The sequence below is a fragment of the Borostomias antarcticus genome (assembly GCF_949987555.1).
Source record: "Borostomias antarcticus genome assembly, chromosome: 6".
In the NCBI taxonomy this organism is placed as follows: Eukaryota; Metazoa; Chordata; class Actinopteri; order Stomiiformes; family Stomiidae; genus Borostomias; species Borostomias antarcticus.
The window spans coordinates 25,601,021-25,658,103 of NC_140239.1; the positions used below are offsets into that span (position 1 = coordinate 25,601,021).

At 44.0% G+C, this 57,083-nt stretch overlaps 3 protein-coding genes across 4 annotated transcripts in view; 1 reads left to right on the forward strand and 2 right to left on the reverse strand.

Annotated features, from left to right (window-relative positions):
• The window catches only part of rpf2 (ribosome production factor 2 homolog), a 4,209-nt gene extending 686 nt beyond the window's left edge, over positions 1–3,523 (reverse strand). Inside the window, exons 1-9 of the mRNA XM_084439419.1 lie at positions 3,442–3,523; positions 2,911–3,043; positions 2,783–2,820; positions 2,567–2,606; positions 2,362–2,443; positions 1,887–1,963; positions 1,668–1,767; positions 1,454–1,556; positions 1,216–1,360 (exon numbers count right to left, since the gene is read on the reverse strand). Coding sequence (XP_084295545.1) covers positions 1,216–1,360; positions 1,454–1,556; positions 1,668–1,767; positions 1,887–1,963; positions 2,362–2,443; positions 2,567–2,606; positions 2,783–2,820; positions 2,911–3,043; positions 3,442–3,464 — 741 coding nt within the window. The 5' untranslated portion in view covers positions 3,465–3,523. The remainder of the gene's footprint in view (positions 1–1,215; positions 1,361–1,453; positions 1,557–1,667; positions 1,768–1,886; positions 1,964–2,361; positions 2,444–2,566; positions 2,607–2,782; positions 2,821–2,910; positions 3,044–3,441) is intronic.
• Positions 3,524–5,349: 1,826 nt separating this feature from the next.
• Positions 5,350–16,482, reverse strand: amd1 (adenosylmethionine decarboxylase 1). The gene is made up of 9 exons (XM_084439335.1): positions 16,208–16,482; positions 12,697–12,783; positions 10,643–10,769; positions 10,427–10,529; positions 10,184–10,226; positions 9,891–10,035; positions 9,580–9,672; positions 9,326–9,481; positions 5,350–8,936 (listed from the first exon to the last, which is right to left on the reverse strand). The coding sequence occupies exons 1-9, from the start codon at positions 16,315–16,317 to the stop codon at positions 8,793–8,795; spliced, it is 1,008 nt and encodes a 335-aa protein (XP_084295461.1). The 5' UTR covers positions 16,318–16,482; the 3' UTR covers positions 5,350–8,792.
• Positions 16,483–17,352: 870 nt separating this feature from the next.
• cdk19 (cyclin dependent kinase 19) lies at positions 17,353–51,671 on the forward strand (the record flags this gene model as incomplete). Of its 2 annotated transcripts, XM_084440308.1 has the most annotated exons (13): positions 17,353–17,495; positions 20,239–20,314; positions 31,316–31,426; positions 31,568–31,708; positions 39,331–39,388; positions 40,240–40,371; positions 46,791–46,934; positions 47,330–47,399; positions 47,505–47,577; positions 47,751–47,848; positions 48,310–48,388; positions 49,416–49,655; positions 51,546–51,671. In XM_084440308.1, the coding sequence occupies 13 exons, from the start codon at positions 17,368–17,370 to the stop codon at positions 51,669–51,671; spliced, it is 1,476 nt and encodes a 491-aa protein (XP_084296434.1). The 2 variants fall into 2 exon arrangements, with proteins under 2 accessions (XP_084296434.1, XP_084296433.1); XM_084440307.1 differs by lacking the exon at positions 40,240–40,371 and having other exon boundaries at positions 17,368–17,495.
• Positions 51,672–57,083: the final 5,412 nt, after the last annotated feature.

Below are 57,083 nucleotides of genomic sequence, written 5' to 3' on the forward strand. Positions count from 1 at the left end.
TGTCCTTCCCCAATGGGCAGCCGGGAGCAGACGAGGACGCGTGCATGAGCCGTGCCTGGGGGCCAATCCGAGTGCTCCTGCCCGTCCTCGCCAGGGACGGACAGCATTAGCGACCTGTTATTCTGCATGTTTTTCATACTGGATTCCTTTGGGAGGAAACCCTTGCGAACACGGGGAGAACATGCAGAAAGGCCCGGAGACCTTCTTGCTGTGAGGCGACAGTACTAGGTACTATGCTACCGTGCTGCATGTGAGCGATTTTGGGGTTGTGTCTTGCTCACTTCAGCACAATGCCGGGAGCTGGGATCGAACCAGGAGGCTTGTTTATTCGCCACACGGCAAATACACACACGTGAGTGAGAAGCGACACAACACAAACATGCATTTGTGGTCGCCGGCGGAATTTATCCTCTGCATTTCTCTCATGCAAGCTGTCCTCCTCCAGGGGCAGCTAGGAGCAGTGGGCAGCCTCATCAGTGGCGCCCCAGGTCCAAGCGCTCTGTAGAACATCTGTTCTTATATTGGGGTTCTATGTGGAGGGAACCAGAGTGAGCATGGGGAGAACATAAAAACTCCACCCAGAAAGGCTCGGGAGATAGCCCATGCAGGAATCGAACCCAGGACCTTCTTGCTTCGAGGCAACAGTAACACACCGAGCCAGCAGAGAACAACGCCGAAGGCTTTTTTCTGCAGAAAATATGTTTTCGCTCTTCTCCCGACTGGCTTTGGCAAGAATTGAATTTACCCGTGATAGATGGTGAGAGATTGTTCATCCAATCACCTGCCAAGTAGTTTTGAAAGTGCCTGCTCTTTTCCAACAAAGATTTCCCAGATGGTTGTGAGACAAACCATCTGGCGCACATCAGGTTAGAGGTTCCGTGCATTGCGAACAATTTCCCCCACTGGTTCTAACTAACTACATGCTTCCTGATTGTAAACATCACTCCCATCTTGGTATTCTAACATCTCCCATGTATATGCCACAAAGTACAATTCCCAAGCGATGGCGTTTTGTACCACCAGTGTGCACAGGTGTTTTGCATACAGCTAATGTGATTGTTTTTTTTTGTGCTATTTCTACCGGCCTGTCCATTATTGTACTATGTATGGTCTGATGAAGGTCGAATAGACCGCAAGCTCAGCAATTAAAGGTGAAGCCCTGCACTGATCTGTGTGCGGAAATCCTTTTTCTACTATTTATAACTGACTATATACCTTCAGAGCCTTGGGCCGTCTGTGGGCGGTCTTGTACAGGTCATCTGATGCCAGGTGTGCTCTTCTCAGGACAAAGTCAAAGGATGGCCCGATCTCCTCAAGCTCGATCCTGGGGGTCCGGCACCCTGACTTCTTCAACAGAGATCTAGAGAAAACATTCAATTTGACATGAGATACAGACGTTACCTAATTGTCATTGTGCTGATGGTTTAGGATGATTGACGGGCAGAAGACACACCTGTAGCTGCGCATGTAGATCTTTCCCTCCAGGGCAGTGAAGTGCAGCACCAGCTCCAAGCCAGCCAGGCGTACTGAGGGCACAGCAGGACCTCTGAAGAAGTCTGTCAAATACATCGCAGAAAAGAGAAATGAATAGCATTAAACTACCAACCCACTGAGCATTATATGAGCACAAAGTCAGGTCAAACTGAATGTTTTTCACAGAATCATACCCGTTAGTAGACTCTTTAGGCGTTTGTGCTCATTGTCTATGTCAAATGCCTCCCCTGCAAACACCAGCATTGGTTTGGTTCCCTCAGGACATTTGCTGGTCTATAATTCATTGAAAACAAATAGAAAACGGATAACATGACACACTAGACTCGAATCAAAAAGTGAACCTGTGAACTTGCACACTAATATGGGGCTCCATAGTCTTGCTAGAAACTCACCTTGATTTCACTCAGGGAGGCATACTTCTCAATGCCGAGCTCAATCATATCAAGCACGTGGAAGTCAAACAGACGGCCTATGATTGATGACAAAAACAACAACAAATAGCTCACTTCCTGCTTAGCAAAACGGCTCATGCTAAATAAAGCCTTATTCACAACGCTGCCAGTTTTCAAGACACATTCAGAGGTGGTTTAGGTCCAATTCAAATCTGATCCTGGCCATGCGTCTAGAGTCTGAAAGGTCAAATCATATTTATGTACCCTGAAGCCAGTCTGAAGGGCTTTTCCTATTTTGTTACTATGACAACTAAAATAGCCAGTAAAGACTACAGTCTGAATTCAGAAATCCCATTTAGTCTCTCTTGCTTTTTGAACAGTCCATATTACAAACCAGATTTGAAAAACAGAGCCGATTTGACGAGTAAGGCCTGCAAAACAGATCTTAGATACATTTTTCTTTTGCAATACCTACCAAATATGAGATTGTTAGGACGCTTCTTGTTGTGTGAGCCAAACAGAAATAGTGAGCAATCGGTTTTCTTTGAGAAGAATTCCTAAAAAGAAAATATTATACAATGAGTCACAGAACAGCAGCACTTTATTTACTGTCCTCTTAATGACAAACCCTTCTGAATAAATTAACCGATGAAGATTAACTTCATGCTTCATCTACTGACCAATGATGTAGAGTCTTCGAATGGCCTGGTTATATTTTTCCTGGAAAAGAGAGCCAACCTTCAGCTTAGTAAAATGTTCCTGAACTACTATAGGCTATCATAAGCAGAAAAGACTGAAACATGCATCATCATCATCTCTCATTATACATGAACATTCATTACATTACATGTAGTGTTACAATTACATGCATTTGATTACTACCTCAATTCACTTACTTTTTGTACAACACAGCATTCGGTTTCTTCAGGGCATACTGTGGCAAAAGACAAAAGCATTAGCTAATCTTAACCCATGAACTTGACAGTCTTCAAGTGAGGAATAAAGAGGGAATACGAACACTTACAATATCCTTCAGTGCTTGTGCAACAGTCTGGTTAGCGTTCCCTCCTTTCATGATCATAGCACTTTTGACATTCTCGGTCAGCTTGGGTGCTCTATTTTCAAGGAAGCGTTTAGCTCGCTTGGTCTTAGGTTTTCTATACAGAAACAGTCACAAACAGCGGCGTTAGTCATTTATACAGAATTGTTATTAGAACTAGAAACAGATACGTGAGCTCACAGTTACACAAAACGGGTTGATTGACATTGGTAGGTCTTGTAATGTCTTAGTGCCATCAAGTGATTTGTGATAACGTTAACGTTAGCTAGCACCATGGTTAATACCCATGTCAACATGACTTGGCTATTTAAATAAAAGAACCGACTACCACGCGATCGTATTCCTTGCTCGATGGTCACTCCAAGTGCGCTAACGTTAGCCAAGTTAGCTAGCTTTAGCTGTCTAACGTTACACTCTGCAACTGGGCATGATAACGTAACAGTAAAGACGTAGGCTATATAGGCCGACAGCAGTACAAGAGTATTGAAAACTTACATTACTCCATGAATTTGTGTCATCTTGGGAAATGTTATTGTGTAATTGTCTACTAACTTGCTACGGACTCTCCACGTGAGAAGTGAATACCGGAAGAAATGTCGCTGTTATAAACACGTCACTTCCGACACAGTAGTCACAACCATGGTCGCAACGTTCTGGGAACATAAATATTTTTTGAATTAATGCAAACCATAACAGAACGTTATAAAAACACATACAATTATGTTATATTGAATGACTTTGGGGAACTAAGCCTCAAGGTTCTCCTAAGGTTCTCTATAGATTTTCTTTATTGGAACCTTCCCAGAACATCCTGGGAACATTACAAAAAACAAATCCAGCAAACAATTTGGTTCCCAAAATATTATTTTTTGGTTATGGATTAGAAAAACAAAAATGAAAAATGGACGTTTTGTTTGAGTTCTATGAACGTTTTGTGCAGGTTGTGTTTATGTTTGCAAAGAATCTAGGAATGTTCTCTAAAGGTTACAAAAAAATTGCAATGTTCCCTCAATATTCCATAAGTTCTCCTCAGGTTAAAATAGATCTTTTTATTCTAAGAACGTTATGGTGGTTGCATTTAGGTTGATTAACCCATGACAGATACAGAGCATTCATAACATTCAAATAACTTTCCGAGAACGTTCCAAGAACACTGCAAACATTCAAAGAATGTTCCTATGCCAGAACCTTCCTTGCAAACCTAAATCTAACCTCCAAATAACATTCATAGAACATCAAGAAAACTTTCCATTATAACCTGAAGAGAACTTTTGACCATTCAGAGAACACTGCAAATGTGTAACCTTTAGAGAACGTTCCTAGAATGTTCCTTGTGAACCTAAATGCAATGCTAGGTGGCGTATGTTGACCAGTAGGTGTCCCCAGTGTACCCTGTAAAGCATGATCAGAGATATGTAGGCTATGACATGGAAGTTAATTTTTGTGTTTGTGTTGGTCCTAATAGTAATATCTGGGCTCGTTCCAGTTTATGATACGACCACTGACCCAACATCGTTGTTTCAATGATTATTCATGTTCAAATGTGTAATCAAGTAGAATAATGACACAGGAAGATGAATGTGTCACAGTTTAATTACTGAAACTTACCAAAAATGTCCCAACATTTTCGATTAGCGCTTGTTTTAACTACTTCACCATCTGCCTTCAATGAAGGCATGCAATGCAGAATTCTTAGTATTAGTCCTAGCGAACATGTTTAACTTGAGCTCAATATAGACATGAAATAATGTGAACCCTATAATTTCCTCAAGTGCATTTCAATGATGAGATATCTACCTACCTCTTATGACCACCAATGGGTGTACTGGGTGTAAACCACCTATCATTTCTTTAATCAAACAAATTATCACCACACAATTTCATTTAGTTCTGAATATCAGAGAACTGACACTTTAGATTGAATTTTTAAAATTATTTGACATTTCAGATTTAAGTCATGTTATCTACCGCACTTTGATTTTGATAGTTGATTGTGCCTTTAAATGCCGTGTGATTTTCTTTTTATATCCCATGTGACATCTTTTTATTGTACTTTGTTTTTTTATGTTGTTCATGTGCTACAAGGGAATTTCCCCATTGGGGATTATTAAATTATTCTATCATAAAAGACAATTCCCTCATCCTTTATGGATTGTGTCATGTATTAATGTAAATCCGAGAAAATGCCTCACCAATGCCTTGAATGGTTTGATGGCATGGGTTATTACTCAACCCTCTTTAGGACATTTAAAAGGACACCTACTACAATTCTACCTAAAGACATCAGAATGTGTCCTTACAACAATAATTATGTCTAAGAATGATCACAAAATCACACAGAATCAATCTTTTTTTATTTAAGCATCAAGCTCATAGTACAGATATATTTAGCACATCTTGACCATCAAAAGAAGAAGAATAGCAAAAGAATTAAAACAGCAAAGTTTCCCTTCAGTACATCCTGATAAATCCTGCAATTTCATCCCCTCACATCACAGGAGGCTTTTGACTTCTCCATCCCAGAAATCCCTTCATGGGACTTGAGGGTAAGGCAAGCAAAAAACTACACGATCCAATTAGCTTTGAAAGGTCACCCTCAACTTCAGAAACAAAAATGTTTGGAACACTGGTTTTACAACACAAACCTTAGGACAAAGAACGAACAAAAAATATGATTGGTCCTCAGCAAAAATGCATTCCTTACAAAAATGTTGTAAAAATGTAATTACCATTAGAACTGCAAAAAATGCATTTGAGTTTATAATATATATATAAAAAAAATCAATGTTCCAAACCAACAGAACATCCCACTACCCAGATTATAAAGTCTAAATATGACTTAATCCAAAAAGAGTTAACTTATTTGTGAACAGTGCTGGTGCAAAATTCAAAAACCTTACAGCTTCTGTCACACTATGAAAACTGACCACATAAGGCATTTTAATTATTTCAGGTAAGGACACAAAGTTGGTCCTGGGGAAATAAATACAAAACCATTCCAAAAGCCACACAGACATATTGGAGGGAAGCATTTCCAATTGTCAACTTTGCCAAATGTCCTTACAAGTTACATGAACATCCAATGGTCCATTTGTAACAAGCATATTTTTTTCCCTTTTTTTTTTTTAAAGCCCAAATTTTCTAATAATTATTCTGCCATAATGTGATCAGCTCCAATGTTACAGGTGCCGTCTTAACCAGGCTGATGTTTCGCTCCTGGCTGATTAGAAATCCTTAGCAGTGCTAAAGGCAGAGCAGGACTGTCGCCTTTAACGCAGCAAAACATAAAACCCTGTTTCCCATCAACTCCAGCTCTGTCTGGCAAATTCAAATCAGTCTGCATTCTCTGGCAGGGGAAGCATCATGAACATCACTGAGCAACAGCCAATGGAGAAGACAATCCTCAAGATTCTACCAAAACCGCAATCAAAGAACCAACAGTAGGAACAGTAGATAAGGACCTGCCTTCAGCACTGCAAGGAGAAGTGTCATCCCACAGGAAATCCCATCCCACAGGAAAGAGTCCTCAAATGTTAAAGGTGATATAGGTAACATTTATATGTAGACGAATCATTTAAAACAAAAACAAAAAAAGAAAACATCGAGCTTTTAACCACCAGCTTTAAGAAAGCTGTAGATTCTAAGTATTAATTTCCCCTCTAAATAATTCGTGATTATGAATTTAACATTTTAAAAATGTTGACTGGTATGAAATTAATGTCTGAGGTTTGTTCCCAGCTCTAACAAGGCTCATTAGCCAATAGTATGACGGTGGTACCACTCAGTCCGTCGGGAGACATCAGAAGTCCTAATACTATTGGCTTACGAGCCTCAAGAGATTTAGAAAATATATCTTAATTTGTCCACATCAGAATGTTATCTATAGCAACTTTAAATGAAACATTATCAGGATGCCTCAATCCCATCTACATTCTAGCTGATATAACGAGGAAGGTGAAGCACATTGATCTTACACAGGAGGAACAGACTGCAGCACACGACACTGTCAAGCAATACAGCACTAGTAGTCACATGCAGCACAGCGTCACAGGATTTTTCCCTCACTGAACAAAGGGCATTGATGGTACTCCAAAAAACTGCAGTGGAGTCACATTTTGGACCAATTCACTGCAAAAACGTCTGCGCACAATAAAATTAATAAAATGGCAGTTTATGCAACAGTTACAGTATGTGTGGAATGATCCGGGATCACCCTGGCATGCTCAGATTGGTGGGCCTCTATTGTGTGCTTACCAATTTCTGTATAGGAGGGGAAAGAGAGAGAGAGAGGATGTATGTTGTTTAGAAAAAGAAAAATGCTTTGCTGGGCAACCGCTGCACTAAGCAAAAGTGTCCGATTCATTATTTCCCATTCAGAGCCACATGGTGCAGCCAGGAGAGACAACTCTGTCAAGCATGGTTCTGGGGCCAGCTGACGGTCTCACTTTGTGCGGGGAGACCTGCTGGGCCACGGGACAATGACTGACATGCAGGACGGTAGGGGGCTTTGTTCTGACCCAACCACAGTTACATGGGGACCGGGTCTCCTCCACTCTCATACATTCAGATAAAGCCCTGGACGGGCTGCTCTCTAGAGACCTCTACATTCAGTGTTGGGAGGGACAGGCCTTTTTAACATGGCTGCCCTACATTCAGTTTGGACTAAAGCTTTCATTTAGCCAGTTCACATGAATGTGTAAATTTAGAGTGCTAAAATGAATGGGAATTCCCAGGGGTTTCCTGTTAGTACAGTGTACTATTAAAAGGAGCCTGGGTAAAACACAGATACACATCCCATGGGATACAGTTGCAATCGTATGTCCTAAATTATTTACTGTTTATGAATGCTGTTGCCTGGGACTCAAACTTAAAAGGCCAGCTATTTTTGGACACATTCAAAGGCTAAATGATTGTCGAGGTGGAGAAGCATGGCTGAATGAGCAAGGCCATTCTGACCAAATTATATATAGTGCCGCTTCAGACTCAACAAAGCAGGAATTCCTTTGGCTCCAGTGCCATTTACAGCCATGAGCAACCAAGTCACATTGACCAATCAGCCTCAATCCTTTCATCTGGTAGTGCAACACTAAACATTTAAGTATGGCAAATAAAAATATTTTAACAAAGAATACATTAAATATGCTGTGACATTACACGACAAATAATGTTATGGCCAAAAGCTTATCTGCTTATAACATTAATTGAAGACCACATATTATTTAAGTACTCATACCTAGCTAGTATGCTTGGTTCTATTGAAAGCAATAATGGTTCTTAAAGTGCCCTCTACAATCAAAAATAGTGATGCGTACCTCTGACAGATCAAATTGAGCAGCAAATCGATAAAGGGGGCGGATTTGATCTGATTATTATTATAGCAGAGATGGGGGTGGAGGGGGGGGTGGGGGTGGTAAGCCCAGAGAAGAGGCGGACTGATCTGAGCATGTCAGGGCCCTGGCCTAGTGGGCTCTGAAACCCTGTCTGTGGGGAATGCGGGAGGAGACCTGCAGGAAAGGGCCGCAGCACTGGGCACACGGGCGACGGGTGGACAGCCTCAAACAGAGCGCGTTTAATTCCTCTACATGCACTTCAAGATCACAGCAAGAATGAGCTAGGATATCTAAACGGAGAAAAGAGCTTTCATGCAATAATTCTAATTCATAGGTACAACAATGCATACGTTTCAAACTAGAGGTTAAAGTAGGGCCAGAGGCCTCATCGGGGCCAGGACATCTTGAACAGAGGCAGCAGAGAGAGGGTCTCTCCGCTGGGGAGAGAGACCTGGCGAGGGGGGCGGGCCCCGCACCGCGGTCTTTCTTTTTACGTTTCTTTTTCATTCTCGACGCTCAACTCTGCTGGTTCTGCTGGCGGCTCTTGGCGTAACTGGTGAAGACAAAATTGTAATCGTTGAATTGGGCCAACTGGCGGTCAAGGCGTTTGTATCCCTCGAGTTTCTGGGCGGAAGAAAAGACGCTGCGACATTTGGAGCTCTGCCAGGAGAAAAAGGAAGAAAATGGGGGGGAAACAATTTTTTTGTGAGATCCCGTGTCAAGTTAAGGTATTCCGCCATGTTAATAAGTAAACTTTATTTATATAGCGCTCTTCACAGCACGGATGCACAGAGTGCTTTACAGTAATAAGTTAAAATCAAACATAATATGCAATCCAAAAACACATTAAAACGAGAAACAAAAACAAAATGAACATTGCAAGCAGCGAAAAAGTATCAATTATAAATGACCAAAGGCCCGTCTGAACAAGTGTCTTTTTAGTTGTTTTTTTGGAACATACGTTCAGAAGGAAGAACTCTCAGGTCCAGGTGAAGAACATTCCAGAGCAATGACACCCGCTAAAGGTGCTACTCCACCTCCACGCGTACCTGGTTCACGAAAAGCGTAGTCACAAATTTTCCTGGCTTGAAGACGTCCACAATTTTCCGGACCAAATCATCGTAGGACGTCTGGGAGAGGTTGGTTTCGAAGCTAACGTAGGAGAACTCTGGCTCTGGAGTGATGTGGATCGTCCAGTAAGTTCCCTGTGGGGGACGAAAACGGCAGAAGCTGGATTTAGAAGGCTCTTCAGGTAGACAGCTGGAGGCTCATGGAGGCACGACTAAAGGCAAATCCGACTCACGTCAGTCTTCATTCCATTCATTGAGTATCCACAAGGGTTGAACATTGTGGCATCAATCACAGAACCTGGTATCAGGTCACGAATTCCACTCATCTGCAGGGTGACAGAAAAACAAAACTCAAACATTTGTGTACTGAGAAATATGCTCTACATAACATTGCAGCCAATCATGGAACAAACTTTTAGCCATAACCTCATTTCGATCCAAGATGACCGCCTCTGAATCAATATCTCAGCTGAGACTGGCCATGTACATTTGAGCGTCTGCTTTCTCATCATGAATAAATGAATACCGAGTGGTGGGGACTTACACGAGTGACATCATTTGCAGAAACACCGTCTTTCATGTAGAACTGGTCCATAACCGCTGGATCAAGATCACTCATCAGAACTTCCAGCGTCTGATCCGCATGCTTGTTCTCCCAGAACTCTGGCAAATCCAGAGTAAACAGGTACCTGGAGGAACCGGGGACCAGAAAGGGGAACCGTGAGTACGTTCCAACGCTGGACCGGCAAGAAAAGCGCGCATGCGGTCCTCAACAGCAATGTCCTCTGCATACACAATACACCCGTCTCCAGCAAGTCTGGGAGTTGAGGAACTTACCAGCACTCTGAATTCAAACGTCCCATGCAGTAGGCTGCTCCATCTGGGGACAGAGGAAGAACACGTCATGTCAATTTCTCCATTCAGGCACCACGGTGTAACATGACACTTCGCTGCTGATGCTGCTGACTGCACAGGCTGCACTGACACGCCACCCCCGCCCCCTGCGAAGCACGCTCGCACGGCCGACCGCGTCTCAAGAGTCTGACTGCTGTTGTCGGGCACCGTGGCGTTAGTACTCACTTGGGAAAATCTGGTTGAGAAATTCCACTTCCTCCTGGAAGTTTCGATGAGGGAACTCCTGATGGAGGGGCTTCATGAAATTTTTGCGAGAATAGAAGAAATTCTGCAGGTAAAAGGAGGGTCGGGGTTAGATTAAACTCCCAAATAGCTTGAGAGAGAATGAGTGTGTGTGTGTGTGTATGTGTGTGTGGGCATGCACATCTCTGTAGTCCCTACCTCGATGGCGTCAAAGCCACAGTACTCCCTGGCAAGTTCCAGCAGAGGCACCAGTGCCTGCAGTAAGAGGGTGGTTCCACATGTCTTCAAAATGAAACGTCTCTTGGAGACAAACATGCTACTCTCACTGCAGGAGGAAGGACACAAAAAAGGGAGAATGGTCAGTTACATCTTCCTGAAAACATCAAACACGGGCAAAAACGCAAATCAATACTGGTCACTCGGGTCTTGGCTGGCTCTGTGGCCCTGTTTAGTAAACAAAATGCCAGTTTGCTTACGTCACCATGACATGGTAGACAATGACAAAAAGTCATGACCTGGATTCACCTGCCAGTGCCAACTGCTTACTACTGGCTCAATAAAAGGTTAGACCTAACCAGCAGACATTCTAAACAGCTTAGTCAAGTCCTCCTCGAGCTCAGTGACTCGCTAGTACACTTCCGAGAGAACGCCAAAGGCTCCGGGGCATTATTGGGGGTGTTGGTCTAGTGCTGTTGCTAGCAGCCATCTGTCTGTTGGCGAGCTTCCTCATGAGGAAGATCTGGACAATTATAGTCATCACATGCCCAGGCTGAACAGACACGCCTCTCCTCGCCTTGGTCTGACTGGTTGTAGGGAGGAGGAGGACCCACCTGTGTTGGATCAGGATGGCACAACAATCTGACAGTATCGAATGCCAGACCTGTGATTCATTGCTTGACGAAATATGCTTTCACTATGCATTCACCACCTGTCACAGGTGTCACTGCGTCGCTCGCTTCCTCGCTCACCTGCCTGTGCTGGGTTCGATCTCGGGTCCTCTGACTGGCTTATGTAACGCACATGACAATCATACATAAACACCGCTTTAGCCAGCTAGCTACGCCAACGAAAAGCTTGCGATTCGATAAGTCTTGTGATGTTCGAGATCTCTGCCTCCAAAAGTCTGGAGATATCTCCACTGAAAATCGCTGCTAGAACAGCGCTGAAAGCCGACATCTCCAATAGGGTGAAGGACCTGCCTTTTACGGCAATTATGTCCTCCAAACAAACTGCAGTGCAGAATCAAAACTAAACATTCAAACATTTAGGGAAGGACCGCCCTAAAGACGTTGGATTGGTTCTGCAGTGCAGTTTTTTCCCCCAATCTCTTCAATTGTTTCCGCCCACTTTAAGCGTCGAAACCTGGATGAATGTCTTTAGTCTCTAGTTGAGCGCAGCCTTTAGAGACTGACTTGTGAGTCTAGCAATTCGATGGTCGGGGAGGGGGAAGGGGGGGCGGTATTTACACTGACCAATTCAACTTGGTTACACATGCAACGTCTGTTTACGTTCCACAACGCTGCAGGCCAGAGTGCCCAGCCCTGCTCTGCTCCACAGCCAGCAGACAACCCAAGAGTTTAGGACTCCGACCTCCAGTCCCGACTTGTCTGGCTCGGTGCTCTGCCGTTACCATGCCGACAGCCCCATCAACAGACGATGCTGCGCCGTCGAGGCCAGCAGCACAGCAACTAGACACGCACCATGCTTACCCGACGCACCTACATTTAGTGTGAGAGAGTGTGTGCGCACAGGGCGTGGACACGAAGACAGTTTCCGCCCACGTTAGAACCCTCCCAGTCAGGTTGCTCCAGATTGGCTGCTGGTGACGTGAAAGTATATTGATTTCTCCTCTCGTGACAGGTGTCACGTAGGACAGGTGGTCCGATTCGTAGGATGCGTATCATGTGACGCTTGGGCGCTGGTTAGGAATCTTATTCAGCTGGCTAGGACCGCCAAGTGTGAGGCCGGACGAGGCCCAGGTCATCATGGCAGGTCTCTCCAGGGCTCAAGACTCTCCGCTCCAGCGGTCACCCTGTCCGGGGACCGAGAGGCTGGGGGAAGTTTGCATGCAGCATTAGCAGCACTGGCAACAAGAGGATTACAGCAGCGGAGTCGGCCCGTCTAATCCCCCTCCCCCGCTTTCTAATCTGACGAGAGAGAGGGGAAAGTGGGCAGCCAAGGTGACGGTTATGAACGAGAATGTGGCGGGAGCCAAGGTAGGTGACCGCTATGAACGAGGATGGAGCACTCACCTGAGTATATAAGCTTCCTGCTTGTCAGTTTTTGTCACACTAATGATCAAACAGTGCACATTCTCCAGAAGTTTGTCCCACTCAAACCTGAAAGACAAAAGAAAAAAAGAGGGAATTAGCCTGCAGCCCGTTTCCTTTCACCTGCCTCTTGATTCATTACCATGACAATGCAATCAATGCAATTTTCTCCGGGTGGTTCTTGTATTGACTAAATCATGGCCAACGCATTGCCTTTGTAGACTAGAATAAATTACATTTGCTCCCAATCCAATCAGTAGAAAATGGCCAACAAGTTAGTGATATATCAATCCCATATCATCATGCGTGACATTTAAGATCGTAAAGGATCTCCAATTCGTTACATTTTCTCAAACAAAGAACCATTTCTTTCAAGCGGGTGGCAGTAAAGTGCAACGGGCAGAAAAACTCCAGAATGCCCAAGGTTTTGGCCTGCCGTTCTCTCCCTGGCACAAAGTAGACAGCAGGCTGGCGCATGGGACTGGAGCTCTCTGCTCAACAACCCAGCAGACCCCCCCCTCCCCTCTCCTCCGCTCCCCTCTCCGCTCCCTCCCCCTCCCCTGCACTCAAGGACAGCTGCAGTGTGGAGCAGCGTCACGTCCCCACTACAGTCTTGGGAGAACGGCTCCGCTGGGAGCCCCCCCCCGTTATAGAGCTGCCCGCCCGGTAGAAGCTGAAGAGAGTCTGGCGCTCAAAGGGGAATGTGCTAGCGCCAGGGTTGCGCAATGGGGAGATATAGACAGGGCCACGCGAATCATCGGCCTCTTTGGCGGTCCGTACTTCAAAGAGCTATTCGGCCTTTGAAACGAGAACATTTATTCAGACCGGTAGAGAGACTGTTCGAACTCAGTCTCCAGCCGAGGAGTAATGATTGACAGTCCAGGTGTGTGCAGGCTGGTTACAAGCAACAGCAGGTGACACAACAATGTTATTGACGTCGTATACTCGGGTTGTATACTCGGGTTGTAGTTTCGACCAGCAGTTAACTGAACCCCAAATGCACATTTTTATACATGTCTGAGTTATATTCACATTTGCTTTGCTTTTTCCGGTCACATAAACAGCCTATAGCTGTCTTGGATCAGCCTGACAAAACTGACAGTAGGCTGAGCTACAGTAGCACAGGGTGCAGCACTTACATTTATGAATCACTAATTTACTCGGGTTTCTTGACATCACTCCTTTTACTAGAGCCCCTGTGAGATCCTTGTCCCATTCCAGAGGGACAGTCAAAAACAAGCACTCAAGTGTCAGCTCAAATATCGGTGTGAAACTGGAGAGGTCAACTGGAGCCCTTTATGGCGTCGTCTTTCTAAAGGCAGGGATGGGACTATGGTAAAACCAGGATCAATATCACCACAGAAACAAGGCAGACCAGAGAATTTGACGTCAATAGCAGTCTTGAATCAGGGAAATGTAAAGCCGTCTTGAGTCGACACTTGACAACTGCCTGGACTTAAACTGCTCCATCGCCCTGCAGAAGTTAGTGGCAGCGAGGCAGGAGTGTGGATGTGAGCTCCAGATCCAGATTTGTGAATCAGATGCCCTTGTGGACTTATTTGGACATTGGCAGTCATCCAGCACCCCTGATCCACTAACACTGTCTCTCTGAGCCGTTAATCTACCCAGGCTGTAAATTAATACCAGTCGTCATTCACTCCATTGGCCGGCGCGCACACACCGTTTCTAAAACAAGCTCTGCCGATCATGTTAACCACCAGAAAAGTCAGGCTTTCCCCTTGAGCTGGCAAGAGAATGGTGTGATGGTAACAATTTACAAGCCCCTTTGGCTCAGTCAATACCATCTACTGCAGTACATCCAAAGTCCCAAGCAGTCCCCTCCATCAATATGATTCAGTGAGGCAGAAAATTATGAAGTGGTGTTCTAATTTCTTGATCAGACTGCTAGAAAGACTGAAAACTACACTAGGAACCAGAGACATTATCTTGTCTATTACATGTTCCCAACTGTCTATTGTGGATAACTCATTGCTAGCTAGCTGTTATATCAACCCAATTAGCCTATATCTAGAGAGCATCATCCACGTAGTGACCATAGGCCATCCATCTTGCACTAGCATACCAACTGCAGCCGCATAAGCCATAAAACCGCCAGACCCCTATAGATGTTGCGAAACGAACTGTACTTTCAGCATGGCAACTACACAATCTCGGCCAATGAAATGCACTACACATGTGGGAGGGGAAGAGAGTTACGTATAGACCACGGATAAAGAAACGTGACTTTAACATTAAAGTTGACTGTGTGCTTGAAAATTATTTAAAACAATTAAATTCCGTGGTAAAGAACATAGATACCGTACAGAGGATTAATCTGTATCTTGCCATTTACCCCGGCTTAGAAGAGCTAACTAGTAGCTCTTACAGAACTATTTTTGGTTTATTATTCGTTCAATGACACCAGCTAATTATTCGAAATGGCCTCCAAAATATTCGCTTTATCGGTTTAATGGTAGCATGGTAACCAATTCTGCAGTTCAGTTATTGACTATGCATTGTGTCATTCTGTACTGCAGAGGCTGTAAATCTTTATTGTCCCATGATTGCCAATGCGGCATATTACAGAAAACACAGCCGATCTCAGGGCACGCGCTACCACCACATGCTAGATGGGGCCCTCGTGCGTGACGCAGACTCAGAAATCGCCTTCAGCTCATGTCTTGCTAGCTAGCTACATAGCAGCGATATGGTCAAACAACATACGTTGATGGTTTACGATACAATAACCCTACATTGCAATTATTTCGTTAGCTAAACATTACTGTAAAAGGAACACCGTGTTGAGACATCAGCAGCATGCGCAGAATGCCAAAACCCGCGCGCAACTTCACCGACCCCTCTGCTCAGGCCTGAGTTTTCTTATCTTAATTCTTAACACAAAAAAACATGAGGCTGGGCCTGGTCATTTTGGGTTTGACAGGCGAGAGTAGAATTAACTTCAATGTGAATGGGCTTCCTAGTAATTACCACTACCTAGTCATTGACAGTGTAAACAAGAAACATTTGACATAGCTAGCGGCTAAAGGAATGAATGAACGAATGAATGACTCAGCTTCCAAGCTAACAGCCAGCTACCATTAGCTAGCAAGTGGCAGGGGGGATGGTAGCTGGCCAATTCATTTCGAGTGACGACGTTAGCTCAACTAGCCTAACGTTAGCATAGGTGACGCTAGCAAGCTTGCGATGCCGCGTTCTCGTGGGGGGTCATCGACAAATTGCCATCTGCATGCGACGGCCCATCGCATACACCAGGGTAGGATGCTGATTGTCGAGGTCTGGAGGGCAATTCCCGTAGCTAGCGTTAATCAACCAGTGTGAACTCTATCTATAATACATTTTTACCCAGCAGGCTTCTTCATTTGACAGGCAAGTTAACGTTAGCTCGCTTGACCTAGCTAGCTGGTAGGCACCAAACTTAAAGTAGGCTACTGCTTAATGTTGCCGTGATTAGTTGAAATTTCCTCAAACAAACCTTGGGATGGTGCGGAGGTCCCCGGTTCCTTTGGTCTCATCTTGTCTGGAGAACCACACCTCCAACAGCTTCTCTGTTCCCTCGAAGAAGTGTGCACCGTTCTCTTCCATCGTGAGACAACAGACACCAACAACAGAAATTAAACGTTGGTAACGTTCTCAAATGATTTAGTCCGTGCTTGATTGGTATAATTTATAAGTACAGTCCTTTAGCAATCCAGGTGTTAATTCTTGGTTTTACCGTCTTCCCTTTTGCAGAGAATACCGTGAGCGAGTGCTAGCTAATATCGCCGGCCATACTGTGTAGAGCGCAGTCTGACGGGTGCGCGGTGGTTTTATAAAACCAGCCGATGTACGTCACTTTCAAGTTGGACCAATTGCACAGGCGAGTTCTTGCTTATGAAACGGCGGTTGGCTCGTTCAGCTATCTGTATCCCGAAGTTGACAAACTCAGATGATGATACTGGTCTGCAACAAAAACATTTATGACTCGTTTAAAATCACCACAAATATTTATCTTCAGGTTAAGAATACGTTTTTATTTTATTTTACTGGCTTCCTATTTGTATTATGGTATGAACATTGCATATTCACCAGATCACAATATTGTGTATGTTTTATCCCCTATGTTTTTGTTATCTACATATCCCTCTTTCACAAGCAGACAATTGCAAGGGGGATCCAAATGAAAACAGTAGTGGACGGCATGCGAGTGAATGCCATTAATAGCCAATGTATTTATAATTGAAGTGGCTATTTGAATTATATTTATATTACACACTATATGCACGTTGTATCAGACTCCAACCAGCAGTAAGTTTTATGTATTACATGAAATCAAAACCATTGGTCTCCGCATATTTTGAGAGCGTTCTTGAGTACGCAAGTACAGTAACTGCAGTGCGAAATGCGGGTTGTAGTTTGATAGACTTTTGTCTTATATACTCATGTATCCAGCTGCTGCATTTAGAAAACCACATTGCCCAGAAAGCCTTGCGTGCCAATTAGAAACGTCAACGAGCCACTGAACATTAAGCGGAGCAGACCAAAATCCTAAACAAGGAAATGGTGGGGGAATAAAACGACCAAGATTATTTAATTAATGCATGTAATAATTAATATTTTATTTTATTGTAAATTAAGACATATTTATGGGTTAGAATGGATTACGACTTCAAAACAAAGCTCGCGGCCGAAAGAGAGAGAGTAGAAGATCTGTTCGAATATGAAGGTTGCAAAGTGGGTCGAGGCACCTACGGGCACGTTTATAAAGCTAAGCGCAAAGACGGGTAAGATTTTGAAACGTTATTGTTTACACAATAAACTGATTATATATTGCCTTTCACAGACACTCTGCTTTTGTACGTTGAACAGAGAATGGATATGAACCACCTCGAGGGCTGCCCGTGTCTGTGTTTTTGTTTTCATGTACGCACTCACTCACTCACAACGATCCTCCCCCAAAACAACACCGTGTCCGTGATGATGTTTATTTTTTTGACAGACTGTTCATAGGAATTGATGTAACTTGCAACATAAGTTATAAGCTTAATCTTTAGGGAAAACTTGATTTCGCAATCCTCCGATTTCCCCCAAACAACTAAAAAAATTGCTGTTTGAAATTGTCAAATTATACCAACACCCTTACGAAGCTATAATCCATTGAAAAGAAGAAGCTAAACCCAGCAGGTTTGCCAACTGCAATAGCCTAACAGAGGATGAGAGAATGTATGGTCTATTATTCCACATTATTGTAGAGTGGTTTCTTTGTTGTTTATGTCCTCAAACTTAAGAGGAAATCCAGTTGGTAGGCTAGGCTTGCTCATTCACTTGTTATTGAATAGACTATGTTTAATGTATTGTGGAACAACATTGCGAAACGTTGGGCAATGGGAATTTAATGTTTTGTAATAGAACCTCAATTAAATTATGTTTTATTAAATTCTGTCTTTGTGGCTACCTACTAAGGATTTGTAAATAGTGTTACATGCATAGTGCACACGATACGAATGAATGAATGTGTGAAGGAAGTTTCTTATTTACCTTTCTTTTACCACTAGATTCACTAGCCTCATGTCTATCAAACAAAGAGTAGTTTTTGTGTGCAATGCATCACACTTTCAAATGGACACTAAACCTAAATCAACATATTCTAGATTGTACTCCTCCAAAGATCTAAGATAGATAGATAGATAGGTAATTTATTGATCCCAGAAGGAAATTGTATTGTCATTATGATTCCAAATGCCACAGCATTTGTGTTTACTTTGCACCAAAGTAACAGTGTTCGTTTTTTCCCAGTCATTTGGTTATCAGATATGGTAAACAGAAGTGAATTGTTGCTTTGAGATGATTTTTGGCAAAACAATTTATTGCACGTTAATAGGATGAATCATTTTCAATGTTTAAGCAATTTATCTTCACTGTTGGCTATAAGCAGACAAAGTAGCATTTCAACAAAGTGTGAGGACGTGCTCTAGTGTGTATGAACTGAAAAGGAAGTGTCTCCACATGCATGTGAACCAGGATTGTGGCCAGATGAGAATGTAGGGGCCAGGCCTGTTTGGGAGGCACAAAAGCAGCCTGTGGGTTGTGTGAAGGCCCTGCCTGCTCTGGATCCCAGCCAGCACCTCCAGGAGCCTCTGGACACTAATCAGATGTGAATGCCCAGAACAGCTGTAATTCACCATTCACAATATGTGGAGCTTAACTGAAAAAGCTGTTTAGTGTTTGAAATAATGGTTAATAGCAAGAAAGAAGAAATTAAACAAAAATATATAATATAATAATATACAGATAATAAATAGTCCTCGGAAGATGAACGTTAATGTAAATAGGTCTGGTTTCCCGTATTGGAATATTGCTTGTCTCAGATAACCAATAGTTTAATTCTCCATCACCTTTTTTAATCATACTGTGCACTTCTCAAGGTTTCATATTTCTGTTTTGGCTGGCACATCTTGCCATGCCTTTGTCCTGAGGCAGGATTTTACAAGGACATGAGGATATATTCAACTTTTTAAATATATATAGGCTATATATATTTTCCACCTGCAGTATTTGAAAAGTCTATAGCCTGGTAGAGGCTGTACAGCAGTTGAAGCCAGAGCTTGTGTTTTGTCGTGGAAAAATAGTTCACAAGCCAAACAACCAAGTTGTCAAAACGGGGAAGAGTTTCCCAGAAAAGTAGTGTTCACACAGTCCAACATATTTTATACTATAAATGGGATACACCCCTTAATGATCAGTTTGTCAATGCAACCATAATATGTATATTTCATCACTGTGGCTCAGGAGGTAGAGCGGGTCTTCCGATGATCATAGGGTCGGTGGTTCGAATCCCAACTCCTCCTGTCCACATGTTGAAGTGTCCTTGGGCAAGACCCCAAATTGCTCCCAATAAGCAGGCTAGCACCTTGCATGGCAGCAGCAGCCACTATTGGTGCGTGAATGGGTGTGTGAATGAGAGGCCATTCATTGTAAAGCACTTTAGATAAAAGCGCTATATAAGTGCAGTCCTTTTACCATTTACTATGAACAATTTGAAGAGTCGTGGTTAACCCGAATTCACCCATAATTTGCTCGTATCCATCACAGGATGATGTGAACACTTAATCAGCCTTCAAACACAAATACCTTTTGTTACAATTCTACCACAGTTTGCATGGAGGGCCAAAACACAGGATGGCTAATGATCCTGACTCTGGGGAGAAGTTTCGCTCAACAACAACAGAGTACTCCCGTGGCGGGCGAATAGCTCTGCTCAGCCAGAGGATATTGGCAGGGATTCCACTGTTCCATGGGCAAAATACTGGAAGTTTATCATCTCAATCTTGGTTCATATCCTCTCTCCCTCTCGTTCTCTCCCTTACAGTTACAAACATACAGACTTCATTCCCTAACAGGAAATGTTGAACATCTATGTTTAATTGAATCTGTCTCATCAATATGAATGAATGGAGTGTGACATTGCCAGAGAATTATTACATCTGTTTCGTGACATTATCTATTTTCTTATTTATCTCTCTGCAGGAAAGATGAGAAGGAGTATGCACTGAAACAAATTGAAGGCACTGGAATATCGATGTCTGCCTGCAGAGAAATTGCTGTGAGTTCCAATATTATTTAAGGGCCTTGAATGTTTATCTTAGTTAAGGGCACTGTGAATGCTGGCTGTATCTGAGATGTAATTAAGTAACCAAACTAACAAAACACTACTATATATACGTTTTTTTGATTGTGAACATTATTGGTTAAAATGGTGTCTTTATTGAAAAAAATACAGATCTTAACTGTAATCAGTTCTTGCAGATAGATAGATAGATAGATAGATAGATAGATAGATAGATAGATAGATAGATAGATAGATAGATAGATAGATAGATAGATAGAAGACGTAAACGTTGAGCTCAACTAGAGACTGAAGACATTTGTCCAAATTTCTTTGCTGAAAGTGGGTGGAAACAATTGAGATTGAAAAAATCCTGCATTGCAGAACCAATCCAACATCTTTAGAGCAGTCCTTCCTAATGGGACCGTTGCTGTGTTGTTTTGTCTTGATTCTCCACTCCAGTTTGTTTGGAGGACATCATTTCCGGTAAGGCGGGTCTTCCACCCTATTGGAGATGTAGGGAGTTGTTTCTGATTGGTAGTGAGTGTCAGTTTTTGGCGATGTTCTAGCGAGGATTTTTGGAGGCGGAGATCTCGAAAGTCTGGCATCGCAAGACTAGTGCTCGTGTGAACCTCTGATGAACATTAGGCAATTCCTGTTTATGTTTGTTAGTTGCTATGAATAGGCATAAACACACACGCACACAAACATCTTCACTTGGCCACACTGTTCCTCTTTGCTCACACAGAGCTGTCACCTTGCATTGCTCAGTTCTACAATTCATTCCCAACTCACTGCTAAACAGAAACAGCACAAGAAGTTGCCTACCCTCAGTACTAGTGCGTCTTATCTGAAACCACTAAGGTGCCCATGTGTTCACAAGGTCCCCACTGCTATCTCCTCCATAAAGCTAGGTAAACGATGACTATATGTACAGCACTGTATGTGCTGCATTTTGCTGTAATTTATGGTTGTCTGTATAATTGTGAACAGTATGCTGTTTTGTGTTTTCTTTTATTCTACCTGGTGTTGAGACCAACAACAAGTTTCCAAACTGGATTGGACACTAAAGTTGTATAGTAACTTATACACAACACTCATTCCCCCAGCTAAGAATGTGGCCCTTGTGGCAGACTGGAGTTTGGTTTCTATACCGGCTACATACCATAGATGTTATACTATACTGTCTGATCCCCGCAGTGCCAGTTGTATGAGCACTGGTCATTTGTAATTAGTTATGTTTGCCAACCATTTCTCTAAACAAACATTTAGGTAGGGGGGGGGGGGTTTAAGGTTTTGGTTTGACTAACTTATTTCCTGAAACAAATATACTTGAGAATAAGCATTGTGCTAGCACTCTACCTTAAGTGAGCATGTATTACTATGTAACTACATAGCAATACATGTAGTAAGAATGTAGTACTGCAATTGCATATGTAACTACATGATATTACAGTTTTGCGGTAAATTATTCATTATTACACATTGATTAAGGTAGGGAGTGCTCTCCAGGGGTTAGGGATGAGGCCTGATGGACACTTCAGGGTTAGGGGTTGCCCACATTGTTAATTGTCAATCGAGTGTCAGCAGACTGGTGAATTTCAAAGCTATCTCCAGCTTCATAGGATCTTGAGGAATGATGAAGGAAGTCTTACGGTGCTGAGTGTTCTTGTAACAAGCTCCTGCTGGATGTCTCGGCTCTGCAGTGCTGCAGAGAAGAACTGGACCGAGTCCATCTGGCTGGGTCTAGTCCAGCTCAGCCAAGTCCCCTGCCTCCACTCCTCACACTGCCCACTCACATCCTGGAAGATTAGACATCTTCCCTAGGTGATCCTGAACACCTCAACCCCACTTAACGCTCACAGATACACTTTTAGTGTTAAGTTATTCTGTATGAAATGAAAGACGACATTACCTTCAATTTCTTTTTTTAACACTGGAGTCTGATCCAAGCTTGATATGATCAGGTTTTTTTCAAAGCATCCGTAAACTGTGGAATGTTATGGCAAACTTTTGATCAGATTGTTCATGACTACAGGGCAAGAAGGGGGGTGTGTGTGCACGTGTTTTAAGATCTGTCTCTTTCTTGTGGTATGTTGTGTTTAAATGCAGTGCATTCATACCTCTGTGGTTTCTTCACTGTTGAGGATTCTTGCCTGTGATAGTCCATAGCCACACCCTGATAGGTGTCAGGCTATCTCCCTCTCTCTCTCTCTCTCTCTCTCTCTCCCTCTCTCTCTCTCTCTCTCTCTCTCTCTCTCTCTCGCTCCACCCTCACAGCTGTTGTTGCACCATGTGATCTCAGATGCTTATTCATTTCCACTGATGAATCTCGTTGTCTTTTATTATTGTCCTTGATTAGCTCTGCGTTGTGTTTTGATTTCAATAAAAGACGGCCCCCCATCTCACACAGTACCACACAGTCCAGTGTCTCCTTTTCAGGTGTATTCCAAATGAATCTCTCCAACACGGGATTTGAGCCTCAGCAAAAGCGGTTTATTCCAGAAGGTTTTATATACAAAAGACGATGGCATGGCCTAATGTACAGTTGACCTCTCTGTATGCTGTCTGGACCCAAATCAAAGCATTGGTCTCGTTGCAACGTTCTTATGTGGTTTGAGTGTCCCCCCCCCCTCGTCTCTTCTCCGATAATATTGTCTCTGGTCTCTTCTGTGGCCTTGTTTTGTCCCATTAACCTACGCCGCCTCGGCGCCCAGGCCTTTATCTCTAACCACAACAATGGTGTTTGGCACAGAGTGTACCAGCCATGGACTGTCTTTATCTCATAAGTCTATGGAAGAGGGACACCGTTGCTTACCGAAAACTCAACGTGACGTGACGTTTTGACTCTTTGCTTAGTGCAGCTGTATCTTTGATTTCACTCACTCTGTGAATTACAGTGTTTTTGTATTTTCTTCAGAGCTGTGACAAATAAATGAATACTTGTTGGATACGCTCATATCAAGTTGTTCTTTTGCCCAGCGGCGCTGATTCAGATTCATGTATCTTGTTAAATTCAGCAATTGCTTTGTGATGACCAGTCCTATTTTACCCGTAGTAACAACTCTCAGGGCGATGTACAGTATAGGAAGGTGTACAGTACACTCTAGGTTTCAGAGCAAACACACAATGCTTCCCATGTGGTTCTGCTTCCCAGGTCCCTTGCAGGAGGCGGGCCTCTCATCGGGGCAGGGGGTCGTGAGGTAGTGCTTAAGGGGGGGGTGGGTACAGCACAGCAGGGCCTGGGGGGAGGGTAGGTAGGAGGTGATCAGTACAGGAGGACCCTCCCCTCCCATCCCCTCCCCAGAGAACGGCATGCAGAGCAGCGCCCGCCTGCTGAATCTGAGAATCTTAGAGCCACCAGAAATTGGTTTCACTGAAAGTCTCCCAGACCGGCTCCGCTTTAACAGAACAATGGGCTCTTTGTGTCCCCCCCCCCCCCCCCCTTATTCAGTTGAGCGAACTGTGCAGCAGAGTTTAGCGTTTGGCATACCACATTCACAACTGGGGGGTGGGAGCTGGGGTAGGAGGGGGCAGCGGGGGTGGATGGTTTTCTCCCATGTGTTATTGGTTTTGTGACTTCAAATGGCTTGAAGATCTTTTTAGTTTTTCCCATGTTGGTGTGTCCCTTCCGAAGTGCACAGTTTCATAACTACTAGAAGTACTAATGTACTTTTTTGATTCAAGGCAACTACTGAGATTATTTTAATCAGGCTTTTGTATCATTGTAGATCATCATGTTAAGTATGTCTGTCCCGTACTTGCTTTGAAAATGAGGACACCTGTAGCTCACTTGTCCCAGACGAGAACCACATGGGACGGCAGGCTGGCCAGTGGGTACAGCATCTGACCAGTGACTGCAAGGTCGCTGGTTCGAGACCGGACCACACCCACACTATTGTAAGTCGCTTTGGATAAATGCGTGTGTTAAATGCATGTAAATGTCTCTGAGCTTGCTGTTTAAACCGGACTTGCATTGAACTTCATCAACTGGACTTCATCAGCCAGATGTGTAATGTAGCCCAGTGAAGCTTCATGTTGAACGTTGCCCTTTAAGCCCCTTGACACAGCATACTATGCTTGGATAATACGGTATAATAATATAATATTAAGATCATTAATAATGATCTTAATAATTAATAATATAATATTAAGATAATTCTCTGGCTGTGATTGTTGATTGTGTACGCTTCTCCAACAAAGACTTGACAAAATGAATGAAGCCCTGTTAAAGAATACTGTACACCTTCTTATTGCTCATTAACCAACAAAGTTTTGAAATGAGTAACAAAATTTTCCTAAGCAAGTAACATTTTACCACAGTATTTCTCCCAGGCCTAGTCTGTGTCTCATCAAATCAAATCAAAGCTTTATTTGTATAGCGCATTTCATACCCAGAGGCAACACAATGCGCTTTACAGAGAACAAGGGAGGTGGGTATACGACCCACCCCTACATATTCCAGAGGGAAGCAAAAAAACAGTAATCACCCGGGGGCCAGATAAGTGAGCTTCCCTGACCCCTCTCAACAAGGCGATTGAGCAAGCTCCTGGAGTATGTTTGTCTACCAGATTAGAACATTTATAAAGCAATACATTACATTAAATTAAATTTTCTGAGTAAGGGAAGCTAAAAAACAACATAGGAGGGACATGGCAAATACTGGTGTGTGTTTGCTATGGCCCAGGCCTAAAGCCAGAAGTGGGCTGGTGTATGTGTGTGTGTGTTAACTAAATGCTACGACATCCACAGCAGACACAGGGGTATCTATCAGACTCAGGGAGGTCTGCTGGTGACAGTGGGGCATCCACTGGACCTGGTTAGAAGCTAGGAGGGAGAGAGAGAGGCACTAGGGAGAGGGAAGGCAGAACAGGGTTAGTAGCACACAGAGCCATAAAAGCAACACGGATATTAAAACAGGCAACCTGGAGCAAGCTCCTGGAATATATTTGTCTAACGGCTAAGAACATTTATAGAGCAATAAATTATATTAAATTACATTTTCAGGGCAAGAAAGGCTAAGAGCATCAGGTCCAGGCCTAAGCCGGATGTGGACTGATGTGTGTCTGTGTGTAGGTGTGTGTGTTAACTAAATACTACAACATCCACAGCTGACACAGGGGTATCAATCGAACTCAGGGTGGTTTGCGGGCAACAGTGAGGCACCACTGGACCTGGTTAGAAGATAGGAGGGAGAGAGAGAGAGGCACTAGGGGAGGCAGAAAACGGTTAGTAGCACGCTGAGCCATTGAAGCAACACAGATGTCAGAACAGAACAAGCCCGTTTCAGGGTAACCTCATCCGAGAATCCAAATAGCACAATACAATGTGACTCCAAGCAGGCCTGTTAGTGTATTGTGCAAGTCTTTTCACCCAGTCTGTTTGGAGGATCTATACCCAACGTGCTGGCCGAGATCTACTGAGTTTTGCTTGACCTACGCTACATGGATTGAAACATTGTTTATGAATTCAGGTAGACCCCCTGAAACAAGTATTATTATGACAAACAATGGCTTTTGTCTAGGTGAAAGACGAGGGTGTTGACCTTATCATAAACCACCATTACTTAATATTATTCTTCTTTGATGAGTAAGTGCTGCACTGCACATTTCCTGTGTTAACTTGTTATTCTGGTTGTGGTTGTCAGAGATGTAGACTGTACAGATCACTGATACTAAGAGACACAACGAAAGGAATGTTATGCTGCCGCATAGTTTCCATGTTGACTGACGACATGTTTTAAATCGTTGCATTGATGAGAAGCTAAAGAAAGATACTGTAAACATACTCCTCCATAAGTTGTGGAGATGTTTTTGAAAGGTTATTTTTAACTGCCCAGTGGGGGACAGTTTGGAAACCTTGCTAGGTGCAAAAGGCTAGTCGCAGTAGTACAGTAAGGCATCTGGTACTGATAGCTCTATGGATCCTGTGAAATGTGGCCAACCAAATAATCCGCAGAGTTCTCAGCATCAGCCTTTAAGTGGTTGCGAGGTTGTGTTTGTCAGCTATTCTAGCTTGTGTCAGCTCTTCTCCCCCTGTATCCTGATAACTGTGCAAACAGACCATATCCTGGTTATGTTTGTTGAGGGAGTTGGTTGACAAGTTCTTCCCCTGTTGCTATGGACAAAATGATAGAATGACTGGGTGTCCATACAGGGGAAAAGCTTTATTAGTTAGTCATGTTGGAGGGTCTGAATTGTGGTTGAATTTGATAAGGCAGATAGTGATTGTGAATTCCTGGGAGAAGCTAGTGATGTTAAGGTTTATAGTGCAAATTCAGATACAATCGTGTTCTATTTCTTTAAGAATATTTTTGATTCGGTGCGTTCCTAGTCTGGTGCATTCTGTCCTGCCCAGGACCTGCGTCAGGTCGTCCATTTTGATGAAGACTACGCTACACTAATCCTCCGGGGAGCCGCAGGCCAGGGTTTCTTAACATTACAGCTTTTAGCATTGTCAGCAGGATCGGTGTGACACTGAATAACACAGCAAATGGCTGCTACAGAGCAGAATGCTTGCCTTGCCAATTGCCAGCAGCTCGCCGTTCAGTCTCAGGGAAAAGCTTGGCATGCATCTCTCTTTCTCTCTCTCTCTCACTCTCTCTCTCTCTGTCTCTCTCTACAGACAAACAGAGGCTTGTTGTTTCTCTGTGTCCAGTAGTGTCTCAATTCAAAACACGGCAGCTGGCTGTAGATTTATCGACCCAGCGCTCTGGAGCCACCTCAGAGATTCCATGTCATTAATCAGAGCTCTGCAACACAACGTAGGGCGACGCCATTTCTCCTCTGCTTCCTCTCACTCTCTTATCCCTGCCGCTTGGACAAAGATGCATTGTGGGACTTGCATGCATTGTGTTTAACATACTATAGGCTGTCCCATGACAATACCATTACATATTTTATACATATGGCTATTTGATGATTTCTGGAAAACCAGCCCGTCGTTTGCAATTTAATTTACACATTTGCTGACATACAACAGGTACACTGTCATATGCATGAAATATTTTAATTGATTTGTCTGTCATGGTCCAACTTATGTGGTTTTCACTCCAGGACTAGGCTCATTTTGGATTCAGGAATCTGCCCCTCAAATGTTATGTGACGCCCAGTGACCTGGAAGCAGATTCAAGTCTTGTGTGCCCTCTTTAAAGGTGTATTGGCTGCCCTGGTCGGAGTCTGGCTTAGCTGTGAGTGTTGGAACCTGGCCAGCGAGCACTCTGCATGTGAGACTGTGTAAAAGCATGACCCACTTTTCTCAGAACAGGGACAAGCGGCCTGTTCTTTTATTCTACACAAACATTGAGAGGCTTGTGCAAGGGTTTGTATTTTGATGGAATTTTAAAATTAATTTGCCATTTACTTTACCTTGTTACTGTTCTGGATGGACATAGTAAACTCAAAAAAAGATTTGCATTGTACTGTACATTGAACCAATGTGATAGTGAGTGGCATTGGGATGTATAGGCTTAACTCACATTGATGTTGGATTGATTACATTAAGAGCTCTATGTTTTATGGATTAAGCATAGTGGCTAGTTATCTGACAAGAGATCAGATAACAAGCAATTATCAATTTGCCAGCAGCACAGACAAGCTGTGATTGTCAGAGTGAAAGCCGATTGGCAATGTGGAGCAGAAAATAGAATTCCTGTGTCCACTGAGGATAGAGAGTCGCGGTCATAATGCAGAGAGGCAACTCAACTGAATTCCTAAACACACTCTTGGCCAAAAGGTCAGTGGATATCTGGACCTCGGCTTGTTCCCACTTGTAGAACGTTAGGGGGGAATAAGCAGCTTTGTGTCAAAGTGGAGAGATTACCCTAAATGGAAAGTTTAGCCAAGAATCCAGAGCCATTATCAAGGCCTATTCAGTGCTGTAGATGTACATTGTTTTGTACCTGTGGAGAAACGCACAGCAGGTGATGTTTCACCAGTAAGATTGAGATGGGTTTTACCTACAGTATCAGTTAACCTTCAGCATGTGTGTAAAAACTGCATCTCATCCTTAGGCATTGAAGAAGATAAATTATAGATATGAAGATATCCCTGTAGGTTTGATGGGCAAGAGTTTAGTCTGTGACAAAAACAGCCATTTTCGAGTGATTTTAACACAAACTTGCAGGTTGCCCAATCAAAATACAAAGATACTTTCAGAGACAGTTTTCTTTAAACAAGCTGTGAGCACACACATCGCCTTATCTTGGTGAATAACCATCCCTTTGACATATTTCTGGGCGTACGGCCAAGGTTGCCTTCAAGGTTGCCTTCATTAAACTTATCTGTGGTGCTCGTCGCATTCAAATAAGCAACTCTTACTATTATTTAACTGCTTTGGGTGCACAGAACCAATTCAATGCAGAAAAAAAACATGGCAGCCTCATTCTTCTTCAATAAGGCTTTAGTGCACAGTACACAGAGAGACAGCTGTCACTGTCCAGCTCACAGTGTGTGTTTCTGTTTGTGCTTGCATGTGTGTAGTTATGGTTGGATGATCGGTATGGCCCTTAGGGTGCCTAGTGGTGCCATAAAGCTGGACAGTTTCCCCATGCGTCCTGGAAAACCTGGAAGACAGGTGACCATTTTCCAAACACATGGAAAATGAGAGAAAAAGTAAAATGTCCTGCAAAGTCGACTATTGTCCTGGAGAATTATTGGACGAGAGTATTTTGAATAGGCTGCCATCAGCTATGTTGTGGAAACTCTGTGAACACACCCCCAGGTCATGTCGCATGGTAGCACATGCAGTAGGCTAGCCCATGCAGGTCGAAACTCCAAAGGTTGGCCTACATTATCCTTCAAATGTAAATATTACTCACAAAAAGGCAGGTCCAGGCTTAATGTTACAAGGGCACTGACCCCCCCCACCCCCTAGAGCCGCATATGCCCCCAACAAGCCTGGACAACGCACAGTAGTGTTGGGTCTCCTACTTCTGTGCCAAAAAATGCAACATTTTGTTCTCCCTTTTTTGCACGTGCATGAAGGATGTCCTGGAAAATGCTGCGTAGAACGCAGAGTTCTGCCTGTGAGCCCTGGGCTCATTAGCACAATGTCCCGTCATAGCTGGAGGATTAGCCTGCGATTAAACACCAGCCTCAATACTCCTTTCTCTCTTTCTTCCCCTCCGCCCAAAGGCCAAGTCAAACATGCTCCGCACCATCACAGTGTTGCTCCGCCTCCTCCCCGCTGTCGCTAAGCCCCTCCCACTCCCGGAGCGCTGCTCTGCCTGGAGGCAGGACTGGGAGACACAGGTCGCGTGGGCGTGTGCGGACAGCACAGTCCGATGCAGAATGCAGAGAGCCACGCCCTCCCTGGTAACTGTGTCTGTGCAGATAGCCGGACACTGAAATTACAGCCCTAGTGTCCTGTGAGCCACCTCCCTGCATTCCATGTTGAGTATAAGGTGTCTCTTGGATCAAGATCACAAGGGGCCGCTGGCTGTATTTTTCCGTAGATTTCGTGTCAGGTGACACACGCAGAGTAATAATGTAGCCATACGGATGAATAATTCATTCGGTGGATAGCTGTATTATGAAGCTGCTTCATGCTCTTTCCTCCACTGGCTGCCCACCAACATTGTTAGCCTCGCTGAAGGGCGCCATTGATTACAGATTCAGGGCTGGTTTGCTCGACAAAGAAGGGGGCTATCAAATGACAGCGTGAAAAAGCTGAACATCTGGGCGTCAAAAGAGATGTCAGTCAATAAGAGCTCTAGAGCTGTTAGATCTGATGACCGGATGCTCCTGAAGGTCACACGGCCGGGGACGGCGACGACGGGAGATCGGGCCTTCGCAGCGGCGGCGCCTCGTCTGCGGAACGACCTTCCCTCCAACATCGAATCCGTCCGCACCCGAGAGACCTTTAAGACCAGGCTCAAAAGCCCCATTACATTTCTGAGGCTAATTCGTGAGGTAGTTTTAAATGTGTATGTTATTTAGTGTGCGTCTAGTTATGTTCCTGTTTCATGTGAATGCTCGTCTTATGTGCCCTATCTCCCCCTCTTTTCTCCCATTTTCGGGGTCTGTGCCCCAGGCAGTTGTAACAAACTGTAGTTGGGTGCATTGACTAAGAGGCGTACTGCAGGGTAGTGTGTAGGGCAGGGTTTAAAAAATCGATTAATCGATTCTGAATCTATTCTGAATCAAATGATTCAGAATCGATTCATGAATCCCAAAATCAATCTTTTATTTAATGAATGAATGAATAAATGAAGGAATGAATAGTTCATTAATTCATTCAATGATTCATTACTTCATTCATTTTTGGAAATCAGTTTCGATACCCAGCCGTAGTATTGATGTGTTGCATAACTTGGCAGTCATGTAATTAAGGTTACAGCTCAAAAAAACAGGTTTTAGTAACACTAACTGAATCGATATTGAATCGAATTGAATCGAAGCGAATTCACCTTGTGAATCGGAATCTAATAGATTCTTGAAATTCGAATCGATACCCAGCCCTAGTAGTGTGTGGATGGAATGCTGTAGGGCTCTTCACCACAGCTGAGCAGGAGGCCTCTGAGCCGCTATGGCGGCGCTGAAACATCTGCCCATTAGTGCAGTATGCGGTATGTGGTGCAGAGTGCACTTATTGTGAGGGGGGTGGGGGGGGGGACTCTTGCCCCGATGGTCCGCTAATGGTGCTGCTGTTCGGGTCTGAGTGGGCCGATCGGATCTCTCCTTCGTGTGATTAGCGCTGTGCTGATAATGAGTTCAGAGGAAACAAACCCTGCAATCTGCAATTTCCTGATTTCTTCTCTGAAATTGAACGATGTTGAGTGAGTCCGTATGCTGCAGACGGAGCCCCGTACTGTACGCGGCGGCTGATGTAATCTGAGATATTTTACAAACTACAAAACTGTTCTTCCTGATACAGCCTGTTGCCAGATTCCTGGTGGATGGGTGCCAGGTTCTTGGTGGATGGTTGCCAGGTTCAATCTGCCCTTTCAAGTTAGTCGAAATGTGTCGTTTGACTAATGATTCCTCTCATCTATTCCAGCTGCTGCGAGAGTTGAAACACCCCAACGTGATTGCCCTGCAAAAAGTGTTCCTGTCTCACAGCGACAGGAAGGTGTGGCTCCTCTTTGACTATGCCGAGCATGACCTCTGGGTGAGTGTACAAATTCAACACGTGCGATGGCCGGTCCACATCATTGCTTTATGTAGTACAATGTGTCACCGGGGTACGCTTACCTTTTGACGGTGTGTGCCGCAGGATTTTGACAGTGGTGTCTCTTTCCCCCCCTTTCAGCACATCATCAAGTTCCACCGGGCCTCCAAGGCCAATAAGAAGCCCATGCAGCTGCCCCGAGGGATGGTCAAATCACTCCTGTATCAGATTCTGGATGGGATCCATTACCTCCATGCCAACTGGGTGCTCCATCGCGATCTGGTCAGTAAAGTGGCTGTGTCCCCTTACAGACAGACATACACACACACACACACACACACACACACTCACACACCCAAACACACAGGCGCACACCCCCCTGCACCTACTCGTGCCCACTTCCTTTTCAAATGATGAGCCGTTATAGCCATATTTTACTGTAAATCCACCATGGCCGGCACTAAGGTCAAGGAGGTTTTGACCAGTTGAGGTCACAGTAGCGCCCAGCAGGGCCCCACACACAGCGCGTACAGTAGTCTGGGAGTAGGTGGCACTGGCACTGAAATTCGCTTATTTGTACATTTTCTTTCACGACACATCACGTTCACCAAGAGGAGTTTGATATTTTCATTCCTCCAGGCCCTTGGCTGCGTTAGCATTCCTACTACCCCCTCCAACACCATGTAGCATTCCTACTACCCCCTCCAACACCATGTAGCATTCCTACTACCCCCTCCAACACCATGTAGCATTCCTACTACCCCCTCCAACACCATGTAGCATTCCTACTACCCCCTCCAACAACATGTAGCATTCCTACTACCTCCTCCAACACCATATTTCTATGAGACTCTCTCCCCTGCAGGTTTCCCACAGTGCTTGCCTGGAACCCCACAGACCTTCTGCACTGGGTCTCTCACACTCTCATCTGCCCCTCTGACATCGCAGAGAGAGAGGGCCGTTTGTTCCTTGAGAATAGAATGATTTGCCACATTAAACTGAGATTCTCGCTGCGGTGTAGGTATGTAGCTCCTCTACATATGTGGGGCGTTGCCAGATTAGTTTCATTCCGGATAATGCCCATCAGCCCGGATGAATGAGTGAGTGAGTGAGCGAATGAATGGATGAAAGTATTTGCTAGCTACATGTTCACTCGATGTCCATAGCTGATCAGTGTTTACTTGTACAGTACTGTGGTAAAATGGTAAATGGACTGCACTTATATAGCTTTTATCCAAAACACTTTTCTTGGCCTCTCATTCACCCATTCACGCAGACATTCACACACCAATGGCGGCAGCTGCCAAGCAAGGTGCTAGTTTGCTTTGCACAACCAACTGGGAACTGAGTGTTGGAAACTGTTTGGAAAAGGGCAGGCACTTTCAAAAATACTAGGCAGGTGATTGGATGAACCATTTCTTTCACCAGTCTATCACCAACTATCACACGCCAACTTCAACTGCTCCTAACTGTCGTGACACCTGAACCCGCCTTCAGAGAACGCTGATATGGCCCGGTCATTTTTCAACCGGGCCCAAACGGATCTATGGAGCTTTTCTAGCCTGATCTGCGGAGTGAAACAGAATGTGAGCTCGCGAGATTAGGATGGTCTCACAAGGCTAGCTAGCCTGCTCATTGAGAGCAATTTGGGGTTCAGTGTCTTGCCCAAAGACACTTCAACATGTTGACAGGAGGAGCCGGGATTCAAACCCACGACCCTTCTATCATTGGACGATCTGCTCTACCTCCTGAGCCACAGCCACCCCTACTATGCCCAGTAATCACAGCCTAGCCTACAGTAAGTCAGTTAAGACGTGACTTGACCTCCAACACCTTGACCGGCTGAGCAAATCCCTGAGCTCCAGGAATCTTGTCGGGCCTCAGCCGGACCATCCCGTCTTATGTAATGTCCAGCAATCCCAGATGGCTCCTTGGTGGTTGCTGGGGCCGACTGGCTGTCATGTTATATAAATACACAGGAAACCAGGGGCCTCGCGCGCTGCACTTACTGTACTCACCCCTGTTGCCCGGTAGCAGCAATCTGGGGCTGTGTGGGGGGGGGGGGGGGAGTGTACACGTTAGGCCAGATGAGGGGGAGGGGGGGGTCCACAGGGTACACAGTAGGCCAGGCTGGGGGCAGGGGAGGGGAGGGTCCCAGGGTACACACAGTAGGCCAGGCCGGGGGCAGGGGAGGGGAGGGTCCCAGGGTACACACAGTAGGCCAGGCCGGGGGCAGGGGAAGGGGGGGTCCCAGGGTACACACAGTAGGCCAGGCCGGGGGCAGGGGAAGGGGGGGTCCCAGGGTACACACAGTAGGCCAGGCCTGCAGACACAGAGGGTCGTGTGCTGCACGTCTCGGTTGTGCTCTGCCCGGCGGTGAAATCGGGGTTGTTTGTGTTTCGCTGTGCGTCCAGCTACAGTGAAATTTGTATTGTAAAGTTGTGTTGTAATGGTAAATGGAGTGCACTTATATAGCGCTTTTATCCAAAGCGCTTTACAGTGAAGGCCTCTCATTCACCCATTCACACACACACATACACACGCCAATGGTGGCAGCTGCCATGCAAGGTGCTAGCCTGCTCATTGGGAGCAATTTGGGGTTCAGCGTCGTGCCCAGGGACGCTTCTACATGTCGTCAGGAGGAGCCGGGATTCGAACCGCCGACCCTACGATCGTCGGACGACCCGCTCTACCTCTTGAGCTATACCCAGGTGGCGGACGTGAGGTGGCGGATTCTGTGAAAGCCTCGGTCAGTGGTTTGATTTGATGCAGTCCATCATCAGTGGCTGCGGTGTCTTACAGTAGCTTCGTCGCAGAAGCAAGCCTTTATCTCAGCAGTGGGCCATAGTTATTGGCCGTGGTGCTCTAAGGACACTCTCACAGCAGTAGGGGTTGTTTTGTTCATTGTGTGGAGGTCACACTCCCTTATCTGAGCGCCAACACTTCCGGCCCTGAAAAACTATTTTCATTATAGCAGGATACATTTGTCGGCTGCTGTGCTTCTGTATGGGACTCTAGACTCTAGACATGTATGAATTATCGCTGTAGTGCGCTTTCTCAGCACTAGCACTTCCTGCTGTTGTGGATCCGGCTCTATGCCGATTCCACACTCAAGCTGTCGGTGTCAGGCTACGGGTCAGTTGGCCCTAATTGTTCCACAGTACTTCAGTTCTGAACAAGAGATGAGAACACCCTCCTCAGAAGTTATTCCATCTCAGTGGAAAATACCTCTTTCTTTGTGCTGATACAGTATATGTCAGGCGAGGTAGTTTTACGCTTGGACTCCATGTTTGCACTGAGCATACAAGGAATCTGCCTGCTCAAGATTCAAGATCAAGATTCCTTTTATTCGTCACGTGCAGGGGTGTAGTGGTAAATACAGAAGTGGATAAACTCGAATGTAGAGTTTACCCACCTTGTTTCTCCTTGTTATTTAATACAGGTGATCTAAAAATAGGTGTGTGAACTCTCAGCCTCACTTTAAAGAGGTGGAAAAAATGAGTTTACTTGGGTTTACTCTCCACTACACCCCTGGTCATATGTAATGTACGGTGTACAGTCACAGTGAAATGTTGCTGCCGGCTCTAAGATTATACTACAGATAACTCTAATACTCAATTACAAATTACAAATGTACAAATTACACATTTACAGTTTACAAAAATAATTTTACAAATTAACACAAAACACAAACTTATGTTATACTTTGTAGGCTATCTATAGTTTAGTCTGGATTATGTTATTGCTACTTTGTTGTCCTTTGATTCTGTAACAGTGCAATTTCTCCTCAGGGATCTACTACTACTACTACTACTACTACTACTACTACTACTACTACTACTCTACTACTACTACTACTACTACTACTACTACTACTACTACACTACTACTACTACTACTACTACTACTACTACTACTCTACTACTACTACTACTACTACTACTACTACTACTACTACTACTACACTACTACTACTACTACTACTACTACTACTACTACTACTACTACTGTTTTTGGGGTTTTCCACCGTGTAAAAGGTGAGCAGAGGCAAGGTGAAGCGCTTTTTTGGGATCAGCTCCTTCGAGGTTCCAAGCAGCTGTAGCTGTGGTGACGTGTAACACTGCTGACTGCTGGTTGGTCAGAGAGAGTTGTCAGTCTCTGACTACTAGCTCGCTGCAGTGAACCTTATGGGGCGAAGCCTCCTAAAATAGAACATCCTCATCCTTCTACTTCTGTGCGTGGGAATTTTTTTTTTTTTTTCCAACAGATACAATGAGCCTGAGCTACCAGAGCAGTTTTGTTTTTATAGATATTCTGACACTGTACATTAGATGCAGTGACACTGTATGTTCTAGCTAGAGTCATTCCATACTACAGTACTACATTACTACAACTACTAGTACTGCTACTACTACTACTTCTACTACTACTACTCCTACTACTACTACACTACTACTACTCCTATTATTACTCTACAACAGGGGTGCCCACACTTTTTGGGCGGTGAGCTACTTTTAAAATGACCAGCTCATCAAGATCTACCACCCAAACCCCGCCCCCCGGCGGGCCCCCGCCTCACACCCCCGGAACCATCTGTCACTTGTCACTTAACATTGGCTAGGTTTTAATTAATGTGTCATTAAAGTCATATCTTAAAAGAAAAAATAATCCCATACTGAAAATAACATAACATTAATTAACACCTCTTGTGGTGCCAACAGAGAAATGCAGGTAGGGAGGGAGTGATAACCGGTCAAACGCTATTCTAGGAGCGCTGGCCTACAGCCATGCACAAAAAAACACTGCCTCTTGTGGTAGCAACATAGAACTGCAGGTCAACAACCCGACGGAGGGAGGGAGGGAGTGACAACTGGATATTTGCCATCTTTGGTGCGTCGCCACGCAAAAAAATAATAACATACAACCGAAATAACAACATACGGCTACTGTTTCAAAATCAATTATTATTAATTATTAATCAAGCTACCAATTACTTCACACTGGAAGTGGAACGTTAACTTTGTTGTATATGCCTTGCACAATCTTAACAGGTAACAATCAACTAGTGGTCAGAACAGAGTGTCTTTAGCCTGCTTACATGACTCAATCACAGCACAATACACTCTGCTGACTTGCACTGAATGGATCAGTCAGGGTTGCAGAATTCGGGCTTTTTTGAGTTTCTGATTGATTTTGCTGGGCTACTATCAGCTGTCAGCTACACATACAAGACTAAACAATGATGAAATCAGCCCACACATGATTAAATCATTAAAACGCTCAGCTAAACTGCAGGTCACCCTTGTAGGACTTCTGCCTGTTCTTCACAATCATGTCAGGGAAGGTGTGGGGGTTGTTAGTAACAAGAGCAGCATTCCTGTTCTTCAGAGGTGCCTGTAACTGGTCTAGCAAGCCCTCTATCACCAAGAGCACTAGTAGTAGCATGTCTTTCACGGCCCCACCACTTCTGCCGTTACGTAACACTCAACCTTCTGTGTCTATACGTGTGCTCAACGTTCTGTGTCTATACGTGTGCGTGTGTTGCTGTTACTTAACACTCAACCTTCTGTGACCTACGCGTGTGTTCGCCGCTCGCTGCACCACTGCAGAGAACCCCTCCCCCCACCACACCGGCCTTCTCCTCCCCCTCTCTCCACCCCTCCCCCGGCCCATGTTATGTAACAAAGAGCCGCCAGTGCAGATGGCACCACTACTCTAGACTGAGTCTCTCCCCACTCCTGCGCTCTGCTGCTGACACTGCAGCTCTCGCTCGGTTCACATGAACTCACTACTGTAGTCCACCTCCCATCTCTGGGAAGATGTTATTACTGTATGTAAAGCGAAGTAGCTGTGTGCACATCCAGCCTGTACTTTAGGCCAGGTGCAGGATAGAAATGTTGAATCTGTAAGACAAAAAGGATATCCGCTGGATCCATATCCAATCCACTGGATTATAGGTCCTAGCACTTTATTTGAGCGATGTTATTGTACTTAAGAAAAGACCTACTCCTACAGCCAGAGGAATAAGATAGGAGTATTTTCCTTGTGGTCAGGTTACATCAGCAGGGCAAGTGTGTGAGCTCCCTGTCTTGCCTGTTTTAGTGGTTGATCTTTAAGATCACGCCCTTACACAAGGTCGTGAATATTATCATACTGTATGTAGTAAGTAAGTAAGTAAGTAAGTAAGTAAGTAAGTAAGTAAGTAAGTAAGTAAAATGTATTTATAGAGCACCTTTCACAGAACTTATTACTAAATCATGAGTAGTAAAAAATAGGGACACTAGCTAGATCCAGAGCTAGGACAAAGGATCTGAATTAATAATGGCGCAGCAGTATTGTTCCAAGGACATAGATAAGATAGTTTGCCTCCGGTCTCTCCAGGCCTGGAAAGAGTTATTTTGGACTCACCGGGGTAGTGAAAGAGAGGCAGGTCCTTAGGGATTGTGTTTACAGCCCCTGGGTCTAGCTGTGTCCCACTCCTGACCCAGAGAAGGAGACCTCCTACTGTAACTGTAAAGCCTAACATGCTGGATATGGGGAGAGCAGTACATCTCTGCCCCCCTGTTTTTCTGCAATCCATTTTTTGTTTACGTTTTCTTCATCTAGTTGTTTGTGGGTGTTTTTATGTGAGTGCAGGGTAATTGCTGTTTTCCTTTGGAGGAATATGATCTCTTTGAACACAGGGTCAGTGAAAATGAATGTCTTTGACCTACTGTATTTAACTTGGTTATTTAGAATTTGAAAGCGGATCCAGCCCCAGTTATTTGGGTATGAAAAGATACTTGTCTTTTGTGTTTGCTGATTGTTGTGAATTTGAATAATAGAGCTCATTATAAGTGCTGTTCCTATAGCAACAGATCGTGTTTTTCGTTGAGCAAACTCAGTCCGTTGAGATTTAAAATTCACACTGTGACTCAGGGGACAAACAGAAGGCTTCACAATGAAACAGCTGTGGATATCCTACTGTCCTACTGTATCATCAGTGGGTGATATGGACTCAATTAGGCCTACATTTGTTTTGTTTTTTAAATCATATGATTCATGTTAGTTACAAAGGAACACTCACAGTACACTTCCAAATATGGCTGCTTTCCCATTAGTAAGGTGGTTATCGTGTCAAGCACACATATATCAGAGGAAATAGCTATCTCAATAGCTCATTCTCTATTCTCCTGCATTTCTTAACCTAATTTAGAATGACGTATTAACCCAAGACTAACAAAATGCTACATGTTACATAAACCAACGTAATGGTTTATGGGTGGGTATTTTACAGTTTGGATTTTACTTCTGGAATGTGGTTCTGGTGCATTTTTTTTTCTCATTTCCAGCACTTTCTGCAGGTTACCTGATTTAGTAATGTAATGTAAATATGTCTGTTTGTCTGTATGCAATCAGATGTATGTTTTTTATGCTGCCCTCTTGGCCAGGTCTCTCTTGAAAAGGATATTTGAAATCTCAATGACCTTCTCTGGTCAAATAAAGGTTTAATAAAATAATAAAAAATATTTGTTGTATGTGTGGAATTTAGTGACTGTAGGTCTAAGGCATGGCCATGGCCTTCACCTCAGCCATGAGTCGACCTTGATAACAGTGTTCTGTAAGGTGTACATGACGAGTATGTACACTTTGCATTTGAAACCTTCTCACTAATGTCACAAACATCTCAGCTCTTTTTTTGCCCATGCTTGGTATTTTACATAGAAATACGAGGTTAGTAGCGCAGGCCCTGATTTGTGTTCCACTTCCAGTTACCAAATCTCTTCGCTAAAGAAAGCCTCTGGTGTCAGAGGAACTAAAAAAACTGGCGTGTGTATTTTACACCAGTCGATGCCCCATTCCCTGGATTCCTTGACAGCTGAAAACCCTGCCTGAACGGTTTTTATTGTGTTCTTCTTTTCTAGAAACCAGCCAACATCCTGGTGATGGGGGAAGGTCCGGAGCGAGGGAGAGTCAAAATCGGTACGAGGATCTTCACATCACTTAGTAATGAGGAATGCACTCACAAACATCTCAAGTCGCCACCCCTATTATCGCTAACGGAATCTGAACTATGAAGTTGGATGGGGCCATTTTCAGCTCCTGGTCTGTGAGGATGCTGACTTGACTGCATGTACAATGGCTGCAGGATTTAACCTTCGCTGAGCTTCCAAGGGTCTGTTAACATAGGCAGCTTAAATGACCACATCAGTATTACATAAGCCAGCATGGCTATATTCTGGGGTGATATCACCACGCTGCAACACTAGATGCTATTTTTACCCCTTTAGCACCGAGCATTAGTGCTAAGTTATTGTTTAAGTGTAACTGAACCCCAAGGGTGCCTGTCATAAAATGGCGGTGACAAAAAAATTGGTGACACCGGCCATTGCAAGTCAGACCCCTCCTGTATGTCTGCACAGCTGGAGATGCCATGTGTGCATCGGTATTATAAAAAGTAGTACAGTAGATGTTTATGATCAATGACAGTGACACTCGTCACTTTACTTTTCTGCACACTCCTCTGACAGGAAGGAGATGCATTCAGAAGAGTGTCTCTGACAAGCCGTGCATGTTCTCTGAGACTGTACATGTTCTCACTGTACAGCCTCAGCACTGAGCTCCTCGAAACCAGATATCTTTCTACGCAAGAACTCTAGGTCAAAGATTAACCCGCATGCCGTAGCTGCTATCTGAGCCACCAGCACTGGGGCCCCTTTCCCATGCCTAGAGACAGTAGCCTTGGTTCATGTCGCCCTGTGTTTCATTCATATCTCCCCAGCTGTGTTGATACTAACTATGTTGCGTTCGCCTCTGTCTCCTTCGCTCCTCAGCTGACATGGGTTTCGCCCGGCTCTTCAATTCTCCTCTGAAGCCCCTGGCGGACCTTGACCCGGTGGTGGTGACGTTCTGGTACCGGGCCCCAGAGCTGCTGCTGGGAGCCCGTCACTACACCAAAGCTATCGGTGAGTCAGACAGCAGAGCCGTGACCCGAGAGGTAAACACTGGATGAGATGGTCCAGTCAACTGTCCAGTTAGAGTGCCTCACCCAGACACAGGATTTACAACAAACAAGGCTTCATATAAGATAAGATAACACTTTATTAATGCAATATAGCAGTCTGCAATCCCACCAGGCTCTGCACTCCAGGACCCTGAAGTGGGCTAGAAAGATTGTGGCCGAGCCCGGTTACAATCTCTTTAAACCACTCCCCTCTGGCAGGAGGCTGCAGTCCATCACAACCAACCAGCGATGCGGGGCACTCCGGGCTCTGCCCCCGCCCACCCCAGTCCAAACCCTGTGTCTCTAGCGCCCCCACACAGGCAGCTGGCTTTGTTCTAAGTTTTGTTTTCATTCGTGGACCCGACTCATGATTCGGATCCGCTCCAAAATGTAATGGGTTCTAAGTTGGCCCATGGTACACCCCAGCACCAAGTTTTATAAAAATCGGTCAGGTCGTTTTCGTGTAATCCTGGTCCAAAAAATGAATCAAGGTGAATGGCCGGTTGTGATATTACTGTGTTTCGGGAAAATCGGTGTGGTAGTTTTTGCGTAACCCTGCTAACAGATAAACAAACAAACAAACAAACAAACAATCGCACACAACCGAAAACATTACCTCTTGCCCTGCACTGTCACTGGGGCGGAGGTAAAAACATCACAGACACTTTAACACTCTGTACACATACTGTACTGTATATACACTCATCACACATTATTTTGTATACTGTATATTTTGCCTTCAGCACTAGTGAGCACTGTGACTTTACACTGTACATTATATGTGACAAATAAAAGGAGTCTTGATCTTGAATCTAGATTATGCTCTTAGTCACTTGTTTCAGAAAGGAGATGCACCTGTAAGTTCTGGCAAGTAGTAGTACGCTGACTTTTCCTACGTTAAAAGCAATTATTGTAAGTTGCTTTGAATAAAAGCGTCAGCTAAATGATCATCACTGCTCATTTGCACTGTCCCATCTTGTCCTTGCACCCTGTCTAATATTGTCTCCATCCGTGTTATGCACCAATTGACCAAAGCAAATTCCTAGTATGTGTAAAAACTACCATGGCAAATAAAACTGATTCTGGTTCTCATTCTGATAGAGGAGTCATCCGAGGACTTCTGGAGGTGGCACGTTGCAGAGTTGAGGCGGAAGTCAGAGGTGTCGAGGGGGGCGCCAGTGTTGCTCATCACCACATCAGACAGGCTGCCCTGCAGCCGGACATACTGTGTCCTGCCTGTGAGGTAGTCTGTGATCCAGGCCACCATGTCGTCATGGTCTGACTGCATGGCTGCTCCGCAAGCAGGAGGGGCGGGATAGTGTTGCACTGGAGAAGTCAAAAGAAAAACATGACCCTCACTGTGCTCCCTGGCCTCTCCAGGTGTGAGTAAGCCCTGTGAAGCAGGTGCAGTCGATGATGGCGTCATCCACGCTGATATTGGCCTTGTACGTGAACTGCAGGGAGTCACTCAACAGGGGCCTAAAGCCTAATTTATGCTTCTTGAAAAGCGTCGCTCTACAAATGTCGCTCAACAAAAAAAAAAAGTGTCGCTCGACATGTAGCATTTATGCTTCGGGCGACGCTTTGCGTCGTCTCTATGGCAACAATCAGCCGTGCGCTCGTCATTTTGTTGCGTGTTTGTTGTCATTCTGAGAGAAGCGGCTTTCTGAGGGAATGAGTTTAATCTGAGGTAAAGAGTTTATTCAGAAAGCGGTTTTCATTGTGGTTTGTTTTCATTCTTTTCCGCAGTACTTGGGCATCTCTGAAGGGGCAGCGATGAATTGTATAGACGGAATATCTCCTCACAAGCTCGGAGAGCCTTTCCTCTACTTCTTCCGTGACAGCCAAATGTCAAATGACAGCCAAAACTAAAACAAGGCTGCGGAACAAGCATATCCATGGCAACACACCAGCCTTCTATCTAGCTATCCAATCACACTTGCGCGACAATATGTGACGGAGTCAGCGACATTTGAAAAATCCGTTGGTTCACGACAGCCCTCTGCAACACTTTTTTTTACAAAAAAGTGTCGCCCATGACATCGGAAGTGTCGAGCGACGGTTTTAAAAGTGTCGCTTGACGAAGCATAAATTGGGCTTAAGGTGCTGCAGAACCAGCCTTTTAAGACTGTCCTGGTGATCTGGCGGGGGTAGGGGTTGAGTCAAACCTGTTGAAAAACAGGTTTAGCTCCTTAGTCCCCCCTCCACCACGGCTGGACCTGATTGTCTCTGTCCAAGGCAAGGCAAGGCAAGTTTATTTGTATAGAACATTTCAGCAACAAGGCAATTCAAAGTGCTTTACATGAGACATTAAAAGCATAAGTGCAACACATAAAAGGTGATATAAAACGAAATGCAAAAAAGGACATTTAAAACAAAATGCAGGATAAATAAAGTACAGGAATAAAAGTTACACTGCAGTGTATGAATGAATAATTATTTGATTTGATAAAAAGCAGCGGTCTTCAGTCTTGATTTAAAAGAACTGAGAGTTGCAGCAGACCTGCAGTTTTCTGGAAGTTTGTTCCAGATATGTGGAGCATAAAAACTGAATGCTGCTTCTCCATGTTCTGTTTTAACTCTGGGGACAGAAAGCAGGCCTGTGCCAGATGACCTGAGAGGTCTGGATGGTTCATAACGTAGCAGCAGATCAGAAATATATTTTGGCCCTTAACCATTCAGTGCATTATAAACCAACAGCAGTAAATTCTTTGACAGACAGGAAGCCAGTGTAAGGACTTCAGAACTGGAGTGATGTGATCCACTTTCTTAGTCTTAGTGAGGACTCGAGCAGCAGCGTTCTGAATCAGCTGCAGCTGTCTGATCGATTTTTTAGAGATACCTGTAAGCACACCATTACAGTAGTCGAGTCTACTGAGGATAAACGCATGCAAGTTTTTCCAGATCCTGCTGAGACATAAATCCTTAAATCCTTTAATCCAGGTGATAGTAGGCTGACCTTGTAATTGTCTTAATCTGACTGTTGAAATTCAGGTCTGAGTCCATGACTACACCAAGATTTCTATATACAGTATGCAATATAATCCTATACACAATACAATCAAATGTCATGTGCAAAATAATACTGCAGAGTCAGAGGGGGACATGGGCCTTGTTGATGAGGCTGGTTGCAGTCTGCAAAAAGCTGCTTTTGTGCCGAGAGGTTTGGGTCCTGTTTAATCTGAATACCCAGAAGCTGGGAAAAAATGATGATATTCGTGGACACCAATGGGAAGACTCTTGGATTTTGTGCACGGAGGATGATTGGCCTGCGCAGATAGTGGGCTGTGCGGGGAGGCTGATTTGGCCTCTGATTGGTCACTGACCACAGCTTTTCACTTTTTAAATATTGCTAACGAGTCCCGCATTCGTGTGAGCTGTAGGTAACATCTGGCACATAAGGTGTGATTTAGGCTACTTGGACTTTCTTCCACAGTAACTCACTTCACGGAGTTGGCTAGCTAGTTTTCTTCTTTTCTGGGCTGGATGAGATTGTCATTGTCCCGACTATACGCTCCCGATGAAATATGTTCAAATGCAGCTGGATTTGAAAGGTGGGCGTTAGCTCCGCTCCTATGCCCATGTTTTGTGGTGTTTTACTCCAGACTAGGTCCTGATGGACCGCAGCCTCCTGCCGGAGGGGAGGGGCTCAAAGAGTTTGTGTCTGGGTTGGGAGCGGTCGGCCACAATCTTTCTTGCCCGTTTCAGGGCCTTGCAGGCGTGCAGATCCTGGATGTATGTTAACCTGACGCGCCATCTGGGAACTCCCCGTTGGAAACAGTTTGGAAAAGAGCAGGCACTTTCAAAAATACTTGGCAGGTGATTGGATGAACCTAAGTCCATCACCCTCTATCACGCGCTAACTCCAGCCGCTCATCGCTGTCATCACACCTAAACCCGCCCAGTGTAGCTGTTTGTATTTCAAAGTCCTCAAAACCAACGTTGATTGGTGAGATCGTTTTCTTATCTTGCACAAAAGGATCTCTATGGAGAGTATCCAGACTGAAACTGAATGTGAACACAAAGTGCAATCTCCAAACACTACTTCGAAAAATTACACTGTCACATCTAGACGTGAGGTTTTTAGTCACAGACTATACGATTTTGCAAAAACTGGGATCATGCAGGTCATTTGCATTAAGACTAAAAACCTCAGATAATATTGCACATGTTTGATTTTACCAGAACTTCAAGAGAAAAAGACTGATTTAAGACTCTCATCTCCAACGAGGAGCACAATCGGACTCTAGCAAAACTCGGACTCTAGCAAAACAATAATAATAATACAACTTATGCTGAATAACGAATTAGGCCCAATAGTTAATTACTAACTAAAAAATACACCCTAATTTGGAAATGTAGGCCTGAGAACAGGCTGACCAAGATTTCCTTTGGTGGAAGACAGGCAGCCCTAAATAAATGCATTCGAAACAAATTATTTTCATAGATAACTGTCAAGGTTTTATAATTTCATATGGGTGTCATTGACAGTAAAGGACTGACATTCAGTGTGATATACGTTTTTTAACTGTATGACTGGTGTGTCTTCATCTGTATAATAAGACTATTTACTAGGAATACTTGTCCATTACTCAGTAAAGCTCTTCAAAATGTCTGTCATGGCATGTATGCTTATAGCATTGACAAAATTATAATTACAGGACCTTGAGGGCGGTCCTAGGTTCTTTTATTAGGCACACATCAAATGACACGTGAATGAGTGGCGACACAGTTCACACAACACACACACATACACACACACACATATCTTCAGCGTCACCAGTGGAATTTGTCCTCTGCATTTGACCCATCCATTAAGCTCAGAGACTCTGCTGTTACACTGTAGGATTATGGGTAATGTAGTACGTTTCCATGACATTGCGAATAAAACATGTTTTTCTTCAAACAAGGTTGATATCATAATATCAAGGTTAATATCATACTTGTGGTTTCTATCATACGGACTTGTGACCACAATTCATCTCATAGCCAGTTGGCTTGGTTCCATGCTTAAAGAGCGTTATAGTATGAGGATTTTCTGAAACGTCATTGGAGTGAATGAAGAAGGAAGTCACTTCCTGAACCTCACTGTTGCGCTCTACTGTCAGCACTCCATTGGAGTGGGCAGATTCAAAGGTATGGAGCCAGGCTAATCTCCCCCACCAACCAATGAGAATGAGGCTGTTATAATTCCACTGGTCAAGCCATACTATTTGAGCGAGTATGCGGTATAGAGAGAAAGCAGAGTACAGTATTGAGTAAAGCCATAAGTACATTAAAGGGGTAGTGTGCTATTTTGGACATTTAGCCCTATTTGTGGTCTGTCTTCCACAAACCTGAAACATAGAGACCATAATTTCACTGATCGTTCCAGTATTGAGTTAGCTGCAGTTGTTCTGCACGTTCTCACTGGGCTATAATGGAAGGCAATGGGGCACCTGTACTGTAAATGTGTTAGAAAAACTATGATAAATGTCCTTTTCCAAAACAGGAAGCACAGGGTGTAATTTTACCAGTCTCAGTATGCTCTCTTGTGACAAGTCTCACAAGTGCATCTCCTTTCTAAAACAAGTGACTAAGAGCATAGTCTAGTGCTGAAGTTAAAGTGCAAGAATAGCAATGTAAAATACAATAGGTGCTTAAGAGGGGGGATCCTGGTAGTACTTCTTGAAGAAGTGAGTTTTGAGCCTGCGATGAAAGATGGCCAGCAACTCTATTGTCCTGACGTCAGTGGGCAGGTCGTTCCACCACTGCGGGGTCAGGACAGAGAAGAGCCATGGTAGTGCCTCTTCCTACTGAGTCTATTCAATACCAGTTTCTCCGCCATCTTGTAATGGATATATTAACTATTAACACCCTATTGGAGAGACATGCACCATACATGTATATGTGTAATTTCGGACCAATCAGACTTTGCAACCTGCAGAAAAATCTATCATGGCGGACTATCTATTATGGGTCCTTAAGGCAGTTTTGTTCCCCATGAGGAAAGACACAAGTATACATGTGTTTTTGTTTGTGGTGTTATGGAGATATTCAGGATACAGACAGCAGAGACAGACACCATCCATTGGACATTTCTGTCTATTTATAGTAAGATATCACAAACAGTTCCTATTTTGTTCCTTGTGTGATAGTAGAGAGAATGTTGTGTTACGTTTGAACAAGGTCAGCGATTGCGACACTGACGATATACTATATAGGGGATATCCTTTGTGTGGAGGAAGTAATCTCTATCTACGTCAGTAGCTCTGCCATGAAGGATAAAGACATCCTAATTATATGGTTAGAACTGTGAAGCCTCTGACTCCGCTGTGTGCCCTTTCTGAGAACTGATATAGCCCTGAACCTCTCAGGCTAATTGCTGCCTGTCTGTTGCAGACATCTGGGCGATTGGCTGCATCTTTGCCGAGCTGCTGACGTCAGAGCCCATCTTTCACTGTCGCCAGGAGGACATCAAGACTAGTAACCCCTTCCACCATGACCAGCTAGACAGGATATTCAGCGTCATGGGCTTCCCTGCAGGTCGGCAAACACTAAACACTCATGGCTAGATGACCCTCCAAAGCATGCATTCATACCCACTTAAATTACTTCATATATATATATATATATATATATATATATATATATATATATATATATACACACACACACATATATATATATATATATATATATATATATATATATATAACTGTGAAGTAATTTAAGTGGGTATGAATGCATGCTTTGGAAGGTCATCTATGAGTGCTATGAGTGATATATATATATATATATATATATCAACTATCCACAGCTGCATGACATTCTTCACATGCAGCATTCAAGATCATGTTGATGCGATTTTCTACAATATGTAGGTCACACCAGATTTCAGTGCACTGATGGGCACTGTGGATGTATATTTGAACCCCCAGATAAAGATTGGGAAGATATCAGGAAGATGCCAGAGTATCCCACCCTTCAGAAAGACTTCAGGAGAACAACGTGAGTGAAGTGCACTGACACTTTGACAATCTCTGAGGTGAAGTGTCAAGAAAATGTACACTCTGATGCTTTTTTTTTCACCTGTCGTTTTACGCTTCTCCACAGGTATGCAAATAGCAGCCTCATCAAATACATGGAGAAGCATAAAGTCAAACCAGACAGCAAGGTTTTCCTATTGGTAAGCACATAGTACAGAAACCCCCTAGTTATAGGCTTGAACTAAAACAATAATAGTTTAGGACAGTCCAGTATGATTTACATTGGAAACAATGAGAAGTAAAAACAGTTGCTTGACTAATTGAGTAATTGACTAATTCACGCCACTAACACAGTGTTAATTCATAATTGCAGCTCCAGAAACTCCTCACCATGGACCCCACCAAAAGGATCACATCTGAGCAGGCACTTCAGGACCCCTATTTCCTGGAGGACCCCTTACCAACGTCTGAGTAAGACCCACTACTGTATGGTTGAATCTCAAGTCTTTCCTTGATCCCTTATGTCCTCTCTCCTCAGCCTCTGCTCAAGGTGCTCTGGGGAGACGTTTCCCCGGGATCCAATAAAAGCAAAAAGCAAGGGCAAGGAGAGAAGATGTGGGGGGTAGAGGGAAAAAGGCTTTTGAGGTTTAACTTATGTCTTATAAATAGTCGGTCATTGGCCTCTGTTCCACTCATTCACACACCTCACTGCATCACATGAGCTCTGACAGATTAAAGAAACAATGGAGATCATTGATTGAACTATAATTGGGTCATCACTGCATTCCTTGAAATCTGATTTATCAACTTTTTTTTATTGTTGCAGGTGAACTGATTTTGTGGTTTCCTGTTTCAATATTGACCAGAGGGATGTTTTCCCACGGCCTGTCGGTATGCCTATGCATAAACAAACCATTTCTCCTTGCCTCTAGTGTGTTTGCTGGATGTCAGATACCCTACCCAAAACGAGAGTTCCTAAACGAGGACGAGCCAGAAGAGAAAACTGAGAAGGTAAAACTAAACATGTCAGAACTGTAAGTAGCCACAGGCAGCGGTGGTCAATAGCTCAGAGCACAGTGCCATTACATGGAGAGACATGCACAGAAACCTGCCAAATTCTTGACCTAGAAAAACAAGCTGTTACTGCTGTGCAATGAAACATCAGAGCAATCGTTGTTGTTATTACTGTGAAATGGGAGAAAAAATGCAAGAAGAAACACTAATGTAACCAGCCTGTCCAGCTGCATCCAGGCCTTCAGGGGCCCTCTCTACCTTTTGAGATGAAGGCCACAGAGACTGTGTTCCTAATAGTCCACAGGCAGCAGGAGGCTAGGATTTGGCATTGTACTGATAACGGAGTACATTAGCGATGACCTAGTAGCGTGAGTACAGCACCAAACACCAGGTTTAGAACAGAGCCTGGCAGACGTGTGTGTCTGAGAGCCAGATCAGTACAGTGGGAGGCGAGGGGATCGTATTTGCTCCTAGAAGGATATCAGTCCTTCTGCGAATCCCGGGACCCCGCGGCCACATTAGCAGCTGCTGTCGAGCGGGCAGGCAGCACCTGATCCAAGCGGCCTCGCGGCAGACGTCAGCCGTGAGCCATCTCAACCCACCAGGCACTGTAGGCATGAGAGGGCCTCATTGTTTAAGCTGACCCGTTCACGTGTTCAGGCCATGTGCTGAGAGCCCCTCGAGAGCTCGCTCAGCCACACACGCATATTTCCTGTACTGTAAATAATCTCACATACTAATATTCTTGGCTTCAGTGTCGCAAGAACTAGAGAACAATGACAATGATTGATCAATGACCTGCTGTTTACTTGGTTGCTTTTGCAGTGTTGACTAATGGTGTTTTCCACAATGGTGTTTTGTTTGAAGTTTACATGAGGAATAGCGATAATGTTTAGTATGGCTGGTTTGAATATGAAGCCAGAGGCCCTGTGGTACAGCTGTAGCTTACGACCGAGAGCATCTGAAATGTCTCCCGTCTGATCCTGTTAATCTCTCCAAACCGAACGCGCGTTTGTGTTCCCAGAACCAGACCCAGCAGCACCAGACTGCCCAGACGCAGACCCAGACCCAGCAGCAGACCGCGGCTCAGCAGGCCCCCTCCCAACAGAGCTCGGCCCAGACCAACGGAACCTCCGGGGCCACGGGGGCCAATACCGGGGGAGGCCTGCAGCATGGCCAGGACCAGGGGCCCCCCAACAAGAAACCTCGCATCGGGCCCTCGGGGGCCTCCTCAGGCACGGGGGTCCTGCAGTCAGAGTACCAGGTTAGAGCTCACACCGGCGGACCTTGACCTCAGTGCTGCCTCCGCTCGGTCAGTTCGGTGGCGTGACTCGAAGCGGGAGTGAGTCCTCTGGTTAACTAGGAACTAAGGCCTAGATAATGAATCACCATCGTGAACAGGTGTCTCGTTGACACCGGTTTGAGCCTGAGCAAGTCAAGCTAATAGCTAACAGAAACGCCAGCTATTTTCTATCATGACGATAACGTCTTTCCTTCAGTTCACACCAGCCTGCTGATAACCGTGACAGCTGAACACCACCTCTCTCCTCTTGCCCGATGCCGGCTCTATCTTTGGCTCTGGCTCTATCACAGGGTGTGAGAGATAGAGAGTTAGAGAGAGAGAGAGAGAGAGGGAGCAGTTTAGAGACAGAGGAAGTGTGAAAGAGGGTGTATTTCAACAGGATCCAGAGACTGTATGGTTTGGCCAGGAAGGGGATGGAATGTGTACTACAGCACAAGGCAGGGTTGAGTGGCAGGGTTGAGTGGAAGGTTATCTCCCCGACCTAGCCTGCACAGTACCTGACTGTGTCTCGCGCTGTTCGGAGGTGTGTTTGTCCCGGCTGGGCTGTTGGGAGACTCTATATTTAGCGGCGGCTGAGGCTGCATGCGGACAGCTGCTAGGATCTTCAAAGTCGGGCCTCAGCAGATGTATAAATAAAACCCCTCTTTCTGGAGGGGCTGGATGGGACTGGGCTGGTTAGCTAGCTCACATTCAGTGCCCTACTTTCCCCCTCATTGATCAACCTCCCCCCCCCGGGCTATCCCACAATGCACCTCTCTTTCCCTTCTGCCTGTGTGAGTGTGTGGAGTCCATGCTGCGCTACACACACACACACACACACAACATGGCAGCGTGAAGTTGTAGATAAGTGTATTGTTTCAGCCGAGGTCCCCATAGATGGTTTCACACCTGGCCTGTTCACTCCTAGTACTCAGACTGTTTGCCACCCCAAACCCCCCTTGTCTTCAGGCCTGCTACATTCATGTATGAGATATGATTTGGTAAAGGTCTCTCATCTTGTCTGAATGTCAGTAACTCTGCCTATTCAACAGGAGACACCACAAAACACAGGAGATAGAATGAGTCATCGTGCCCAGGTACACATCAGTCAGTCAGTCAGTCAGTCAGTCAGTCAGTCAGTCAGTCAGTCAGTCGGTCGGTCAGTCGGTCATTCGGTCATTCATTCATTCATTCATTCATTCATTCATTCATTCATTCATTCATTCATTCATTCAGTCAGTCAGGCAGTCAGTCAGTCAGGCAGGCAGGCAGGCAGGCAGGCAGGCAGTTAGTCAGTAAGTCATTAGTCACATATCTGATTCAGACCTGGATTTCTCCAGTTGCCAGGTGGTGATAATAAGGTCAGTACCGTCAGTACAGTATGTTTTCTCTATTTAACCCGCATCAGCAGTGAGCCCAGGCCAGTGAGAGGTCTGGTTATTTCAGCTGCCATGCCCACCATTGTCATATAGGCTGGGGAGAGGCTATAGTTTGTAGGTCATGGTAAATCGCTCAGAATTAGGTCACCAGTCTCTTGCTAATATGCAAAAGTTTGTGTGAAGTAGGCCACGACTTATTCTGCTGCTGTGGTAGGTATACAGGATCAGTACGTAGGTATGCAGGACACTGGTGGCTGAGCCCATGTCTTTTTTTCATGTTTTGAATTCCTTTTTTTTTTAACTGATAAAACACTTTGTGATCAAGAACTCTGAAACAAAAGTTGTTTCCTCATAGAGTCTACAAAATGGGGAACCGTTGTTGAAACGTTTATATTTCAATTGTTTAATTATACACTCAGGGCCAGCATAAACAATGGTATTTTCGAGGGCTGTTGATTTATAAACAACCTCTCCATTCTTCTTCTCCCCTCAGCACTCCAGCTCCCGCCTTGGTTACCAAAGCAACGTGCAAGGTTCCACTCAGTCCCAGAGCACCATGGGATACTCCTCGTCGTCACAGCAGAGTTCCCAGTACTCCCACCAGTCACACCGCTACTGAGCTCTCCAACCAGCAGTAGGGGTATCCTCCGCCCTCCCAGTCCTCCCCAAACTAACCCCCCCGCAACCTCAGCAAATATCTCCACCAACCCTACCATTCTCCTACAGCCACGACACCTGATCAGACACCAATCATCCAGTGTCCGGTCATCCCAGTTCCTCCAACTGTCAACACGTCACTAAACCCCAGGCCTCACTTCCACAATGTCCTCACACTCACCTGAGGGCACTGCAATATGGAGGCAAACTTGACATAGGAACCAAAAACGAACCCTGTCTCATAAGGGGTGTAAATAACTTTTTCTTTTTGTTGTTTTTTTACCATGTGACTACATTGGTTGGTCATATATAATGAGAAGGAAAAAGGTTATAGGTGCAACCTCAACAAACACCTACTACACAAAGACTGAACCACGGCACTTACAAAAACATGTTCTTCAAGAGGAAGGATTGCAGCTCTGTTCATATGTACAGTAAACTACATATATATTGCACCTTTTTCTATTTGTTCAACAAGTATTTGTTTTTGCTTGTTTGCTCTGTAGAATTGTCAAGGTTACCTTGACCATTGATGTTTTTGTAAATATTTGTTCAATATTGATAAGATGGGATTTTAAAACACAGGAAATAACTCTTTCCAGTGATCCCTTTCCTTCTCTTTACATAACTGAGACCCCTGTGTTACCCTGCGAATAGTCCCAAGTCAACAGAAAAAGAATGAGCCAAACCCCTCCTGGTAAGAGATTGATTGATTGATTTTTATTTATTTTTAAGACAGGGACAAGGTACAGTAGACATTTACCCTATAGAATAGGGAGAGATGCACTGTACAAGGTTATAGCTAAAACAGCTAATTTCCACCCGCAGTCCCTGGGCAAATAAATATACAGTCTTAAAATAGTGGGGCAAATAAATGTTTTCTGAATTATTATATTGGCCCTCTGGAATCACATTTGTATACATGAAAATCAGCTCTGTAGCTGATGTCATTGCAGGGAAATATGAAATCAATTCAGATTATCTTCTTTTTATTAGAATGTTTCGTTTTCTATTTTTAGCCATCTGTTCATCTATATTTAGGAGAGAAAGGACATCTCTAGGTCTCTCTCTACTTTCTAACCAATTCTGCCAATTGTAATTCTGTCCAGCAACTTTATAGGTACCCTTCGCTGAGCTGGCTACAACAAGCGAGCTATTCAACTACTATACTAAGTCAGGTCACATTAACACAGTATTTAGTGATAAGGAATCTTTTTTTGATGAGACTGAATGTTCACATTTGTGGCCCCTGGCCAGTGACTTTTGTGTCTATGCCACCCTTGCTGGGGTGCTGTTTGTGGACACCATTGGTCGACACACACCCTATAGTGGATGAGAAGCGGACAAAGGTCACTGAATGTGCACATCACTATACAGGGCAGCTAAGAGTATGCCTATGGTCCTGAGACTGTTACTGCCTGATATCATTTTTTTTATCTCATGTTTTGTTCTTCCTTGTTTCTGTACTAATATTGCCCTGTACATTTAAGTTTGTCCTCTGATCCAGTTGAAGAACTGCACTGTTGGAACGGATCTGCAACTGAGTTGGAACAAATATGGGTTTTGTTTCCCACTCCGCCCCTTGGCTGCGCACTGAGTATTATCCCAGGTAGAGAAGTGGTTTCTAATAGTATTTATCCTGTGAAAATGACTCGACTGGAAGAGCACTGTGTGTCCAGATACACGGGATGAAAGGTCAGATTCACCTCTGCTGGTTGGTTTGGATGTTGAAATGCTGACATCTAGTGGCCATATGGCTTTCCCTGCGCAGGAATGATGAAAACGTACACAAGGATCCAGGGGCAGACTCTTCCTGTGGCTCTTTAAACTGCCTTTGTGATGGTCCAGAACTCAACAGCCATGTTCTACTGGTACGTCCTGATGATGATCAACACTGTCTTTTGTGACTGATTGAGAGGAGGGGTGGGGGGCGCCTTTTTTGATTTCTATCGGAGAATATTGACAGATTTGCATTTAACTCTCCGTACAGTTATAGTTATGTAATGGTTGGGCTGTACTGCTTCTCTATCTGTCAAAAGTGTGGATTTGTAGTTACTGGATTTGTAGATATACTCCTTTTATTAACAGTGATCAATCATTGTTATCCCTCTCCTACCTTTATCACACTAGATCTTTGTCTTAGCACTCCCTACGATGTATTTGGCAGGATGTTGAATTACAGTAGATATTAGGCTATACCAGGTGAATTTATAGACACCCGATGAGTAAAAAGAGCTGGTCCCAGTTCAAAATCTTACAGTTACCAGAATGTTTTGCATGTTGATGTGTTGCTGTATTGTTTTTTTTACGTTTTGGGATTATTTTTCCTATCACCCAGTGGTCGGGCACTAAGGCCCAGTTAAAGCAGCCTTGCCAGGATAGTCGCGTTTTCTCTGGAACAAAACCAGCAGCTATTCAAAGGTTTTTTCTTCTCCTGTTTTTTCTATGTGTATATGAAGTATAGTCGAAGAGCGTTGAGGATATACTATAAGACGCTGTTGTGAATTTATCTCTACACAAGCGAGGTGTCAAAATAATATTCAGTCTGTGGCTCCAACAGGTAACATGGAGCAATTACTGACAAACCGTTCCTATGCAAAATCGAAGAGAAAAGCTTTCACTTGTGCAATGCTTCAGTTTTATTACGAGAGCATGCAGTTCACAGGTTTCTTATGGTTTTGAAAACGATTGGGATATCCATTCCTTATGTAATTCTAATATTGAATACAGTAATTTAAGAAGGCATTCACTCTAGTTGTGTTTCTTACAGCATTGATAATTGTATTTTAAATAACATATTGTTAGATAAATTCATACATGGATAGTATACAATCATATTTATTGTTCCCATGAATATATGATAAAAGCCCACATTTTTCCTCTGCCTTAACTACAGTAGCTATAGAAAGGGACCTCTGTCTAACAGAGTCAGCACTCCACCTCAGTACCACAAATTGATGGTTCCTGATTTGTAATGTTTGTTCTTATCTATATAGTCAAATAGAATAGCCATATCTGGTTAGATATTGACTTTGTGATACAAACGATTGCATTCTCAACTTGTTACTCATAAACAGAACCATGATAGTAACATTATTTGGGCACTGTCACTCCTTTGCTTGTATACCTGTGTGTGATCATCAACCCTCTCAGCTACTTCAGATGGCTGTTCATGTTCACCACTGACGCTCACATCTGCACCTTCTCCTTGTTCTGCAGGAGTGAGACAGTGTGTTTTCATGTGTGCAGGAGTGAGACTGTATGTTTTCATGTGTGCAGGAGTGTGTTTTCATGTGTGCAGGACTGAGACAGTGTGTTTTCATGTGTGCAGGAGTGAGACAGTGTGTTTTCATGTGTGCAGGAGTGAGACAGTGTGTTTTCATGTGTGCAGGAGTGAGACAGTGTGTATTCATGTGTGCAGGAGTGAGACAGTGTGTTTTCATGTATGCAGGAGTGAGACAGTGTGTTTTCATGTGTGGACAGTGCCTTTTTTTTTTAGCCTGAGTGCTCATTTTTATTTTCTAAGGATGCCATCACGTGATGGGATATTCAGGATTTATTTTTTGTTTTATTTTATATTTCCTATGCCTTTTGTTATGTATGGTATGTTTGACTTTACTCCAATGATTCTTTCTGTATTTTATTTTTATTATTATGTAGTGTCTGACTGGTTACTTACACAATGTGGCAGCAAGCAGCTCAATAGCAGCTTTGTGTTCAATGTGTTCATTGTCCAATCTCTAATTTAAAGACTGCAAACATATACAATGTACAGTTACCTAGCAATTTATCTTCTAGTAGATATTGACCTAACACATTGATGAAACACAATTAAGTAAGTTTTAAAATGCTGTACATAAGAACACATTTTAATAATTTCTCATTTAAATATTGATACGATAATTGTCTTTTCATGCACTGTTATTGCTGAAATATTTAGTGGTAAATAAAAAGTATTTAATGTTTGTTTTTATGTCTTGTTTAGACACTAAAGATATGACAGTTATATGAAAGTTATAAACCAGATTATGCTCTTCTGTGTGTGTAGATATTTACAGACACACGTTAGTATACAGATACGAGTCATAGTGCACTTCTAGGCCTCTCTACCCTCTCACATTTCCTTCTTGAGTAGTGTTGCATGTACTTGTCTTCTCCAATCCATGACTTCAAGCACTTAATGTCACCCTCTGAACAGAACAGTATGTGCAGAATGACAGACACTCCATTTGTAAAGTGCTCTTGTGATGCAGGACCATCCTTTCAATGAGACATACAGCACTCATGAAACATGGTGCCGTGTCCCTCCAGATGAGCCAGACAGTCCGAGCCCGTGCACTGAGTGGACTGTGTTCCCGGCTCTAAATGCAAATCTTGTTTGAAATGTCCCGACTTTTGTGCGTGGTGCACTGATGTCAAAAGGCCCCTCCTCGTCCTAAGTTTGTTAAAGCGTTGCAAGGAAGCGTTTAGTGGTGTGCATCCCCATAGCGGCTTCCATGGTTTGTCACCAGGATGCTTTGCAGGTCCGGGTGTCTGTCAGCTCTAATGCATTTTCTGTGTATTGTGTGTATAGATGTGTGTGTGCACACATAAGTTCAAAATACACACATGGCCTAAATGTATTGTGTCTCTATAGCTTTCCTAGGTAAGGCAGCAATAGCACAGTGCAGGAAAATAAAAAGAAAACATTTATCGGCTGCTTTTAGCTATGTTGTCTTAATTTCATTGTATAAATGACTGTTAAATGAGAAAAAAGTCATGTATATTTATTTTATATCCTCTATTGTAATAAAATCTCTTTTGCTTCAGTCTCTTTCAGTCGTTCTGAGGTCTTCTGTGTGAGAGTGACTGTGAACAGTTGTGTGTGAGTTTTCACAGCTGGAGCATGGCTGATGTGTAACACTGTTGTCTTTGTGTCATTGGACTCTGTCTCCTGGGCGTGAGTGAGTCATGCATAGCAATAGCGCTGTGAGTCAAAGGATAATAGTAGGCTATTAAATATAAATTAACATTTACCGAGAGAAACAGATACCTGTCCCTCTTTGACAAGCAGATGATTCGTATATGAGTGTGGTTCTCTATTATTGCCACTTGGTGTCACCAGTGGGAGTACTGTATTCTATTTGTTGCCAATTATAGACTTCACACTAGGGAGTACAAGCTTCCAATACAGTAAGTGGCAAAAAGCCCAAACTGCAATTATCAGACCTGTATTGAAGAGATAATTGCCTCAAGCCCTGGATATTTTAACTTTAATTAAACCACTTATTCTTAGATACCCCTATTATTAAAAAAAATATAATCAATTTTATTGCCAATCTAATTTATTATCATTGGACTGTTGTGTAGATAGAATTTTTAAGCATGTGGAACA

What these genes read in the sequence shown, in the direction of transcription:
- amd1 (XM_084439335.1), bottom strand. Translation starts at nt 16,317, where the DNA reads ATGGAAGAGAACGGTGCACACTTCTTCGAGGGAACAGAGAAGCTGTTG. An exon ending in GTGGCTTTGACGCCATCGAG is followed by an intron (nt 10,530 to 10,642) that starts GTAGGGACTACA and finishes TTTTACCTGCAG; the next exon opens with AATTTCTTCTATTCTCGCAA. An exon ending in CTACGCTTTTCGTGAACCAG is followed by an intron (nt 8,937 to 9,325) that starts GTACGCGTGGAG and finishes TTCTCCTGGCAG; the next exon opens with AGCTCCAAATGTCGCAGCGT.